The sequence below is a fragment of the Cydia amplana genome, chromosome 22 (genome assembly GCF_948474715.1).
Source record: "Cydia amplana chromosome 22, ilCydAmpl1.1, whole genome shotgun sequence".
Classification (NCBI taxonomy): domain Eukaryota; kingdom Metazoa; phylum Arthropoda; class Insecta; order Lepidoptera; family Tortricidae; genus Cydia; species Cydia amplana.
In genome coordinates, this window is record NC_086090.1 from 2,773,126 (window position 1) to 2,845,214 (window position 72,089).

Sequence of the window (72,089 nt, forward strand, 5' to 3'; positions counted from 1 at the left end):
TTTTAATTTAACACCTTTTTGCAAAGTTTCAAGTTCCTAGATCAAAATAAAATTTGCACCCCAAGACGAACTTTCATTCCATTTTTAACCCCCTTAGGGGTTGAATTTCCAAAAACGTTGCAATTACTTTTTTTTTGTAATCGGCTATTATGCCTTTCTAAGAAGTTTCAAAGCATTTGTAATGGATTCAAACTTTCAACCCCTTTTTAACCCTGTTAGGGGATGAATTTTCAAAAACGCTGAAATTACTTTTCCCGTCTTCTAATAATATCCCCAAATACAAAGAATCAAGTCCCGCGCTCGAAAAAATGTTTGATATCCATACAAATTTTAAACCCCTTTTTCACCACCTTAGGGGATGAATTTTCAAAAACTCAAAAATTACTTTTCTTGTATTTTAATTTAATACCTTTTTGCAAAGTTTCAAGTTCCTAGCTTAAAATAAAATTTGCATCCCAAGACGAACTTTCATCCCCTTTTTAACCCCCTTAGGGGTTGAATTTCCAAAAACGTTGCAATTACTTTTTTTGTAATCGGCTATTATGCCTTTCTAAGAAGTTTCAAAGCATTTGTAATGGATTCAAACTTTCAACCCCTTTTTAACCCTGTTAGGGGATGAATTTTCAAAAACGCTGAAATTACTTTTCCCATCTTATAATAATATCCCCATATACAAAGTTTCAAGTCCAACATTCACAAAAATATTTGATCTCCATACAAACTTTCAACCCTTTTTTCACCACCTTGGGGGATGAATTTTCGAAAACGCAGAAATTAGTTTTCTTGTTTTTTAATATAGTACATTTTTACAAAGATTCAAATTCCTAACTTAAAATAAAACTTGCACCCCATACAACCTTTCATCCCCTTTTTAACCCCCTTAGGGGTTGAATTTTTCAAAATCGCTTCTTATCTCTTGTACACTTTATAAATTCAACCTAGTGTGCAAATTTCAACTTTCTAGCTTTTGTAGTTTCGGCTCTGCGTTGATGAATCAGTCAGTCAGTCAGTCAGTCAGGACACTTGCATTTATATATATAGATTTAACAAGAAATATTTCGGCTTAGCACAGATACAGTTTATTTTAATCTCTATGGTGGTGACTTAAATCCAGGGGAGGGACAGCCGTATACGAAGCCCTTTATTCGAAAAAATAGCGCCATCTATATTACTTAACGCTAAACTTGTAAATGGCGCTTCAAAATTGATGCAAAAAAGCAAATCTTGTCAGTAGAAAAAGGCGCGAAACTCAAATTTTCTATGAGACCATATCCCTTCGCGCCTACATTTTTTCTACTGACAAGATCTGCTTGGCCAACTATATATACATATTAATCTTTCCTTAAATCAATCAGTTAAAGGCTCCACAGACCTTGCAATAAATCCACGCGATCTTTGATCCATTGCCGCCTATAGAGCGACATAAAATAGTAGAAATTAAATAAAATGGAACTCAAAAATGTCCATACTAAATTGTTGTCATGTGTAAGCATTTTACGTCAAAAATGTGACAGGTACGTAGAAAGTGGCGCCCTCATTTATTTTCTATTATTTTATGTCGCACTATACGAGTACCTAAGTAGGTGCAACAAAGTCAATCGCTATATAATTTTTGGTTAACCGCGAGTTCTCAGTTCGGGGCGAACTACTAGTTTATTTAAACTTTATTGCACAAAGACATATAAATACATAAATAAATATTATAGGACATTCTTACACAGATTGACTAAGTCCCACAGTAAGCTCAAGAAGGCTTGTGTTGTGGGTACTCAGACAACGATATAATATGTATAATATACAAATGCATATACATAGAAAACACCCAAGACTCAGGAACAAATATCTGTGCTCATCACACAAATAAATGCTCTTACCGGGATTCGAACCCAGGACCGCGGCTTCACAGGCAGGGCTTCACACGCGGCTTCACACTATGTACAAATGGCGGACTTAATGCCAAAAGGCAATCCCTACCAGTCTGTTGACTGACAATGTCAACAATAGGGCCAAACAGAAACGCTATAAGTTGGTGCAAGAAAAAAATATCAAATAGAGACAATGTTACAATGCCTCAAGGGCCTATTTTAGATTTAAGCTAGTTTTTTATTTCTTTTCTTTTAATACCACTGTATATATCTTGTTTGTAAATAAATAATTTCAATAGAGACAATTGAGAAATACGCGGGCGGCCGGTTATTTCCCATAGCTTAGTACTTAGTCCATCGCTCTCACTGAATTACCTAGTTCATTTTAGATTGTAACAACTCTATTAAGAATATTATGTCCTTTCCGGCAGCACCCGCCAGGGTGTAAACGAACGAAACTCGAGACAGCGTAAGGCGATCACGTGCCCGTAAGGGGCGTAAGGTTTAGATGGCCACTCATAATTTAGATGGCATTTCAATCAATAAAGAAAAAGTTAATGTTATTTGACATATATGTTGCGGACTCGTTTTCAAGACCCTTTACCTATGTTCAAATAATTTGACGTAACGTTGTCATGGCAGTACGTAAATAAACATGTCAATGAAAAAGTGTGATCTTATTTGAGAGTGAGGTTTTATTTTTATTTTAATATTATTATTATAGTTTTTTTATGTAATTCGACATTAAGAGACCTTATAGGTACATCTCTAAGTAATTGTATTACGTTAGTTTGATTTGGTAGTTGTAGTTGTATTTAATAATTGTTGATGTATTATTATTATTATTTTGCTTGTATGTAAATTCAATGTTGACGTGTAAAAGTGCCCTTGTGGCCTATTTGCTGAATAAATGTTGAAGTTGAAGTTGAAGTTGAGAATGATAATAATATATAAGTAATAAATAAATAGAATACCTCCGCTAAACGTATGTATCGTGTTACCGGGCGTACGTAAAATAGTGAGGTGAGTTTTCACTTCTATCGGCACTCTCGGAGTGCAACCGTTGTTGCTTGTTTTTAACTACCTTAGCGGCACCTAGAACCGTTAACCTAGTGTCAAATTGTACTGGTAACCTATAGTACCTAACTCCAGGTTTAACCGGTTAACGGTTAGTGACTGGTTAAAGTGGCACTAAGCGGCACTTGCAATAGCCCACTAACCCGGAGTCATCCGAATGTGACCTTTGAACTGTTAGAACAGTTATTTACTGTTATTCATATTTTTTCGCACAGAGGAGGAAATATTTTAAGACCCTACTCGTAGGTATGTACTTAATGTGGCCCCTCATAGAATATATCTAAATATGGATTCTCAAAAGACATCATTTTCCTGTATAGATATACCCCATCCTACCGACGGTAGGCGAAACAAATGGTACCATTTTTACCATTTTGTTAATAGAACCCTAAAACCTATAGTATCTGGCGGTCTAGCATGAGTTGTGTTCTCGCGCGCGACTCCATACATGCAACTCATGCTAGACCGTCTGCACTGTATAAAATTTCATCCAAGTCACGTCACTGTACACAATACCATTCATTTAAATTGAAATAGGTATCGATAATCTTAATCCTTTTAACCCCCGAGCCGTGGCCACTTCACAATTCCAAAATGGCTGAACTACCAACCGTTTTCTAGGGACTTAGTCCCATTTGTGGGACTGGTGTAAGCCCGTCCTGAAGTATTAAGTTTAACGAAGTCCCTATTGTTCTTGGGACAATGCCTTGAGATCGAAATGATGACTTTAAAATTTCTTTACTACGGGTTGTCGAATGTTATCGTAAAAGTATAAAACATTGCCATTTAACATAACTTTGCCCACCGCGAATTCGGTAAAAGCGAAATAACTTAGAAGTAGTTGCAGATACACTTTTTGAAGAAAGTGAAGAAAGTTTATCTGTATGTGCGGTGGGAAAAGTTATGTTAAAGGCAGAGATGCGATTTATTTGAAATACTTCTATTTAAAATGCAAATACAAAATGCAAAATACCTATTTTGTATTTTGCATTTAAATGCCTTTTAGTAAAAAACATTTTGTATTTTATTTGAAATACTTTTCAAGATGTATTTTGCATTTTTATATTCATTTCAAAATGCAAAATACTTTGTGATTAAGTTTAGCCAACATTGCCAGTCAAACAAAATGAAATGAACGAATGACGCTTGTATTGCCGAATTTGACCGATAGAGGCGCCTGCTTGCGCCTGGCGCCAGCGCCAGGTATTGTTAAAAAGCGTAATAAATAAAAATTGATGTTTTTTTTTTCACTTTTTAACAATACCAGTCCAGTTGTTATTAATAAAAGAAAAGTGTAATAATAATAAAATAAGAACTACATAGAATCAACCGAAATAAATGGCCACACAAGTCACAAAATGGAGCCATGGCTCTCTTTTCGTTAGTCTAGTTTTTTACATTATTTTAAGTGAGTATTATTCTCTTTATTCATTTTTCGTCTTAAGTTAGGTTTTATTACAATATGGATATAAAATTAAAATATAAAAACACTTACAAAAACAATATAAAAATATTATAAAAAAACCTAACCTAGGATGCCGCCAGCAGCGGGGCAAGGCCCAAGCTACCGGTGGTCAGGGCCACAGAGAGAGGAACCGGCGGACTATCCGCGCCGTGTCCAAGATCACCGCCTTCTGCATCTGGCCCTTGATCCAACCACCTAGCGAGAGTCTCTCAAGATGTTGGTCGAGACTCTTCGCTATTAGACGAAGTATTATTATTATTAATAACAGAATTTATTGATACGCGTACTGATAAATATGACCAAAATGTCATGCATAAGGTGCCATGTTATTAGACGTTTTTGTTCGGCTCTGCATTGTGTCTCTATTTCTCATGACAAATACCTAAAATAAATAAAAATATCTGAGATTTGGTCAAAAGGTATTTTATTTTGAAAAAGTATTTTGAAAATACCTATTTTGCATTTAGCATTTGAAATACATAACGCAAAACTATTTGGTATTTTGCATTTGAAATAGTAAATCTGAAAAGTATTTTGCATTTTGTATTTAAATGCTTTTTTAAAACCATTTTGTACATCTCTGGTTAAAGGGCAAAGTTTTATACTTTTACGGTATCTAAAAAAGAGACCCGCCGTTGCTCGCCCATGATGCCGGTTACACAACACCTTAACAAATTAAACGCTTAAATCTTCCTCAAGAATCACTCTATTGATACCTAGGTGAAAACCGCATGAAAATCCGTCCAGTAGTTTTTGAGTATATCGCGAACAAACACAGACGCGGCGTTGGACTTTGTTTTATAATATGTAGTGATTTTAAGTTTATTTATGGTTTGATACAATCAATTGAAAAACTAAATGTAACCCTGTGTTAAACTAAACATCTTATCGATCGACTTCCAAACCAAGAGTAGAGCCCTCAAGGGCCCTTAGAAGAATTCGTGACATTAAACAGGACCCTTGTAAATAAACGAAGGGATTTGCCTCTGGAAAATTGAAAAATGTCGCCTATCATGGAAATAATTACGTTCTCTTGGGTTTGTCTCGCGGTGGAAAGGGGAGTAGGTAAGTTTTTTTAAAGGATTTATTAAAGGACGGATAAGCCATTTGCTTTGGTGAGAGGCCTTTTGGGGTTCACTGTGGAACAATTTACCGTCATCATATTTTGTTATACTCATATCATCATACTTTTATCGAAAATTGCCAATAAAAATGCAATAAAATGCAATTTTGATTTGTCTAAAGAAATTTTCAAATTAGAATCGCTGATGAGACTTTTTTTATAGATTAGATATATTTATTTCTTGAAGAAAAAACACAGTAAGTATTTTACACAAAAGGATAAAAAAAAGGCTTTCACTAAAAGATGGGCAAAGATGGGGCAAAGCTATGTTATAGGTCTCTGGGCGGCTACGGTAAGAGTGCTTTCTCTCCTTTGCTTGTCTTTTTTTATTCTTCAGGTACTTCTTGACTGGCAAAAAAATAAAATTCGGCCCATTAGGTACTACAATTTTATCGTAAATACGGAACCCGTAACACCGATGTCCCGCTATCTTAGCCGTGTTGTTTAAAGTGATTTTCCCTCCCCCCGGATAATAAGATGATCTCACGACTTATAATAAAAGGTTTCTAAAATTCCAGTAAGTACCTACAAACCTCATCAGTAGCTTAATAAAGTGAATGAATTTAAGCTTAATTTATTCATGATAAAACATCTTGCGATAGTTTAAGATATACATAGTGAATCTTTGAAAACTAGATGCTTGCAACTTTTGGAACGAAGTTCCTTATTACTATCAGACGATTGACGGATGGGCGAAAAAAACCGTAAGATTTTGCCATCACAGACCATACTATTGTCAAATAAGTGTCAAATTTTTGCCGTCACATACCATGCTATTGTATGCAATGAGACTAATGATAATGAAAATGAGGATGAGGATGACAGAGACACGAACACGAACATGAAAACGAATGCACGAACACGGACACGAACGGGTATCTCGTTCGGTTAAAATGGGTAAAAGGTTACATAAATCAATCAATGAATACACAACACTTAGGTACCTGTAGGTACCAATTAATTAATAATTTAATATATTCAGAAGCTTCCAAAAACAAAATAGTTTCAGTTCTAAACCCACTCGAAAATTAAACATTTCTAAATTACAAGTTCGTACTCCGGGTACGTAGATAACGAGTGTTATCAGGAAAAGTAATTAAAACTCGGGTAGTTTGGCCACTATCTCGACCTGGGTGGTTGATATTGTAAATAATACAGTAACTAGCTTGTTGGTGACCGTATGGCCACACAAAATAGCTAAAAGAGCACAGTTTATTTAGTTTTTAGGGTTCCGTACCCAAAGGGTAAAAACGGGACCCTATTACTAAGACTTCGCTGTCCGTCCGTCCGTCCGTACGTCCGTCCGTCCGTCTGTCACCAGGCTGTATCTCAGGAACCGTGATAGCTAGACAGTTGAAATTTTCACAGATGATGTATTTCTGTTGCCGCTATAACAACAAATACTAAAACAGAATAAAATAAAGATTTAAGTGGGGTTCCCATACAACAAACGTGATTTTTGACCGAAGTTAAGCAACGTCGGGCGGGGTCAGTACTTGGATGGGTGACCGTTTTTTTGCTTGTTTTGCTCTATTTTTTGTTGATGGTGCGAAACCCTCCGTGCGCGAGTCCGACTCGCACTTGGCCGGTTTTTTAATATTAAGGCCACTTGCACCATCCCACTAACACGAGTTTAAGCGGTTAAACCGTTAACCCAGTGTCAAATTGTACTAGTAACCATGGTAACTCCAGGTTTAACCGGTTAACCCCGGGTAAGTGGTATGGTGCAAGTGCATGGCGCTTACAATATTAAAACTAAAGTTAAAGCTACCTAAAACTTAGAACCTTTAGTTTTATTTAAGTAATATAGATTGGAAATAGCAAAGAAATACCCTCTCTAGGCACCTAGATATAGACTACGTAAACTCCAAGAATCACACGAACGTGATGCCAACAAGCCGCTTCCATACATTCGGGCTCATGCCCTCATTTTCAAACGTCATGCTTATATATTTAACATAAGTTTCATGTACTTACTTGTGTGGTTTCTTACCTACGTAATAAATACTTATCTGAGTATCTAGAAAATTCATTCGATAGCATGATGTGACGTACGCGTTTGCGTTAAGTGTCATTTTTTATGAGATTTCGAGTTTCCAAAACGTCCCGCTTGGCGCGCTTCAAAATCCCATACAAAAATAGACATAACGATCACGAACGCTCGTCACGCTATCGAATGACGCTAGAGGGGTTTATCTGTAGAACGTCTAACAGGGCAATTCGAATGTACACTGGTATCAGATCAGACTGACATCTGACGTTGTTCAGCTCAGCATTTCACTCGTACTTGTCCCTACATGTATTGGCGCGGGCGAGACGCACGATAACTTAACATGATTCAAATATCATTCTGTCAGTGTAGGTACGTTCGAATTGGCCTGTTAAGGGCCTACTAAAGCCGCGTCTACCGACCGCTTCGTAAGCCACGCCCACTAGTTCTACCCTCCCCGCTAGCACGCACGCATGGAAGCGCTTCGCGCCGCACCTGCATGTTGTGTGAGCTTTAGCTCCATCTAGCGTTACATATACTTATATCAGGCCAATAATATCTTACAAGTACTATTTTTTAGTCTTCTATCTGAACCTGAACCTTTTAGTGAGATGGTGCAAGGTGCAAGTGGCGCTTATTGGTCTAAAATCGAATTCAACGATAAAAAAAATAACTTGACAGCATAATTTAAAACGTATAATAGAAAAACGAGTATATAATGTTATTTCAATAGGCATAACCAAGAAAAACAATAAAATATGAAAAAGTAATCATGTTTTTTATATTATTATAATGCAATTTGTTCTACTTTATACAGGGTGCTTCCTGTAACAGGAGCTATAAATTAAACTAAAGGCTGTACTCCTCAAAGTGACCAACATTTTTTCAGCAACTTTTAAAAATTATGAATCCTTTAGACTTCCTCTTTTTCATAAAAAATAAATATTGCATTCAATGTATGCTGACATCAGTGTGTTTGACGTTGCTTGTCACGCTTTAAGAGCCCGTTAACGATTATAGAGCCAAAATATAAAATTGATAGATTTATTAAATTGTACAACGGGACTTAATCGCGTATCTAAGTTTTAAAATTTACCTCCGACATCTCGAGGACGGCGTTGTCCCCGTGGTCTCGGAGAAGACTGGCTTAAGTTGACATCAGCATCTTCTAATCGCGCGAGTTTTTCGAACTACCCGCACTTCGTCTTGTTTATCCGCTTGAACGTTTATAGATTTAGTCATTGAAATTGTACTCCTTTTGTTACGTAATATCTAAATAACAAGTATTGGTTTCTATTAGCACGTTTTCTCATCTTGCCTTTTAATAATAAGGTCCCGAGCGTGCGTCACCGGCAATACATGACGAGAAGGGGCAGTTATTAAAAATTCATCAAAAAATTATAATGGTCAATTATAAAAAATGATGTATAAGAACAGGAAATGTTGTAGATTGTTTAAGTATCAAAATTACGTTGAAATTAAGTCGATTTTTACGAAAAATGTTCACTTGTTTTGAAGTAATTTCTGGTGAAAATTGATTTCGTCTAACTTTCATTTACTCTTGTTCAATATCATATAACAAAAATGTAGTCTATGAAAGTTGGAGTACAGTATATGTGTTATACAAAATTACCATTTTTAGCAGTCCAAACTTTACAAAATTTACAAATAAGATCGACTAAATTAGTGCTTTACGAGCGTTTACCTAAACGTCCACCAGAAAAAAAAATCATTACTAATTTAGTGAATCAGTTTTCAAAAAAAATGATCTGTAGGTACAAATGCAAGATAAGAGACGTGCTAATAGATACCAGTTGTTATTTCTATTACGTAACAAAAGGTGTACAATTCCATCGACTAAATCTATCAATTTTACATTTTTGCGACTAAAATCGATACCGGCCTCATATAAACATAACAATATTTACAATACATTGCGTCTTAGAATAAACTTTAAAGTGTAATAAAAATCAAAACATGAGTTATTTTCAAAAGTTGCTGAACAAATGTTGGTCAGTTTGAGGAGTATAGCCTACAGTTTAATTATTTGCTCGTGTTACAGGAAGCACCCTGTATTTAAATGTGTAAGCTTGGTTGCAAGCATGTTTAGCTCAGTTATACAAACATGGCTGAATGAGTGTGGACGAAATTTAGAATGTGGATACATGGCTGAATGAGATTGGACGGCAATTAGAATGAGAATGAGTTTGGACGAAATATAGAATGTGAATGAGTATGGACGAAATTTAAAATGTGGATTTCACTTTTTATCTCGGAAATTGTCCCTTACTACTTTAGGGTAAGGTTACTGACTACTAGTCAAATCAGTTTCTTTTTTCGAAATGTCAAAAGGATTTTGCGAATATGGAGTTTATATGAAACACTAGCATGTGACGTCACAATCAAATTACCTACTCTTTATAGTTTTATACGGGTTTAAAATAGAAATTGTGTCTAAAAATAAACCGCTGGACTTTTGTTACTGTAATAGTAATACCTAATACAAACCATAAAGAAATATAGTAAGACAAGAGTGCACACTCCATACATCAGTTCAGACTATTAATTTCAGTGTCTACATCTAGCATCGAGTAGCGGAACTATCAGTACTGCTACTTGACAATAGATGTAGCACCGACCGGAAAGTCTTATGCTGTTGAGATAAGACTTATGCTGTTGAAATAAGACTTTCCGGTCGGTGCTACATCTATTGTCAAGTAGCAGTACTGATAGTTCCGCTACTCGATGCTAGATGCTAATAGTTTTTTTGGTACTAAAACTGATGTATGGAGTGAGCACTCTATGTATTTTTTTCTCTATGATACAAACCGTACGCCGTTCAACAACGAAAACGCGCATCATTTCCATATTATAGTTTTTCGCCCGCCCTATATCGAGGCCGACAAAACGACCCTTATCACCGCCCCTGCTTTATGTCAGTTATGTCGTGGCTATTGTTACAGACGAGTTAAAATATAGACTACCAATCGGCATGTTGCATTCCTTATTCCTTAAAATAAAAGCGTTTCTCTATTTATGGCGTCGCTTTTCCGAGGTTGCGGTGTCATGCCTTGATACATTTTAAAATTCAAATTAAGTTTGTGTGATTAAATTCCGTTATTTTGTGACAACGCCGCTTATCGGGAGACGATTCTTATTGGGAGATATTATTTTATACCTACTCTTATTAACGACTGTTCCAATTGGAAATTAATTGACTTTTATTCATTGTTTTTATTTTTTGTGTTCTTGTATTCTCGTAAGTTCTGACATTGTAAATTTATATTTTGGATTTGTAAGTATTTACCTACTTACTCTTATTCTAATTGTGTTGACAATCCTTGTTGGAGCTATAATTTTATTTCATTAGTATTGCTATTATTTTCATTTTTATTTTGACGATCATGATAGAAATTCTTATATTTTTGACATCAATGCAAACTTATTATGTAATTGTCTTTCATGAAATAAATCATCTATCTGTCTATCTATCTTTTTAGGGTTCCGCACCAACTCCGCACTGCAGACTAGTGCAGACGAAGATTGGGTACTGAATTAAATCACAGCATGAGGGCCCCACACGAGCGGACGGACCAGCAGCCATATTCGATCTTTAAGATACGTCAAGTATAAGATATTGAAACGATATGGATCGGATATGTTAGTGTAAAACAAGTGTCAGAAGTGACGTTTCTTCAAAGACACTTTTGACACTTGTTTGACACTGACATATCCGATCCATATAGTTCCAATATCTTATATTTGACGTATCTTAAAGTTCGAATATGGCTGTATCTCTGTTCCCGCCAAATAAAATGCAGTCGCGGTGGCCGAAACCGGTCAGGAGAAGAGAGAGAGAGACAGAGAGAGACATTAACCTCTTCAACTGCTTGGTGTCTAAATTAATATCAACCAAAAAATGACCTTGAAGTTGATTAGTGATCATCGCCGACCCGATATCGCGTCCAAGGAACTGAAAGAGACAAGGTAAGCAGTCTGCATTACAAACTCGTCTCTGCTGTTATGTAGGAAATTGATTCTCGAGAGTGTAACTCCAGGGTATTGTAAGGCAAGTGTAAGAGACAGATAGCTTTATAGTGCCAAATGGCGTAAGTCCAATACAAACGTCGTGGACATACGACATTGACACGGGGGTCTTTTTAAGGCTTTTAGGGAGTGGTATAAAACTGAATGGTTATAAAATTGGACGCTATGGGACTACGAGATTTATGTTTGATTAAAGTGTGGACAATGTGAAATAGGGGTGTTTTGGGGTGTGTATGTTTTACTGTTGTACTTACTGTTTGAAACTAGCTAGTAGCTACATATTTGGGGCATTTTGACGATTTGAGAACAATTTGATTACTTTGCCTCACATTTGTGTGTGTGTGTGTGTGTGTGTGTGAGAGAGAGAGAGAGAGAGAGAGATATTTTTTATTTGTGAAAACACAGGTACAATGATTGATCCAACATAGGTTTCGTAGTCTCACCATGCTCTGCCCATAGCGGCGTACAAATATATACTACATATACTTAAGTAAACATAAAACATGCATTATTTCAAAATTTACAATTTGTAAATTAAATATTAATCATTAGAACATATAGTCACAACAATTTGAACATTTTATTTCTTAAGTATAATTATTTTAAGAAATAAAATTCAGTCATCAATCAATTAGTATCTATTTTATTTCTTAAGTACTTATAGGTACTTACACAATCTTACACAACTTGATCTAGCCCCAAACTAGGCAAAGCTATGCTATGGCACTATGCTATGCTATGGCTATGGGTACTATGTGACGATATACATAATTTATTACGAGTTTCCGAAATTATTTTATCTGAAAATTTCATATTTTTGGAAATTTTCCGTAGGCACATCGCTAGTATCAGTAGTAGGTACTTAGGTGCAAAGGGGTTGAGAAAATTCAAATTTTGTTTAATTTTAATTAGGTAATTTGACATGCGATTACTATGAAGATGAATAAAAATAACAAAATAATATTAAAATCTGTTTTAATGCTTCCTTTTAGTCGAAATTTATTCGTAATAAATCTCAACTAAATGTACCTAGTAATAACAAATTTAGTGTAATTTATAAAACATTGCCTAATGGAAACTTAATTCAATCAAATCAAATCCGCAAAACTAAACTGACTTCTAATTATCCAAAGTGAACCAAATGTCTAGGGATCTACTCTAATGTACTTTCTACGAAATGTAACAGATTTTGAATCCATCTTTCAATAATTTCATTATTTAAGTCTGTCATTAGAAATTGACCTCTGCTGTCTACATTCATTTGTGTGTGTAAGTAATAACCACGATAAAATAAATAATATTAATTTATATGTATAGGTATATTTTAAATACAATGTAGGTTAGGTTTAGAGATTCACTATTACTCATTAGAACAATACAGTTCACTAAAAAGCGGCCAAGTGCGAGTCAGACTCGCCCATGAAGGGTTCCGTATTTAGGGGATTTATGACGTATTAAAAAAAACTACTTACTAGATCTCGTTCAAACCAATTTTCGGTGAAAGTTTGCATGGTAATGTACATCATATATTTTTTTTAGTTTTATCATTATCTTATTTTAGAAGTTACGGGGGGGAGGGGACGGGACACATTTTACCACTTTGGAAGTGTCTCTCGGCGCAAACTATTCAGTTTAGAAAAAAATGATATTAGAAACCTCAATATCATTTTTGGAGACCTATCCATAGATACCCCACACGTATGGGTTTGATGAAAAAAAATTTTTTTGAGTTTCAGTTTACAGTATGGGACCCCCAAAATTTATTGTTTTTTTTTTCTATTTTTGTGTGAAAATCTTAATGCGGTTCACAGTATACATCTACTTACCAAGTTTCAACAGTATAGTTCTTATAGTTTCGGAAAAAAGTGGCTGTGACATACGGACGGACAGACGGACGGACAGACAGACAGACATGACGAATCTACAAGGGTTCCGTTTTTTGCCATTTGGCTACGGAACCCTAAAACAGAGCTTAATTATTTGAATTTCTTAAAATTAACATAAATAACATGATCGCTAATTAGTGTTGAATAATTTTACGGTTGACTCACTTGTTTTAAGTCACTCGCGCGACATGTTTCGCAGAGCCTAGGTCTCCTTTCTCAAGCACTAACAGTGCGAGCAGCGTTCACGACCCATGTTCTCCGAAACATGTCGCGCGAGTGACTTAAAACAAGTGAGTCTAAACCGTAAAATTATTCAATGTTAGTATGTCTCACAACAGTTTAAATTCGATCGCTAATAGTGGTTTATATTACATTATATATGTGTATTTTTAAGTTGGCTTTAAATGCAGTAAGATTAATATTTTGAAGTTTGCTGTATGTAGTTAAGCAACTAGGAAACCCTAGGAATCATAGGGCTGCGTTTTTTTGGGGTGTGTAAGGCAGCGGGCTGAATAAAGGTTCGCCCCAGATACCGATGGAGTGACGAAGCTCTAAAAGACCTGGGGCCCGTTTCGCTAAAGCTTGTAACTTGTAATGCAAGTGGAAGTCCCTTTCTAGCTGTCAAAAAGTGACATCCGCTTGTATTACAAGTTACAAGCTTTTGAGAAACGGGCCCGGTCGGCACTCGGAGTAACCAATTAAGTGGCGGAATAGGGCTGAGTGGCGTTCTCTATTGTCAGAGGCCTAGATTCTTTTTGGGTCAGTGAGCCAGTAAAGTAAGTACTTAATATGTGACGTTATCTATGAAAAGGGACCTTATTGTCGATGGCGCTTACGCCATTATTAACGATGCTCCGATATAAATACAATGCCGCGCGACGCTGCATGTGCGGCGTAAGCGCCATCGACAATAAGGTCCCTTTTCATAGATAATGCCCCATATAAATAATCTCCCATCGAGGAAAGTCTGTCAAACAGCAGACGGCTACTGCTTGACAGACTTTCAAGCAGGGATGTTGCGAATATCCGCATCCGCATCCGCAACCGCGGAACTTCCGCATTATTTTCAACATCCGCATAAAATCGATGCGGATTTAATGCGGATGCGGATGTGGAACACGTCGGTACAGGAACGTCTTAGCATCGGCGTAAGTGCTAAACTGCTAGGTAATTTCGTCATTAGCCAAAAAAACCTATTAGAAATTTGCAGTCAAGCGTGAGTGGGACTTAATGTACGAAACCCTTGGAACGCGAGTCCGACTCGCACTTGGCCGGTTTTTTGAAATAAAAATTACTAAAATGTAATATTTGACGTTTTTTATGTACCTATCTTGACATCCGCATCCGCATTCGCATCCGCGGATGTGAGCCTTTAAAAATCCGCATCCGCGGATGTGAGCCTTTAAAAATCCGCATCCGCGGATGTCAAAAAATCGGCATCCGCAACATCCCTGCTTTCAAGCACCACCATCATCATAAATCAACAAAAAGACGGCTTTTTGTTGATTTATGATGATGGTAATTGTAGTTTACAAACATGAAAAAAGCGACGATATAGAAACTTGTAATATATTGGCAATGTAGGTTTATGACTAATGGAATTAGGCCACAATGCACCATGAACTTGTCGCGGTGTAACTGTTAGGCGCAGTACAATGACTACCAAGCAACGCTTAATTTTGTTGTATAAAAAAACTTCCACATTTGGAAAATCTATGTCACATTTTGTAAACTAAAAGTGACCACAACCTTGTGTATTCAAAGCTGGATTTGAACCAGCTTCATCTGCCACCACCATTGGCGACTGACACTATTACTCCTAGCCCAAACGGGGATATTTTGCATTCTTCTTCATTTTCTGAGTAAATGCAATCTTGGAAGATTTTTCGCCTTGGTGATAATCTGAAAAACTATCTTTCTCTTCCCTGCTACTGCTTCCTATCTTAGTCGCTAAGAGATTCTTGAGATTCTTGAGACTCTAAGAGATTAAGAGATTCTTCTTGAAGCGATATATTGCACATTTAGCATGTCTTGCTGCTATTATCGCGACTTCATACGCAAGTCGCGCTTGATTAACGAAGTTACGTGAGTTGAGACAAGATGTACAAGACGTGCCTGGTTTTACTATAACTAGAGACAAATCAAATTCTTATTTAAACTGAAATAAACGTAAAAATTGTTACTTCAGTGTCTTAAGCATTCCAGCAATAAGTACTGCGTTTATTACACTCAATATACTGTTCACAATTCTCAAATTATGTTTACAATTCGCCACAAATGCTACGGAGAACTTAAACTAAGCCATTAGATGGCCACCTTCAGTCTCTGAAGGCTGTTATGCCATAATGTGGACTCCGATATGGCTGTGTATGTTTTCCGTGATTGAATTGTGTTTTTACGGTATGTAGTTGAATTATTGTAACATGTGCAGTAATGGGTATCTTTCGTGATAACTGTAGGAGGCTCATTATTTAAGATTGTGAGTCGGTGTTCAAAGGTAGGAAATAAATTTATCAAATTTAAAAAAAATTGTGAGAAGACTAAGTTTCGATAGGTTATTTAAGCAGCTATATTTTTGAGTTTGATATTTTTATAATTTATAAAAAAAAAAATTAAAATTCTATTACATACTTGAATCTCAGTTGTGTCGCTTAACTTCAAACTCGGGTAAATCCATTCGACCCTCTCAGCAAATATCTAAACTATTATTACCTTTTCTTAAAACCAAAATCGCATAATCTGACAGATTAATGTACCCGTGTTTGAGGTTAAGCGACTTCAGTTGTTTAATTTATATTCCAGCGGCCTAGGTGCTTACAAATATCTGAGCACGCCTCTGTGTCAAGGCGTTAGAGTGCTTGTTCAGATATTGTGAACACCTTGGCCGCTCCGATATATCTGATGGCGACTGTACATTAGTGTTTATGTAATTACGTATTGAAAGTACGGACTATTATAGTTGTAATACTGGACTACAGTTTGGTAGTTTTACTGTATCCGACTAATAAACCAGAAAAGTGGATTTTTTTTGTTCAAGGGTCCTACGCTCAAAATGGGTCTGTGTGTAAACCTGGAGACGGCAATTGTACGGCGAAAGGTAAACCTTATCATATAATTATATAAAACCGTAAATAAACAACCCGCCCCTCTTGACGGTAAGTGGATACTGCAGCCTTTGGATTCTTGTAACGAGATGACATACAGGTTGGCTCAAAAATAGGTAGACAAAAATTTTTTTGGTATAAGTATTGTTGATAATGTTAACAAAGGCTTGCGTTTGTGTATCGAAGCCAAAGTTTTGAATACATTTGTTTTATCTAATCTAATACCTTTAAACGAGCAATTCTTGTTTATTTATTTATTTATTTATATATATATATATATATATATATATATTTCGGGGATCTCGGGAACGGCTCTAACGATTTCGATGAAATTTGCTATACGGGGGTTTTCGGGGGCGAAAAATCGATCTAGCTAGGTCTTATCTCTGGGAAAACGCGCATTTTCGAGTTTTTATATGTTTTCCGAGCGAAGCTCGGTCACCCAGATATTTTTAGTTAAATATGATTATCGTTTTAATTTTTAATGACGTTTTGTAAAAGATTAGTAAGTATGAAAACTATTCCAATTTTTTTTTAAACATATTTTTGGGCTAAATTTGTGTGTCTACCACTATGTCCTCTTTCGTTCTTGTAGGGATCTTTTAGGATGTAACTAGGAAAGCACTACGATGAGAAGCGGGATTTACATTTATTTTATATTGTTAGCATTCTTATAGTAACAATATTCTGACTTGTGAGTCGAGTAAAATAACAACATCAATATATTTTATCTGAAAAAGTCACCCGTGAAATTCATTTGACATGCTTTAATAGAACATTAAAATAATACTTTTTCGTAGTCATGGATAATGTTTATTATAGTTTTTCGATAAAGTTTTTTTTTAATTAGCCCTAAAATTATTCACGTTCGTTAATTCGATTCAAGTTTATTATTTAAATGAGTGAAGGGCAAACTGATTAATTAAATAATAATTATGTTTAGTTACGCGTAACTTTGTAAATTTTAGGTAAAATTAAGTACCTTCATAGAAGGCTTAATAACAAAAAGAGCTTCTGATGCCAAAAAAAATAAGATTAGCTTTTCGGTGACGGATAACCTCGTGAATACTCGTATCTGCGAAGAAATAAATGCATTTGTATTTGTATTTGAAGAAATTTAAAGGTGTTTAAATTAAATAGTTTAGTTTCCGACCCGCATTGGGCCAGCATGGGGACTATAGTCCAAGTCCTCTCACGCTAGAGATACCTGTGCCTGACAGTGGGACGTATATAGGCTGATTTTTATTATTAATAATTATGTAACAGAGTCACAATCGTCAATTTGTATTATTAGAAGGTTTCTAGGGTCCCACAGTGAACGGTGACAACGAGGAGAGGAGTGTCATGTCACAGGAATTTATATTTCCTGAGGTTGATAAAAAATAGGTTTTAGAAATTAAAATATGTTGCCCTTATCGAAGCAAACATCTTGGTATTCGATTTAGTTCTACTAGTGCGTTCATTTTATGGTTTCATACTTACTCAGTGGATTTGCTTACGTTAACGTGATGACAAGTCAAGAGGATATGGAAAAAGTGAAGTTTTTGACGTCAATAGGCTAGAGTGTTCGCTTATTATCATTGTAATCAGGAATGCCAAAAAAGGCTTCACTGACAGTTGATAATGTAAACCAAATCGGGGTGTTCTTTGTTATCTGCCTATCAATTCAGTTTAAAAAAAAACTATAAAAGGGAAAGATTGAAAAATCCACCTCCAAAGCCGAGATTAGACCTTGCTGCTGCTATGACATTTTTATCGATTTATTATTTTAATACAAATGCTTCAGAAAAATGGTTCAGATCTATTCTGACCAGCAAACAGCTTTGGCAATTGTCCTTAACCCCCAAAACTGCCCAGGCTCTTTGATAAGCTCGCAAGAGACCGCCTCTCTAAGATTAACCAGAAATAAGTTATGACCATTTTTATTCATGTTGATTTTTATTTGTTTAAATTTCTCGTAGGTATGTCAATCTCCCATCGAACAATGTCACCTCACCTCAAAAGGAAAAAATGGAATTAACCCAGTCTGTCTGTCTGACTGTCTGTCCACCATTCCCCCCTTTATCTCCGGAACAACTGGAACTAAAATTTTGAAAAAATACAAAAAATAGTTCTTTACTTATAGATGACAGAAAAACCTATTAGAAATGAGCAGTCAAGCGTGACTTAATGTACGGAACCCTTGGAACGCGAGTCCGACTCGCACTTGGCCGGTTTTCTTGCTACACAATCCACTATCACATTAGTTCTCTTAGATATGTTTCTTCGTGTGCTATCTTTCAGATAGCCTCAACCGTGGCGTATTGTCCTCCGGCTGCGTGGCGCACTACTTCCGTATATACGTGACGCGTAGAATACCTCCTCGTAACTACCTCTACTTCCACGAGGTTCTTCAGGGAGTGGAAGATTTGAGGAACTTTAACCCACTTACACCGGTAAGTTGTGTTCTTCCACTATTGCAATGTCTATAACCATCTCGATACAATCTCAGACTTATTTGTGTACCACGCGGGACCCCAAACCTCTTCGGAGACAATCTTATAAGAGACCGTCTCCCGAGGAATAACGTCATCGATAACTGTTGCCACTTTATTACAGACAGTTACGATGATAGATTATCCAATACTATCGACATATACTTATATCATACCTTCTCTTTGATCTACATGTATGATGTAATAGTATTTATAGTACGGCAATGCATTCCAGTCAGCAAAAACTGCCGCATTTTTGAAGAATGTAGGCGCGATTTTCACCTGTAGAAAGTTTTTAAATTCATCTTTTTGTACTATATTAAGTTTGCCCGGCTAAACAGTAATTTTTCCACTTACAGCCTAAATTCAGGATCGTGGGAGGAAAATCTATTGACATAAAGGATGCTCCATACCAAGTGCTGTATGGGGAATACTGTGGTGGAACCCTGATTGCACCGGAGTGGGTTCTCACGGCAGCTCATTGTAGGTAAGTACATTATATAATATTTAGAGATACCTAAGCTAATGGTATGAATGATGAACGAGTTAAATTATATGCACCCTGTCAAATAAGCGTGGATGAGAATTCTTAATTTAGCCTCGCTCTGTCCAACCCTTTTTCAAGAAACTTCAAGATTCGGTCCAATATGAAATAAAATATTAATTACTTAGAATTTTGACCAAAACTAAGTTTAAATGACACTCAGAGTTACTTGTACTTGACTGCATGGCTTCTTTCAATGGGTTAATACCTTTACCTCCTCTTCTAGATTTTGGGAAAGGTTTGAGAGATCTTTTCTTTGTCATGATTATGATGATGATTATTACCCATTTCCAGAGAAAAAGAAACCTTCGTCCTAGTCGGATCCACTTTCCGAAGCCTAGCCGTGCGCTACAACATCTGCGCTCACTTCACACACCCGCTCTGGACCATGAACAGTAAACTGCATCCTCATGATTGGGACTTCCAGTTGGTGCTGTTAGAGAAGCCTGTGCCTACTACGCCTATGTCAAGACCTATTGCTATAGGGAGGTTGACTGATGTGGTGCCTGGTGCCTTGGTGGCCGTCAGCGGGTGGGGACATACACAGTATAAGGTGAGATACTTGTGCTGCTGGACAGAACTGTGCCTACTACGCTAAAGTCTCAGCCTATTGCTATAGGGAGGTTGACCGATGTCGTGCCTGGTGCCATGGTGGCCGTCAGCGGGTGGGGACATACAAAGTATAAGGTGAGATACTTGTGTTACGGACAGAACTGTGCCTACTACGCCAAAGTCTCAGGATATAGGGAGGTTGACTGATGTGGTGCCTGTTGCCTTGGTGGCCGTCAGCGGGTGGGGACATACGCAGTATAAGGTGAGATACTTGTGCTGCTGGACAGAACTGTGCCTACTACGCTAAAGTCTCAGCCTATTGCTATAGGGAGGTTGACCGATGTCGTGCCTGGTGCCTTGGAGGCCGTCAGTGGATGTGGACATACGCAATGTAAGGTAAGTTATTAGCTGGTGATGTAGAAGCGGTTTTAAGATTGGATAACGCTCTGTTCTTGAAGGTTTGAATGTCGTATCGGTCCGGAAATACCGCAGGCAATAATTCATTCCAAGCGTAGCTGTGCATTGTGCAAGGCAGGAAATTTCTGGAGAAACGCACAGTTGAGGACTGCCAACCATCTAAGTGCTAAAGATGGAAAATGCTGTCGCGTAGAACGATAGCGGAAAAAAGCGGCAGGGATTAATCTAAACAATTCGAAGCTCTGCCTGTACATACTCGTAGGTATCTACCACAGAACAAGTAGAATGGCGATGCGAGCAGGGTACGTGTCGCCGCCGGTTTTGAGCAAACGCTCGCATGCTACTCGCCAGTGCTGACCGAAAACGAAGTAAACATGTCTTTTTGCGCCACAATAACGTTCAGATTAAGAAGCCAGACGTTAAATCTGTCTAAAGGAGGCGTATCCATTCGCCACGCACACAAGGCGCTAGCTAGTTTTTACTACCGTTGCGCGCGTGTTAGTAAATGTGGAGAGGAACGAGCGGCGACACCGGTTCCGATACTAACTGTGCGCGATAGCCATTCTAACCTCTTTAATATATTATGTTCTGTGGTATCTACGTAGCGCCAAGGAGTCAAGTTGTCTACGTCTAGATACTTTGCCAAATAAATTCATCTGTTAGTTACCCAATATTGGGTCATTGGACCATTATGATTTTGATTTACTTAAGTGATTTAGGCATAAAACCTTTTCGGGCCTTTCAAGCCCGTATTTGATTTTTACTATGAATATTTTATGATTTATCCTTTAGGATTAAAGTGAGATGAAGTGTGTAAAAATTGGATAGCATTAATATTCGTCTAGAACCGTAGAGCGGACGAAATGCCGAAGGTCGACCCATATCAATCGTGTTACTAAATTATCATAACCTCTACGAGTTTTTGGTTGGATTGTAAAAATATTAAATGTTACGCTTAGATAAATATGCTTTAGAAGTTCTATTACCTAATGGTACCGGTGAAAGAGGGGGAGGGGAAACAGGGGATGGAAAGATAACATAATTATAAGAAAAGAGATACCTATATTTTACCTACTGCCGCGTGCCGTCATTTATGTGCTTAGTGAGATAGATACTTTAGGTAAATAATAATCCATAATATACGAGCTGTATTTGACGAACAATATAGGTAACGCTTTTTTTTCATATGATGGGTAGGTTTATGTTTACGTAAATATGGTTAAAACAAAATAAGCATACGCTTGATCACTTGAATATATGCCACAATACATTTATGAAGGGGACAAACATAGATCATTATCGTAGATGAAACATATAATATGCAGTCGCCGTCAGTTATATCGGAGCAGCTGAAATGCTCTAAAATATCTGAACACGCACTTTGACGCCTTGACAATAGAAGCGTGTGCGCTGAACAGATTTAGATGAAATATGGAGATAGTCAAATCAGAAGGCCTGAGGAAGGACAGGATAGTTTTCATCAATCATCATGACAGACGAAATTGCGGGAAGAATCTAGTTCTAATAGCGGAGTCTATTTGATTACTCTAATATTTTAATACGTAGGTGTTTACGTCTGATTTTCATCAGAGAGTTATATGTTATATGTATATGAGTGTGTGTGTAGGTACATACAGATGTGCAATTTTTTTTAGGGATATTTTATTTCAGAAAAGCGCAATGCAAGACCATTTACGTCGTGTCTACGTACCGGTTATACCTGACGAGATCTGCAAGATACTGCCAAATGTGAATTATCACAACATTACGGAGCGTATGTTCTGTGCAGGCTTCCTGAATGGCACTAAGGACTCATGTCAAGTAAGACAAATACTGGTATTGATGTCGGCGGCCGACAGTGAAAATATAACTGCCTCGTTCCCTGAGTCGACGAAGCCCCGCTAGCGGGGCTCCTATTTCTGGTCAGTTAGCCCTTCGGGCATCTGAGGCAACCTAACGAGCCTATCCTACGTATCTATTGGTTTGATGTGACTACCGTCAAAGCATTACAAGGGCACTTTACGATCAGCCGCCGAAATTGATATTGATTGATACCATAATTTATTGATATCGATGGTCATTAATACTGGTAACTTATCGACAGTAACACGGTACTTGGTTCATGCTGCCGTGTGCAGATATCTTATTCGAATCAAATCAAATGTGCTTAGCATCCAAAAAACGTTTCCAAACATTTTACGTGACTACTGAAAAAGAAATAGACATATAAAATAGTTATTTGTACAACAAGAGATCAAAGTTTGATATTTCTTCGAGTGCTTATTTTGAGTCCCGTGCAAGCGAAAGATTCTATAGTAGATTCACGAGCGTAGCGAGTGAATCTAATTTAGAATCTTGAGCGTAGTAAGGGACTCAAAAGCGCACGAGATGTAAATAACTTTGATCTCGTGTAGTTCATAAAACTTTTCACCTCAGCAGTAAGAACATTTAGACAACCCGAAAAATGTAATCCTTCTTCATCACTTACCTATTTAGTCATGTTTCTTAAGATATACTAACAATTAAGTATAATTACCGCAATCAAACACAAAAACAAACAAACAAACGTAGTACATTTCAGTAAAATAGGTAATATATGAAAACAACGACCATCAATTGATTGACATTTGAATCGGCAACTTTTTTTTTGTAAAAAAAAAACATTGTAAGATACGGTCCGAATTACGGATACTTACTATTTGTAAACTATTGTAGAGATTCTTAAAAGTATAATTATTTATTTTACGTGATACGAGGGGCGTTCAAAATATTCTCGGTATTGATATCTTACGACCTCTTCTAAAATTTCTTTCGTTACTGGCCGCTAAGGTTTATTCATTGACATTAAAAAAAAGTATAATTCGAACCGAGATAGTCTTTTGTTTTTCTGCAATTGCTGAACAAACATGAACATCCTGTGCGAATTGACAATGTTAACTAAATTAGAACATCGATGCGTGATAAAATTCTTGACAAAACAGGGTAAAAATCAAAAAACCATAAAAGAGGAAATGGATTGTGTTTACCGTGAGTCTGCTCCTTCTTTATCTACCATTCAAAAGTGGTCAAGCGAGTTTAAACGCGGAAGGGAGAGTATTGAAGATGACCCTAGACCTGGCCGGCCTGTAGTAGCTACTTCACAAGAAAATATTGATAAAGTGGAAAAACTTATATTGGAAGATGGTCGAGTGAAGGTAAAATCTATAGCACAAGTAACCAATCTCTCTATTGGTACCGTACATGATATTATACATGACCATCTTAATATGTCAAAAGTAAGTGCAAGATGGGTTCCGCGAATGCTGACTCGGCTTCAGAAAGACATGCGTGTAGCTTGTTGTTCCGATTTTATTGACCTGTGCGGTGAAAATCCTGATGAGGTGCTGCAAAGAATAGTTACTGGAGATGAAACCTGGGTTCATCATTATGACCCAGAGAGTAAACAAGAGTCCATGCAGTGGCACATTAAGGGTTCAGCTCATCCCAAGAAGTTGAAGGTCATCCCTTCAGCTGGCAAGGTCATGGCCACGATATTTTGGGATTGTGAAGGAGTATTACTAATCGATTATAAAGAAAAAGGTGTAAATATCACAGGACAGTACTACGCTAACATTCTACGTCAATTAAAGGATGTAATTAAAGAAAAGAGGCGAGGAAAGTTAACCAAAGGTATTCTGCTTCTGCATGACAACGCCCCCGTCCATACTGCTCATATTGCCAAGGCAGCTATTGTTGAACGTGGGTTTAAAACTGTTACTCACCCACCGTATAGTCCGGACTTAGCCCCCAGCGACTTCTTTTTGCTCCCCAATCTTAAAAAGGATCTGCGTGGAAATAAATTTTCTGACGATGAAGCATTGAAGGCGGCAGTGGAGGAGCATTTTTACACGAAAGATAAAAAATATTTTTACGAGGGATTAAAAAAAATAATTGATCGATCTTTTAAGTGTATGAACATAGAGGGGGAGTATATTGAAAAATAAAAATATCAAACTTTTCGTACTTGTTTGTTTTCATTCTCATACCGAGAATATTTTGAATACCCCTCGTATACTGTGTATTTTTTGAGTTCATTATTTTAATCGTACAATAAATTACGTAAAATATAGTGTTTTTATCAGTTTTTATCAAATCTGAAACTTTATTTTTATTAATTACATACAGGGTGTTTGGCACATGTACCGACAACATTTTTTGAGGGATTTGTGGTGTCATTTCCTTCCCTTTCTTCCTTGGAACCTTGGTCCTAGGAGCCACGGATCTGGAGATACGATTTTTTTATTTTTTTCATAGTAGGTACTCTTCGTTAGTGTAGTTAGGCATGACAATAGCAAAGTTAAAACAACGGTAACAAAAGTCAAAAATAGCAACGTAGCAAACAACGTACGTAGTTAACAATTGACCGACGCAGCACAACCACATGCACTTCCGTGACGCCACTTAAAATTTGACTACCCTCAGATTTCAAACTAAACCTAGACTTTCCGTGTGTGCGACTTGGAGCGTTTCCATGTGTGCGTAACTTTTTAGAGCAACGATTAAACGATTACAAAGCGGATAATCGATTTTTTAACGAAACACAATTAGGTACACGACGAAGCTACCAGTATCAGCTAAATTAAATTTAGTTTAAATTTAAATTCAGTTTATTTGTAATAAAAAAGCCCATGGTTCGTTTTATGCTGAAATTTGTAACAAAAAACTATTATTTGAAAGCAGACAGGCCTAATGTAAGACTAACAAACAAAGTATGCATTTAAGACCATAAAAAAAAGTTAATGGGGCTTCGAAAATCAGATTTTGGATGATTTATGAAAAAAAATAAAAAAATCGTATCTCCAGATCCGTGGCTCCTAGGACCAAGGTTCCAAGGAAGAAAGGGAAGGAAATGACACCACAAACCCCCCAAAAAATTTTGTCGGTACATGTGCCAAACACCCTGTATTAAGAATTCATACTTGTATGTGTTTTGGAACGATGCGTTCTGACGGTTTTCGGGGGTCTATTATAAATCGTTAATATACCGTTGAATGTCGTTTGAAATTTTTTTTGTCTCTTTCTTTTTGCTAACGACGTGAAAGGGACAGAGATAATAAAATCCAAGTATTTCGAACTTGTATTAGACCCCGCATGTTGAAATGACATTTGAATATTAAGGTCACTTGAATGTCATTTTGTCTCACTCAGTGAGCAAAATGCCATTTTGCTCACTGTTTTTAAGTAGCAAAGTACCCTTGTTCGAGCCGCTGAGGTGAAAAATGAATTGTCTTAGGGACCATCATACGACGCGAGAAATAAAATGGGTAGATGTTTTTAGCCCATTAGATGATTTTCAAGGCTGCGCACGTTACCTTCCAAATTTTTTTTTATTGACAAAAATAAGCCAAACAAAATTTGAATAGGTACCTAGTTAAATCGTCAAGATAAGATAAAGATAAAAGATTTTTATTCGTGACGATCACAAAACATGTACGGACATGTACAGACAACAAAAGCAAGAAAAAAAGAAATCAATAAGTGTGCATCACGAAATGGACCCAACTCAGCATAATGCTAGCTATAAAGCCAGCGCTGGTCTTCCGTAGAGCCCATTCGGTGATGTCACGACAGATAACACATAAAGATACATAATAAAATACTACAAAGATACACAAAAGGAATAATTAAGAGAATAGAGAATACAAAAAAAAGGAAAAACATAGACAAGAATTTATAGTAATATTATTATAAATAGCTTGACCCTATATTATATTTTTTTCTTCCCAGGGTGATTCGGGTGGACCAGTCATATACAACGGAAAACTGATAGGCCTGGTCTCATTCGGAGTGGGCTGCGCGTTACCAGACCAGCCCGGAGTTTACAGCCGAATACCGTACGTCAGAGATTGGATCCGTGAGATCACGGGCCTACCGCTCTAATTTACCGGTATCGATACCAGAATAGAAATACCGGTATTATTTTTGGTATCATCTAACCAATTTACCAGTTTCGATACCAGGATAGGAAATACCGGTATTATTTCTGGTATCATCTAACTAATTTACCGGTTTCGATACCAGAATAGTAAATACCGGTATTATTTCTGGTATCATCTAATCTAACATGTTTATTAAGTTAATCAAAATAAAAACCCTAATGTTTTGATACCGATATTACAATATTCAATTCGAAAATCTAAAACCGCAGGAGTCTACAGCCGGTGTCGATACCAGAATAGACTTGATAGTTATCGGTATTTCTGTTTTAATCATTGGTATAATTTATCTGGTATTGATAAAGTGTTCTAATTAACATTATACACTGCAACAAAATGATGTTTAATTTTATAAAAAAATCATCACGAATTAACAGATAAATAAACACATTTGATACCGGTTTTGAGAAGCTATAATACCCAATGTAACATATTTATTTTTTAAGTTCACCAAATAAATAATTATTTATGACGATATTACCATGTTTAATTTGAGTATTTAAAACAGCAGGAATCTACAACTGAATTCCTTCCGTAATTACTTACTTACATTTTACATTGCCCAATAAGTTAGATGGCACATTTTAAAAATATCAATCTTAACAGAAACGTAGAATTTTGTATCCACGCGAACTTCAGGATATTTTCAGAATACACATGCAACACGATAAAATATTAGAATCACAGACGCTCTTGTCTATTTATATGACCTAGTTACGAAATATCGCCTTTATTACCTAAGCAATAGGGTCCTACACAAGCAGCGAATAGAAATATTCAGTGTGTGTATTGAGCAACATATTCCCTGCCTAAGGCCGCATAATTGAACGGAACTATGCGGCGCGATCACGAGTTGATTTTTCGTATTACCCACACATCCCTTCGAGGATGCACAGTGGGACACACGGGCCGATATCACAGCCATAAAAGTTGGTTTTGTTACGTAATATTAGATTTATCTATGCTAACTCTGCACCATATATAAATACTTTATTATTGGGACTTAAAAAGGCAAACTAAACAATAAAACTAAACTACATGCTTTATAAAGTGATAAAGTACCATAATGTGGGAGCACCATTATAGACGTCAATTTATTTGAAAATGTGATACAAGAAATTCGTAAAAGCTCTCAACTATAGTCCAATACTGCTACTATGGTCCACAAGCTCAAAAGGAAATTAAGTAGGTATCAATACCATAAAGTTCCTTTTGGTTTACTCCGAGTTGTTTCCTCCATTTACAGCCTTATTTTTAGAACTACAAAAAATACGGTAAAAGACACACCTGAACGAAAAAAATACCGGTATCGATACCGGTATCGATACCGGTACGGACCATAATTGGGAGCTTTGGACTATAGTTGGGAGGTTTTACTCGTTTTTTGTAGAACGCCGCGTTTTCACTCTAAATATTCACCCGTCTGTCCCCTCACATCTCAATCTGCATTCAGCTCAAGTCCGCGCGAGTGTTTTCCAAGCGTTTTCACCGCAGAACGAATACCAACACCCCCCTCCCCCCTATAGGGGTGATTTATTTACAGTGCCGTCTCGCGTTTATTTGACTGTTGTGATTTTGACAATGCATGCAGATTTGGGCTTGGCTGACGTAACGGAGGTTAGAGTTATTTATGAAGGCTGTACCAACTTATGACAGTCGAAAGATTTTATTTAAAAGTCTAAACTTTATATAACGATGTTGCTTATTAAAATAAATTATTTCACATTCACACCATGCACGAAACAAAGCACCAGAACATTATTGAAAAAAACGTAGACAGCAGTTAGCTTTTGGCACAAATTCTATTTAATAAATTGGATAGAACAAAAAAAGTAGATTACTTAACCATGGTTACGTCATGACGTCACTTGTTCTGTTTTCATATAAATTTTGGAAACTTATATTCTACTACGGTTTTCTTTCTTATCATAAGATCTTATTTTTCTAAAGTCAGGTAAAATGTATCATATGGCACTCGAACCTCAAGAACGAGCATTGACACAGCTTTCATCAAAACAGATGCAACCTAACCTAACCCACTCTCATAGAAAGTTATAAGATACTCAATTAATCACAGTCCTTCCTTTATCTTTAGCCTATAGTCATACAAAATAGGTAAGTTAAAGACAAAAAAAACTTAATTAAACTTAAATTTAATAGAAATACAACTTAGCTTTGATTGGGTTAACGCCACTAAGCAATTATTTTCCGCAAACCTCATTAAGACCGATACCGGTTTCATACCGGTACGAAACGACTGTTATTACCGATCTTAATTTACCCGCCGCGGGCCCTGGGGAAATATAGCCTTCGCAATCGATATAGGAGGCGTTATGTCTAGATTTTTCTACGAAGCAATACCGTGATGCTTGATAACTTTTTCATTTTGTTCATATAATGCACTAGAGTTAGACCATGATAAGTCTGCAACGATTTTGATAGGACACATATTTTTTTTTCTATAAGGATAGACTTTTATATCGCTCATGATTCTTAGTAGAAATAATAATAATAAGTATAACAATTTCCAAATAGGAATTAAAGTTGTGTACAACATTAAATACAATGGCTAACTTGCTTGATTTATTATTCATTTTTCTTTTAGTACATATTAAGTAGGTATATATTGAGCATGAGAATAAATGGTAACTAGGCACATTTGTAGCTATTTCGACTAAGCTTTACTTCGCAGACCTTTACTATACAGAAAAGTCAGAAGCCTAATAAAATTATTAAAGAGAGTAAAGTATTCGGAGTCTCAGCTAAACAAAATCTGCAAAAACCATTTGAATCCTACAAAATGTATTGAAAATAAATATATCTTCTAACTTCAGGCTTGGGAAGTTTCTCGGTTCGCCAATAATATGAAACCGTAAAAGTTAAATCGTTTTTGTAACTTGGACTAAGTTATGTTTATGAATTTGCCTATTCAATTACTTATAAGGTTTCAATAAAGAGATATGTATAATATATCTTTTGGCCAAGAAAACTTAAAATATAGATTAACAAAACAGATCCTTCGTTTATAATGCCTGTTTGGTACTAGGTTAGTGTATATTAATGTAGAACAGTTAGTTTCTGATTTTTCCTCTATGCACTATTTGGATGATACTAAATATTATTGAGGAACTAAAATTTAACCGACATGACTAGTGATTCTCAAAAGAAAGCTTAAAATCTCTTTCGTTATATGTTTTTTTTCTTTTCCTTAGCTCGTTTTTAACATGAAAGACTATGTTTTTGTCGAGGTTTCAGTTAAAAGCAAAATTTAGTGTATACCTATACTAAAACATTAAACACTCTTCTATTGTATTTATATAAGTACTTGTATATAGTAAATACTAATCTGTTTGTCCTGCAGTGTTGGCTAAATCCTCCTGAAACAGTCTGAGACCTGGATTAGGAACTAATTTCGGTTACGAACTAGATGACAGGTGCCTTGGTAAGACTAGTTATTAGGTACTCTGCCTTAACACTGTTAGGTTATCTCATATCATAAAGTTCATAAACCTTAGGAGTGTGGAAGACACGCAAACTTGGTACGCTTCGATGCAAATATTTTCCCGAAAAATAAAAAGCCGGCCAAGTGCGAGTTGGACTCGCGCACGGAGGGTTCCGCACCATCAACAAAAAATAGAGCAAAACAAGCAAAAAAAACAAGCAAAAAAACGGTCACCCATCCGTACTGACCCCGCCCGACGTTGCTTAACTTCGGTCAAAAATCACGTTTGTTGTATGGGAGCCCCACTTAAATCTTTATTTTATTCTGTTTTTAGTATTTGATACAGAAATACATCATCTGTGAAAATTTCAACTATCTAGCTATTACGGTTCGGGAGATACAGCCTGGTGACAGACGGACCGACGGACGGACGGACGGAGAGCGGAGTCTTAGTAATAGGGTCCCGTTTTTACCCTTTGGGTACGGAACCCTAAAAAAGATATTAAAATGTTTAATGTAAATTTGGCAGAATTAGAGTAGGCGTACCTAAAGCCAGGAAGTTAGAAGGGGACAACAGATATGGCGTGCCACGTGAAACTTGCTATGGTAGCAACGGCTATCTCGCGGGTTGTTACACTTTTTACCCTTTGTACTCATTGTTAGAAAACTTTTGGACATTTGTTTTATCTTTTGGGCACAAGGCACCTAAATCTGTGTATGACCCAATCCTTAAAATGTCTTGTCGGTTGACATTTCCCAACACAAAAAGGGTTAGTAAATGAATGCGGCGACAGGACACGTGAGTCTGTCACGTCCGTGCCGTCTGGTGGCGACGCAAAAACAATAAGTCCGCCTGTTCCATTAATAATTGCCACGGGGCCATAGAAACAGCGGGATTTTTATGAAGTTTTGGAAAAATTGTGGTAGTAACTAGATTACTCCACTGTCCGTCTGTCTGTCTGTCACCAGGCTGTATCTCATGAACCGTGATATTTAAGAAGTTGAAATTTTCACAGATGATGTATTTCTGTTGCCGCTATAACAACAAATACTAAAAAGTACGGAACCCTCGTGAGTCCGACTCGCACTTGTCCGGTTTTTGGATTAATCGTTTTACCTAGAATGGGCTCGCCTCAGGCCCAGGAGGACGATGCATAAATGCTTTAATACTCTATAGCTTTATTTTACGCGGGCGCGGTAGTTCACCAATGCGTTGGTCAAAAATGCACTCAATGGACAGTGGTCCATCACCTGAGAAAAATCTGCTGAAGTAAAATTGATACTGATTATAGTGGTTAAACATAGCAGCAGCTATTAATGCCATGAATGCACAAGAAGAGCTACAGTACGTACGGGAGAAATGGCGACGGATTGTGAAACTTGCCACCGGCCCTGATATGACGACCACGACCACTCTGACAGAAGAAGAAGAGCTTTATTTTACGGGTAAATTATAAAACTGACTTTTTTGTGATTGCGCATTGCGCTAGCTAGAATCCGCGGGTTGCATGGCCCCACATGTATGCAACGTCATTAATTATGAGTGCGTCATGCCGCCGTGTCACCTGGGTGACGCGTCACAAATGCATCAACCGAATTAACTGCTCGTGACGCTTTGCATATTAACGTAATCTAATCGTTGCTAATTTTGTGACATACTTGTCACACTGGTTAAAATGTATTATTGATATTATAGGTAAATGTAGGTACGAGTTTTAATGCTTGAGTGTTTGATATTTCATATTACATAAACTGCTAAACGGTTTTTTTATGATATAGGTGGCAAACGAGCAGGCGAATAGTCTGAGGGCAAGCAATTACCGACGCCCATGGACATCTGCAACACTAGAGGGCTCGCAAGTGCGTTTCCGGAAATTAAGATGGGAGTACACTCTTTTCTTGATGGTTTGAAGGTCGCATCGGTCCGGAAATACCGCGGGCGACGGTTCAGAACCGAGTAAATGAACGATGAACAGAGTAAACGAATAATATGTTTCAAATATGACAATGACGTAAAGGTGAATTATGTGTATTTTTAGTTTAGGTACTTAATTAATTCAGGTGATTTGAGCAGGATGCACAGAGAACTAAAGGGGAAATACCGCGGGTGACAGTTCATTCCACGGTTAAATTGATGTCAGTTGTCCTCAAATATGTATATACCAACGTAGGACTCCAAATAAGTCTGCAAACAAATATTGTTATTTGCGTTATCTATTTGGTATAGAAATCATTCCGAATAAAGAGAAAAATAGGGGGTTAATTATTGTAAGCAAGTGCCTTGTCAGTTATTACTGTTATTATTTAGGTATACTCATATCTATCTACAGTGTTTCAATGGTAATTGGTATGGACAGAGATTCAGTTAGTGGTAATTCGATTGCTCTCAGTTACGCGAACAGTCGGGGGCTGCTCTTATTTTACTTGTCATAACTTAAAAGCGTTAAATATGTATGACCCTAGAGAAAGGTACAGCTTAGGATTGCGAAGCCACTTTGAAAAAAAAACTGCTGAAGTAAAATTGATACTGGTTATAGTTGTTATTCATAGCAGCAGCTAATATTAATTTAAGATTTTTAGTCTTCTATCCTAGTCCATGCCTACGAAACAGGACGTCCCGGGTGCATGTCATGTTCATGTAAGGGCATATATCATAATATTTAACACTTTAAACTCTTGCGTTTTGTACACATATTTAATTACACAAACGGGTTTACCGCGATATAATTTCATTGTTTTTACCTTAAATTCCGACGTTTCAGCTTAGTTGCACCAGCTGTGGTCACGGAAAGACTGACAACCCATCGTGTACCCGCATGCGTCATACTTATAATACCACTTATTTATAGGCTTACGGTGTTATTCGGATGTCAATTGTAGCTGAATTACTGTTGTCACATTACTGCGACGGATTGGACGCGGCGCGGGCACTATCCTATCAATTTTCTTGATAAAATGGCTGACATTGGCCGCCGTATTACTGCGATTATGACATTTAATCCATCACTCATTTTATCAAGGAATTTGACACATAAAATAGAGACGCAAAAATAATGCAGCTATCGACATCCGAATGTCACCTCAAGTCTATAAATGTTGTAATAAGTAATATGCCGCTCGCGAGTACAAAGAGTTTTTCTTGAAAATGCACTCGCTTCGTGCTAGCTGCGCTGTGCATCCGTCCATTATAATGGTTCCCGGCAGAAGAATCTTGTTATTAAAACGAGGAATACGAAAATAATCTGCTTCTGCCAATCCCGAACCTCGGAGTGTTTTCGTGCTTTTTTCCGTAGATTCACCCATTTTTAATAGCAAATGTTTTATTCAAAGGGTCTGTGCTCAAATTAATCAAAATCTTTCCCTTTTATTTGGGCCATATTTCCGGATTGTCAATCGATTTCTTTTCTATCAGCGAGAGACAAAACCGTTTTGTTTTAATCTAAAAATGTGGATTTGCTTATTTTTATTGGGAATGAACTTTATGAGTTTGGATCTTAATTATAGAAATAATCACAAGGAGAGTTTCAAGAAACGATACTTTAAGAAAATAACTAAAGAAAGATGAAAACTGACTCTGGGTTTTGTTTGACTGTTTTTTTAATACCACGCCGGTGGCACACGAGAACACTATGTATTTCTCAAAAATGTCATTATTCTAATTCTTTATTTCAAGCAACTCTTTCCCATGTCGTCATTTCTCGTTAATTCATTTAAGCATTTAAAATGAGACTCAATTAATTTGAATGTTGCAGCGGAGGTGAACAAACCACGTCGAGCGCCGAACCGAAGCACGGTGGTTCATGTGCCCGAGAACTGTGGACAAAATAATATATTTTAACATTTTAAAAAGGCTGACAATTGCAAACTCTTCGTTGGGTTCAGCGTCAGACTTATTTGTCAATGATATTACATTTATTTACAAATTCAAAAATTCTTTTTTTGTATGATGTGTTAACTTGTTTATAATGAGATATTGCGGATCTCAATTAAGTGTACCACACGTGTAAAGCACGAAAGAATTCGTTCCATGGAAATGAAAATATTAATGACTAAAAAAAAATTCAAAAATTTACGTATAAGAAAATGTAATTTACTTTAGTTCTTTACTATGGTTCACAAAATTATTACAAACCCTATGTCGTTATTCAGATGTGTCTTTTTGTCCGTAAACGACAAGAATGGGTTTTTATTGTCATAAGTTTTACAGTTAAGGTACGGTAAATACGAGTAAGTGTGGGTGCGGGTAAAGTGTGGCTGGCCTTCACATTGGGTTCTGTTTAGAGTCTCTTCGGAAAGAGAAGAGTCGTGAAATGTACTGGGCCCCATACATGCCACGACTCTTCTCTTTCCGGACAGACTCTACACATTGATTAGTGCTTAGTGCAAGTTCATACATAGTCTGCCACTAAACGCAAGTAGCAAGTATCGTTTTGATTGTTGACCTTGGCACTTTTATTATGATTTGTCTAATTAGTCAATGCAAGCGGCCCACCGTGCGGCGGTCTAATGTTCCCGTCGAATTAATTTGATCCGCGTTCAATCAGCGAACTTGCCAGCTGATGGGTTCTCAATTCATTCATGGATCTCCGATTTGGGGTTGCTCCTATTAAGATTCCGAAATACTTGCAAGCGTATGATATAGTTAATAACCCTCGGCCAAAGAGGATGTAAGTAGAATATAAGTAGATAATGTAAATTGTCTGCCTCGGCGCAAAAACTGGGGTTATGAATGAATGAATGAATGAATGAAATCTTTTATTTCAGGCAACTAGTGGCCCATACTAAATACCTTAAAACTAGCATTACATTATGATTGCGATGCATTACGCAACCCCGCAGTGTCAGGGAACCGGCCGCGGAACCGCCGAAACTTGACACCCTTCGGCCAAAACTCCTCCTTGGTATTATGGAGGTTAGAGGTAAGAACAATCTCTTATGGGAGAACAGTTGCAAAAGTGTTCAGCTGGCAGCTGTAAACAATAGTTCGAAATCTCTCCGGTGGCGTTAGGGTAGCACAAGGACAGACATGAACTTAGACGTTATGGACGGAGTGAAGTGCGCTGTCAGTGATTTGTTTTTTTTTATCAAAGTCATAAATTTGTTCGTGATGTATTATGGCGCCACCTATTTAAAGTTTTTTGATGGACACCTTTCATACACATAGATTGTCTATTTATTTGTTCTTACATTCAGTCATACATTCACTTATTCATTCATTCATTCACTAGTTCATTCATTTATTTTCGTGTAGTATATGCAAATACAATTTTGTTTAGCGACTCATACCGGAATATACTGTCGTTTCCAGACGAGGGAGCTAACTCGATCTCAGCGGCGATTGTAGCTGAATGTTACTGCGGCTAGACCCTGTGTAACTAGCGGTATGCCTATAATACGGTATTAAGCTCATTTATCAACATAACTTACATTTTCAGCGGTAAAAGAAAGCTCTCCAGGCAGTTCCTAGGTAATCGCGTATTTTCCTCGTGATTCTGTTGAATATTCTAGTCAATGGAAGCTTAAATCACTTGGTTTTACGGCCTAGTCCTTATCACAGGTATCCACGGTTAAATTAATTACTAAATAGCTTATTAGAAAGACAAAATAACAACAAGAATCTGATTGAGAAAATAAACAACATATTTGTTTGTTGACATTGACACTTTTGACAGATGTATTTGCAAGAAGCCATCTAGGTATCGTTTTAAACCGCAATATTCGAGCAAAAGCGTGGGGTAGATAAACAGTTACAATAATTAAATTATTAACTTATTTTTATGTTTAATACATTATGTTGAAAATAAATGCAAAATACTCCAATATGGACGTAATATTTGGATTCATAAAGGGAAAAATGACAACTCAAACGTTCTTTTGCTTGTTTTATTTGTGCGTGTGCGTAACTACGGATTAAAAATAACTTGATCAGCATTTTATTTTAGTTATTAGATTTTGAGCCTTAATATGTAGGACATAAGGCTTAAGTAAACAAAATAGGAATTGATACCTTTTTCTTTTGGGTTCTGTCGCCACTTTATTGTTCAGAAATAACTTTATTGGCGTTGGGAGATTATGAGCATTATTACAAGGAGCATAGGGGCTTGGTAAACAAATCGGGATTTAGGTCTTTTCTGTTAGAAGCTCCATGTCGCTAGTTTATTATTGCTTGCTGGAGAAATAACTTTGTCAGCATTAAAGGATTGTGGGCATTAATATGTAGAACATATGCCTTTTCCTAATAGTAAACAAACCGGAACTTATGATCTTTCTTCTCTAAACTGGATGACGCTTGTCGCCATTTCAACAGCATATAAGCCGGAGCGGGCATTGATTATGGGTTATTCTTTTTCTAATCTTCGGGCTAACGGTGTCTCTGGCTTTGGGCGTACATAATATCGGTGGGTAAAGTTTCGCTACTACTCTTACTATGTTTGATTTTGCCTGGATCTATCCTGGTGAATTTAAACTTGGTGAGAGTGTCTATGTTTGGTTTTACGGGGACAATATCGTCGTAACGCTGAATTTAGACTATGGTGGAGATTCTTTGCTCTCTTGTGTGTGGTTTTATTGTGAAGTTTCCTACACTGTGTTATTCCAAGTGCTTATCACGTTATGCAGGGACAATATCGTTGCATAGCAAGGGCTTGGAATTATATCTTTGTTTGATCTTACGGAAAGCGATTTTCGTAATGTTAAGCATGGATAATGGTGTTTCAGGGAATTTCACTTCTGTTTAGTTAGTGTTGTGAAGAGTATTTTTAAGTAACATTGAATTTAGTTATTTTAGTGTTTTGCTATGGGGATTTTTACTATTTTATTAAAGCCAGATCATTGTTTGGACTGACTGTTTGTCCGGCTGGGCAGCTTACCCCTTGCGGTGTTAAATGTGAGCTGTTCAGGAGTCTTTAGTTCCAAGTGTGAGAGAGCTTGGCTTCCCTTTTATACTTGCACAAGGGATGAGCATCTCCCTGGTTTCAAAGTCCAGCTGTTAGATGGATGTGGGGGCGTCTCGTGCGCGCCATCCGGAGTAATCTGGGCCCACTGAAGTCGGCAGTAATTGAGGCCAGGTCCCCGCTTAAATATATTTATCTATTTCGGTGCTCTGGTGCATGTTTGTGCTGGTTGCAGGGCGGGATTCTGTCGTGATTGATATTGTATACTCACAGTTTTGGTCATGGCAGGGTTTCGCTTGTGACTGATGCGGGTGTGTACTAGGAGTATTGAGCCAATCATATACACGGAATAGGGCGATCTACTTCCTACCTCTTAGCCCGCGGGCGTAGCGAAGGGGGATCAAGTCCACGAGCCTACAGGTTGCATATATCCCGGAATCGCTCGCCGGACGTTACAGTTTACATAGGGATACACTTGCGTATATTCCAAAGCACTAGGACGATGGTAAGTACGGACTGTGCTTTAGTTATACTAGAGTAGGGCCTAGGTGTAGGATTAGGGTAGAGACGCACACTATCATTAGGGAATTAGGGTCTAAAACCGATTTGTTTGGTATATATCCTCGTCTAAAATCTTCAAATATGGTTTCTTACTTATGAAATTATATGAAGTAAGGTGCTACTGCTTAAACTTATAATTTAATTGGGTAAAAGGGTATTTGCTATATAAAAATCATATTCTAATTTTATTTATTAAAACTTTGGTCTTCTGGAGTAAAGATGAAGTACTAAGTATCCCAATCAGGTTTCCAAGGTATTTACAAATCAAATTCTATAAATATCAAGTTGAGTTGTTAGGAATACAGTTTATTCTAAGATGGAACATCGAAGACAGACTGTTTAGGGAACCTTTGGCAGGCAGGAGTAATCCAAAGGGTGTTTTGAGAGAAATAATGCTTATCTTGATATTTCCTTTCATAATTTTCATAATAATCTTAGTACTTCGTTTATACGTGTCTAAAAATATAGCTTATAATTTAGTTCTGGGGAATGGAAATGGGATCAGTATCCCTTAGCTTTTGAAATAAAAAAAAAGATAAGTAAATTTGATGACTGATGAATACTTATCACTTCTCTTCATAGTCATCTAGCTACGCATATGTTCCGAAGTGGTGGTCATAGCCCGTCTGGCTAACAATGTAGGGTAGGTGTTCCGCAACTAACCTTGCTGTTCGGACTAGGAGCCCCCAGTCCTGCATCGAGCATTTGGGTAGCATATTTCGTATAAGAAGCTGGTAGTTAATTATCAACTTGAAATGCTAGGATGTAAATGGGCTTACCCCAGGAGTGCTACTCATATGTTATCCCGGAGGCTTAATAGATTGTAGCAGGCTTTTACCAACCACATTTTTAAACTCATAATTTACAAAAGATATAATTTCATATTTATACTTTCATATATGCTGCTTTACTTATTCGTCAATCTAGTAGTTTTAGTAATATCATTTACATTACACCATAAAATCATTTAATTTCTGAAATCGTACTAAAATTGGTTCATCTATTTCTTAGCATCGTTATAAATTACATTTATCTCAATAAATATCTGCTCATTTAAACCTAGGTATTATTTAAATAAAACTAGAGTCAAAAATTTAGCTAGTATTCATTAAAGAACCTAGGTTCCTGCGGTACATTTCGAGGGGGGTCCTAACCCTAGACTAGACGATCACGTGGCCAAATTTCAGGGGTTAATTTTCAGTAAGTGGGGTAATTTTAGCGTTGGTTTAAGTTTTAGTAAGGGTATATATTGGGGGGGAAGTGACACCTGTCTCAGGCTAAACGAGGCCAGATAATAATATTTATTCATTTATTTACTTATACAATCATTCTTTCATCCATTCATTCTATGATTATAACATTATTTCAATCGTTAATTCTAATTCATTCATTTGTTTACTTAATTCGTACATTAATTTATTTTATAAATTCCATCATTAATTGACTCATACATAATTTTTTTGTTTTATTCATTTATTAATTCATTCACTCATTTATTTATTTATTTCCGTGTAGTATATGCAAATACAATTTGAAGGGTACACGGAAAGAACATGTCTAGTCACTTTAGTAACATTTTGAGTAATCACGATTTTAAAATATGGAACATTGTCAAAATGTATGCTAATTCAGTGACCAGGTTTTTTGAACTAAAAATAGTTTTTTTTTACATATATTATACAGTGGTAGCAAAAAATATAGCTAATAGTTCATTAAGAGCTCTACATTTTGAGATAAAAATCTAATTTTACGAAAAATGTGACTAGACATGTTCTTTTTGTGTACCCTTCATTTTGTTTTGTTTAGCGACTCATACCGGAATATACTGTCGTTGCCAGACGAGGAAGCAAACTCGATCTCAGCGGCGATTGTAGCTGAATGTTGCTGCGGCTAGACCCTGTCTCAGGCAAAACGAGGCCAAATAATATTTATTCATTTATTTACTTATACAATCATTCTTTCCTTCATTCATTCTATGATTATAACATTATTTCAAATATTAATTAGATTATTCATTCATTTATTTACTTAATTCGTACATTCATTCATTCAGTCTATCATTCATTTATAAATTCTATCATTGATTGACTCATACATTATTATTTTCTTTTATTCATTTATTAATTCATTCACTCGTTCATTTATTTATTCACGTGTAGTATATGCAAATACAATTTTGTTTGGCGACTCATACCGGAATATACTGTCGTTACCAGACGAGGGAGCTAACTCGATCTCAGCGGCGATTGTTGCTGAATGTTGCTGCGGCTAGACCCTGTCTCAGGCAAAACGAGGCCAGCAATTAATAATAATTATTCATTTATTTACTCATACAATCATTCTTTCATCCGTTCATTCTATGATTAAAAAAATATTTCAATCATTAATTCTATTATTCATTAATTTATTTACTTAATTCGTACATTCATTCATTCAGTCTATCATTTATTTATAAATTCTATCATTAATTGACTCATACATTATTCTTTTCTTTTATTCATTTATTAATTCATTCACTCGTTTATTTATTTATTTCCGTGTAGTATATGCAAATACAATTTGAAGGGTACACGGAAAGAACATGTCTACTACTTTAGTAACATTTTGAGTAATCACGATTTTAAAATATGGAACATTGTCAAAATTTATGCTAATTCCGTGACCAGGTTTTTTGAACTAAAAATAGTTTTTTTTACATATATTATACAGTGGTAGCAAAAAATATAGCTAATAGTTAATTAAGAGCTCTACATTTTGAGATAAATATCTAATTTTCCGAAAAATGTGACTAGACATGTTACTGAATACTGAATACTGAATACTGATTTTTATTGGTAAAAATAAAAGTACATTTTACAAGTCAAAATTAAGTAAATACAAATTATACAAGTAATAAAATAATTATAGTTCAATATAAAATAACAATAACATACAATTATAATTTTCGTTTCGCTGTGTTGGGTCAATGATCTTTGGTTAAGGTTATACACATATGAACTCATCAATTGAGTAGCATGCGTGTTCAACAAGCAATAATTTAAGATTGTTTTTGAAACAACGTGTTTTTGTTTGATTGTGTTCTTTCCGTGTACCCTTCATTTTGTTTTGTTTAGCGACTCATACCGGAATATACTGTCGTTTCCAGACGAGGGAGCTAACTCGATCTCAGCGGCGATTGTAGCTGAATGTTGCTGCGGCTTGGGGCTGTCTCAGGCAAGAGTTATATAATAATGTATTCATATTATAAAATTAATTATCCAGCGAATAGGTAGTCAAATCACTACACATTATAAAACAAAGCCCCCGCCGCGTCTGTCCGTTTGTGTATATGTAATAGAGTGATTATTGTGGAAGGTTTGGGTATATAATTAATAGGTATATAACACGCCGCAAACTATACTTAACTACCTATTTATTTCAGAATTCATTTCTACCTACATTCGTCCTCCGTTCAGCAAAATATCGGAGTATTGTGCCGAGCAAATACGGATGAAAATAATCAGGACATGTGAAATCACTGTATTTATATGACATACGAATACAAACATACATTAAATATAGGTATTTATACCTATTAACTACTGTACGAGTATGTTATGTGTGTTCTCAATATCTACTGCAAAAACAGTCAGCTTAAAGAAGTATTCTTCCTTTGCGTAATATCGGTTATTAATCACTACATAATATAAAACAAACTCGCTTCCCGCTGTCTGTCTGTCCCTATGGATGCTTAGATCTTTAAAACTACGCAACGGATTTTGATGCGGTTATTTTAATAGATAGAGTGATTCAAGAGGAAGCTCTATGTACCCGTGCGAAGCCAGGGCGAGTCGCTAGTCTAAAATAAATCATAATTCTTTAGATATGTTAATTCTTTTTAAGCCAGAAACAGCTAAAATCATAGTGCAGTCCGAGTTTTGTTTTAAAAATAGATATTAGCACGCGTTTACTTTTTATCTTTCACATTTTAAGTGTATTTTTCCAAAGGCTTTGTATGAAACCAGTATAATGTTCCGTTTAAACTCCTGAAGCCCCTAGACATGTATTTGCCGGACAGTTTAAAGCTAAAATTTTAGCCAAAGGCATTATTCCAAACACTTACAGAACAGAGCACAGGCTAGGTAAAAGATTAGTTCCACTAATTTTCTGCCCCAGCGCGCATGCATGAAGGATGTCAACTTGCGACCTACGCGGGTGTCATGTACTGACTATATATTCTACTAATAACTTCTAAAATGGCTCCTCTACACGATGGCGCTGGACCAGCGAGATGGCCATGTGATGGTTGAGAGCACGCACTATGGAATGGGCCACGACGTGTCGATGCGTACGCATCATCGCTGGCCCACTACCTTGATGTGCGGACGAAAAACCGACACCGTGGCCATCCCATCGCCATCCTCACTACACACTGGCCCATCTTAGAGGAGCCATAATGCACATGACTTTTAATGTTAAATAAATGAAATAAAGAATTACTGTAGCGGCATTAACGGAGAAAAACGGTGCTATGTATATGACGCTTAGCTCAGACGGATCTCGAGGTCATGATACACTGGATTGTCTCATCCAATCTTATGTAAGCAATAGTAACACGGCCTTGCCAGGTCGCGTTACGGCCTTAGGGAAAACGGGCGAGAGAAGCGTTAGAACGGGCTGTGTATTCCCATCGGTGGCAAGAGCACGGGGCAGTTGAGTTGATAGGTGAGTACTGCGAGAGGTTGCATTAAAGATGACTCACGCTAGACCAGGCCGGGGCCGGGCCACCTTGGGCACCTCGTTTTATCGAAAGCACCACGTGATCACCGATCAGCTGTTAGAAAATGACGTGTCGGACGCCTCAGCCGACATCCTTTATTATTATACTAGCGACTCGCCCCGGCTTCGCACGGATTAACAAATTACACATAATCCTTTCTCTTGAATCACTCTATCTATTAAAAAAAACCGCATCAAAATCCGTTGCGTAAAGATCTAAGCATCATACAGACAGACAGACAGGGAAGCGACTTTGTTTTATACTATGTAGTGATTGTGTATTTTGTAAGTAAAAATTAACCGTTATAAACTCCGGTTAAGCTAACTTTGCATCGACTTGAATAGAACAAAGTGTGGTAGTGTCATTATGAACGTCATATTTTGATAGAAATTTGTCTTTAATGGTGACATTGTCACATTTTTTAATTGCAAATCCCGTGCAGATAGCTTGGTCCGAATCTAGCTTAAAAGGAGCTTAAATTCTTTATTCTGTAGGTATTTCGAAACAGTGTAACGATCAAACACCGAACAATACTTTAAAACGAGACAACGACGCGACATCTGTCGGCGACCCGGCGAAAACGACACAGTAATAGAATGTCACTGCTGCAATGCACAGCGTAGACAAACAACAGTGCTTCACCCATAAACTGAAATAGGTAGATTACTAAAGAAAAAGTGACCAATCCCTCCTGTGGCAGAGGCCGGATTAGAACCAGGGACTTCAGCTTAAACGATTCGACGAACGAAACGATCCCACGATTTTCATCGATTTTTGACAAGTTTTAAGACATCGCTCCTACATTTGCACTACAGATATAATTACATATAAGACAAACGGCTCTCGGTCCTTCAATATTTTTTCTCCATCCTTGTCTACCGGATTTTGAAAGAAAAAAACAGTATTTTTTTATGATTATTTTAAACATTGTGTAAAAAAACTCTGCTTTACTCGTTATGAGAGTACTATTTTATCATCTTCGATTTTTATTTCAGAGTTTTATTTTTGTATCATATGGGTGGTAAATAAGCATACATCCCACCAGATAGTAAGCGATTGTCGTGTTTATGTTGCATGTACGTGTCATAATACGGATCGACAGATGTACTAAAACGAAATTAATAAGCGTTCCGTTATTTTTTTCCTTTTGGAACCCGAAAAACCCGCTGTATGTGCTATTGCCGCCATTATTGGACTAAAGTGTCATTCTATGGAACCTGCTAACTATATAAACAAACTGCCATATTCTCTGAATGTCAATTTACTAGTGACTTTTGTTTTAAATAGTTCGCAAGTTCCATACCTATAAAGATACTTTACCATTGGACTTGGTACGCTATGTGGTAATCGGCGTGTCACTCCGCGTAGCCGGACAGCATACTGTCACTTAAACACGTTGTAAAAGCTCTACTATTTATATTGTTTACAGTATTTTTATTTTATTTTGGTCCTTCTTTGTAACCGGTTTTACGGTGTTACGTAACCTAACTTAAACTTTTGAAAGGCAAAAGCTGGGGCTTCAGTCAAAGGTAAACCTAAAGGTTTAGGTTAATAATTTAATATCATATTCATTAAAATATTATTTACATAAAATGGACTGTATATGGGTAACCATTCAAACTATTCAAAGTGACTGCAGCTGCATTATCTAAATTTCTTTGTCAAAATAAGTGACCTACACATTACTGTCGCAATTACTTATGACGTTCATTCCGTCAGTTTTTATCATGGAAATTGACATCCAACCGTCACCTTTAAAATAGCTGGTGGCAAAGACGGACCACGCTAAGTCTGCACCGCTATACTTCACTTGGAACGTGACGGATCGACGGATACAAAACATAGCTCATTGATTTTCTTGTTAACATTCTTTTGATATACTAGTTAGACTCTTGACGAGATTTCTCTGAGTCCTGTCTCAAAAACCTCTTAGGCCTACTTGCACCATCCCGCTAACCCGGGGTTAGCGGTAATTCCAGGCCCATGGTAATTCCAGGTTTAACCGGTTAACCCCGGGTTAGTGGTATGCTGCAAGTGGGCCTTAATTAGATACCTGGCATCCTGTCACACGTAATGTTCCCCTGCCATTTCCTCACGTATCCAATACGTGTAATTTTCAATCAAGAACCAGTGGGCCGCGCGTATTGCCCTCGCGAATGGACAGACGTGACAAGCCAATTAGATATAGATTTTTTTCTCACAACTGGACGTTGCTATGAGCTGTAGATATAGATAGTTGTGACTTTTCTCACACGATTTCACAAATAAAGGATGACTCACGCTAGATCGGGCCGTGCCCGGGCCGGAGCTTCCGGAACTTCGTTTTCTACGGAAAACACCACGTGATCACCGATCAGTCGTCATAGAAAATTACATGTCGGACGCTTCGGCCCGGGCACGGCCCGGTCTAGCGTGAGTCATCCTTATAGGTTATAGATATTCAAATTGTGACTGCAGCAGCAGTTACTGTGGCAAAGTACAAGATGACACAGAAACCAAATTCCTTTAAAGTTCATAATCATTTATTTACAAACAAGATATATACAGTGTATGACTAAAATAAATTAAAAACTAGCTTAAATCTAAAATAGGCCCTTGAGGCATTGTACCAAGGATGCTGGCGACATTTCCTCGCTGTACCGCAATGCTGATACGTTGTGCGAGGTAGCCGCCAGCTCTTCGGTCACCAAGTTATGTCAACCAGACGCTTCGCGATTTCTGCGAATAAAACAGTAATGCACCTACAGTTGAAATCCGAACGTCACCTTTAAAATAGCTGGTGGCATAGACCGACCACGCTAAGTCTGCACCGCCATACTTCAATTGAAACGTGACGGACCGACGGATACAAAACATAGCTCATTTCCTTTAATATGTACATAGACTATACTCGTATACCTTCCTATAGTCAGGCAAAAATCCCACTGGCCCCTGGAGCTGGAAAGCCATCGCAGAAAACGCCTCAAATATTTACCACATTCTTTGTTACGGCATAAATTATTCCTAGTCTATATTACCTTTGCTTACTGACCTTAGGTAAGCGTTTGACTCAATTAACCAGTGTAAATTAACCTCTACACCGATAACAAAAATGCTTAAGCGTAAACTGGTTGGACAAAGATCTGTGGTTATGACAAGCTCGTCTTATCCCTTTCCGACTTATGACGAGTTCTGACCGGTGTAGATACACTTTCAAGATTCAGAAAATGGTAGGTAAAGATTGTATGTGCTTATGTGAGTAGAGTTTGTTAAGTAACGAAGCACTTTTTAAATAAACAAGTTTTCCAATCTTCGATTAGTCTACGAAACATTGATATGCGGTATAAGGACACATTTTTACAGTACATCTGGTGCTCCATTACGACACACTGTGCTATAATAAGCACATTACGTAACTACGTCGAAAATTAAAACGGCCGTATGTACTGTATATAAATGGATTGTCCGTTCTATTTCTTTAATGAGATTTAATCATTCTAAAAAGTACTGTATAAAAAAAATACTACTTACTTTCTAAGATTCTACACAATTTTAGGACAATATTTACAGGGTTTCTTCAATGACTTACTCAAATAAAGCCAACTGATTACGTCACAACTGGGCCAATTTCGCACACCCCTAAAAAGCGTCGTCGAGTGAGTTGTTTCCCAATCAGCCTCATGCATTATTTACCAGCATGGGGGAAAGTAGTTTCGCCTTACTTTGGAATTTACCTAATGATCCTTGAAAGACGTTTTGAACACGTGGCTTTTGCAATAGATCGATATTTTGGGCAATGGGGGACACACTCCTGACTTCGGGCAAACTCGGCTCTGTTCGGCTCAACATTGCTCCGAGCAATTATTAGGGTTGACACAGTTTGACGTCCCTTTGCGTGCACGACCACAGATAAGATAATCACTTGAATTTTGATAACCCTAAATAGCCGAAAGGGATAGAGCCTTAAGTTAGAAAGGGATATCATGATTCGACCCTGAATCGCTGTCAAACTTCGCTTTTGTAGGAAGTGTCCTTTCTGTACGGTAGTACTATTACTTATTCTGTGTTTTGGGTAAATAAATAATAAACATAAAGAAAAGGTAACATTCGGCAACCATGGGAATGACGCTTGACATTTGGAATTATATTAAACAGTAATATAAAAGCTGGAACTTGTAAAAAAGGCTGATTCCCGCTTCACCGAATTTTAGATGAATCTGATACGGAGCATACCCATCAGTAACAAACCAGTTTTTTAGTTCCCCTTTCAGTCTTCAGGGAAATAAAAGTAAGTAAGGATATGCTTACACAATGCTCATTTACTAATGCATGGTTTTAAAATTATTTTCTTGTTTTCATTCTAACGTACTTTTGGCAATATTAAAACACATCTAGCCTCTAGCGGCCCACCGTACAAGGTAAATTGCCAGTCGAATTTGAATCAAAGGTATGAGAATATAGAGTTGAATTTGTTTTATTGAATAGATTACGAACGGGTCACCCACATATTTTAAGCCAAGTATTCAATATGTCTGTGTCTCACGGAAGTTTTGTTATTAAAATTGAATTTGTTTTGTTTTAAAATCGAACGAAACAAAACAAAAGCAAATGAGAGAAAGGAAATATAAAACACAAGTGATCCATTTTGATAACCCTTGATTACAATTTGTTTTTTTTTTATTTCATAGCAGTTTCCGTTTATATAAATACAGATGTAGTGCATATCTATTTTCCATCGTATTTGGGCGGTTTTTTTTTAAAGTTATCCCCTACACTTTTCTTTTAAATTTGGGATTTGTTATGTTATTTCTACTCAGAATCACGAGCTCTTTCTATCCTAATAGGAGAAAAAAAGTGTCCTAAGGTTTTTATTTCCATTCCGTCACCATTTTTCATAGACTTTGTATGGCGGTCGTGGAATGGAAAGATCGAAAAATGTATAGAAATTTTGGGCCACTTTTTTTCTCCTATTAGGATAGAAAGAACTCGTGATTCTGAGTAGAAATAACATAAAAAATCCCAAATTTGAAAAAAAGTGTAGGGGACAACTTTAAAAAAAATACGCCCATTTTCGCTGAACCGTATCTTGCTATTTCAGTCAGTCTTGGTACAAAAAGTACTAAGGTTGACTGAAGTAGTAAAATACGAACGTTTCCGAGAAAATACGATAGATAACAATAAAATTATGCACTACATATTCTGTAATATATCATACATATACCAACATACATACATATATCTTGTCGGTATTACCAACTGACCCTAGCGACCGCTGGAAATGCCAAGCGGCGGACCATGAATTCTCAAAGGAGGTTACATAATACAGACAGCCACTGCTCATGTGTACCTACTATCAAAGGCATATGTAACTCCGTATAAGATGAATAAAGTCTAAGGAAAAAACGTGCCTCGGAAAACAAGGAAAAGTAATTCTCGGATAGATGGCGCACACACATTTGGCCTATACTCGGCTAGATGGCGTTGACGACGTCGGTATATATTTAACAATTTTAACACATAGGTATCAGTGAAAGAACATGGGTCAAAATGATATAAAAATAATAAAATTATTTATCCATCGTGTGTACACAAAAACCCGAGCCAATTGAAATTACCCTAACCCACGGCGGCAGATTGACTACAACAGACAAATCTTTCAACAAAAAGAATCGATACGTACTTTTCCCTTGTCATTGCCAGTCTATCGCTGTTCTTCCGACCTTCCTAATGAAGACTTCTAGAAACTTACATAATACTGCGGAACCCAAAAACTGTTTATACCGGGAACTAAGTGATTGCAACATTAAGTCGCGACTCGCGCCGAATATGCCGTATGCATTATGCATCGCGCGCCTGCGCTCTGTGCCGGCTTCGTTCACACCGTTACCGCACGGCCATGGCTTTCGTGCGGAGGTTGCAGCGACCGGCCATATGTGCGAGCAAGAAACGGCGATCCGATCTTCCATTATAACCTATGGCCGCCGCTCGCCGCTGTCGCCACATCGTGATATCGTAGCTGGACCGTTATTCTGCTTTATCGCTATCCGAATATGTAGGTATTAATCTAACCTATTCAGTTCAGTATACTTTTATTTGCTTGTAAAAGTATGTTTAAGGTTACGAATTTTAAAAATCGAAAATAGACGTCGGTCATTACGGTGTGTTTGTTACTGGACTAACCCTACATACCCTTATTAACTTGTATCATTTGAATAGAAAAGTATAAATATTTTTATACCGATGTTGATAACTGGCACAGTCGGTAGGATACGAATTCTAAAAACCAAGATAAGATAAAGATAAAAAATAATTTATTCAAGTAGGCATATTACAATGCGCTTATGAACGTCAAATAAAGCTACACCGGGTCCAACCCTACACCTCTGATCCGAGAATAAAAGACGCTAGCTCTATAATGATTATGTAACCACGTTCAGTATGGTCTGAGAGAGTCCTTTCACTAATGAAATAGTCTATAAATCTTGTTACGGGGCTAACCCTACATACCCTTATTAACTTGTATGATTTGGACAGAAAAGTATAAATATTGTTAATCGAAGTTGGTAACTGGCGCAGTCGGTAGGTTACAAATTCTAAAAACTAAGAAACCAAAAACAAAGTCGTCAGCTGTATAATGGTTATGTAACCACGTTCAGTATGGTCTGAGAGAGTCCTTTCACTAATGAAATAGTCAATAAATCTGTGATATCGGCGATATCGCTTGTTACAGGGCTAACCCTACATACCCTTATTAACTTGTATGATTTGGACAGAAAAGTACAAATATTGTTACATATACCGAAGTTGGTAACTGGCGCCTGGTAGGCTACAAATTTAAAAAACAAAAAATAGACATCCGGGGCATTACCATGATGTTCTTATTGCGATTCTGTTCAGGACCTAAACTGAATCGCTAAAGGACGGAGCTTTGCGACTTATATAGCTCCGTCCTTTAGCGATTCAGTTTAGGTCCTGAACAGAATCGCAATAAGAACATCATGGTAAGATAAGAGAAAAAAAGATAAAAGATAGTTTATTCAAGTAGGCATAATTACAATGCGCTTATGAACGTCAAATAAAGTTACACCGGCTCCAACCCTACACCTCTGACCCGAGAAGATTTAAATCCCCCCTCAATTGGAGGAGGGTATCCCAATATGGGACCGGCAACAAACTCGGACCCTACTCGAAAACTAAGGCCCCAGCTCTATAATGGTTATGTAAGCACGTTCAGTACGGTGTGAGAGGTTCCCTACACTAATGAAATAGTCTATAAATCTGTGATATCGGCGACACCGCTTGTTACTGGGCTAACCTACTTACTCTTATTGGCTTTCTTTTATTGGGCCTCGTTAGCCGGGATGATTTCTACTGAGTTATGGGATGTCTTATTATAAAGCGGTGTCAGGCGTTTGGGGTTATTTATTTTTGAGTACCAGTGTGGCTACCACCAGTTTGGCATGACATAAATGCTATCGAGACCGTTACTTTCTATGCATCTCGCTCGTACTCGCATGTTAGTGCTAGTGATATATAACGTAGACGTTAGCGTTTAGATAGAAAAGGGGGGTGGAAGTTTGTATGGGAAATCGATAAAAAGCAGTTTGGGTAAAAATAAGCTATCCAAATTACTAACTCCACGCAGACTAAGTCGCTGGCAAAAGCTAGTTTAATATGTGCCTTGATAAAATTATCCTTTTGACGTTTTCTGCAGTAATGAAATCGGCTGCATTACTGCAGCAGTAGTTATATCACCGTGACATTACAGCCATGTTGCTAACTTGCTTACTGCCCGGATTTTTGATATTTGCGGTAGCAATTGTAGTCAGCAGTAATTACGCAAGCGGATGTCACTTTTTGACAGCTTTTGTTACAAAGGGACTTCCACTTGTATTAGGTACAAGTTACAAGCTTTTGAGAAACAGGCCCCTGGTGTAGTCTGAATCCGAATGACCACAATGACGATATATTAACAGCAACATTCTTAACTGTCCAACTTTGAACCTTAATGTATGTATAATAAGGTTCAATATCTGTCAGTGTGGATACACTGAGGGCCTACTGCGAACACCGAAGTTCGCAAATTGCACGTATCTTTCTCTTTTACTCTAATGAAGGCGTAATTAGAGTGACAGAGCAACATGCACGTAATGTGCGAGCTTCGGTAGGCCCTCTGGTCACATATGGCGACATCGTTATCCAGACATTCCACACGCCCCACATTAATATGGAGCTAATAGGGGTTTATTAATGTTAGAATTATTTAGCTGTCATGTTACGCTGTGCATGGGGCTTAGGGTTGCAAAATCCTTTTTAGGGTTTTAAATGAGTCTGTGCAATTAGGTCCGACGTTTGTTAAAACGTCAGCTTTGATGATGAATAGATACAAAATATATGGAAACATACAACGTGACCCATTTTTCATGCTCTTCGGTAAGTATTTTATTTATTTTTATATTCAGTATTCTCGTTAAAGAGGTTATATGAGTTCGGATGTTATCTATCGGATAATATATCGGATGTTATCTATCGGATTATTATTGGCGGGGTATTCTTGATTGGTGTATTCCACCTCCGAACTTGAAATTTAATTAGCTACTTGTTTTATTACTGTATCGTGGTAACCCACGACGACAGTATTTTACTCTATAAATTTTTGATGTGGTGTATAATGTTGGTACTTTTACAAATATGTAATATACATATTAATATTCTTTATTTGTATTTAAAGAAAACTTTTCCCTTTCTCATTGTCATTATTGCACCCACGGCACGGTTCTAAATGTGTCATGGCACTAGCTAAGTAAAGACAGTCAAATCAATTCCTTACTTTATTAAATACGTGATATAATCCATTTAAATTATTTTTTTATAGTTTGTAGCTTTCTAATAGAGCCCGACGGCTAATCCTATTGTCTATTGTTAAGTATGACCGCTCGTGCCACGTGCCACAACCACCTGCATAAATCGTTCGTTCACTTTACCCAGGTAATGGAATTACAACTCCTATGGAAATTGCAATAAGATTCAAAATGAACTAATGGATAAACATTTTGTTAGGATGTGTGTGGTCCGTTCAACTCCATAATCGAAGTACTGAGTGCCGGCGAGTCGAACGCTACAGAACCAGTCTAAAATGTGTCATCGAGATGCGTAACAAAGGCGCGTTATCGGAGAGCGCACCTACACTGGTTTTTTGAGCGTTGGACTAGCCCGCGCTCAGGTGCCAAATAGAATAATTAAGACCCTTTTTTGCAGGTAAGTAGCACGTGCGGTTTTACTGAACAATAGACAATAGGATTAGCCGTCGGGCTCTATTAGAAAGCTACAAACTATAGGTACTACATAATTTTATGCCGCCAAGAATGAAAAATTGTAAAAATTACGACATCGAAACTCGCGCTCATCTTGTAAATGTTAAGTTAATTGTTAATAAATATTAGCGAGCCGGCAATCTCATTAGCAGGCCCGGGATTACGGGCTTACCAGCTTTTTTGTCCCGTTGGCACGCTATCGGAAGGACTCCTGTTTAATTATTGTTTGTTTAAGAAGGACTTGACTAGATATACAGCTTGGTAAAATGGCTTGTACCTAGGACTTTTGGAAATTTAAATAGAATTTTGAATAAAATAAATCCCCGGATTTAAACTTTCACGATTTTTACACATTACTAAAATTGTACAACGGGACTTAACGCGTATCTAAATTTTAAGATTTACCTCCGACGTTTCGAGGACGACGTTGTCCCCGTGGTCTCGGAGAAGACTGGCTTAAGTTGACATCAGCATCTTCTAACCGTGCGTAATATTTTCCTCGTACGCGGATCCGCGCTCCGGCATACGACGGCTTATTTTAAGTCCCGTTGTACAATTTTAATAACAAATAAATACCCTATCTGTCATAAGCAGGCCTCGGAGTTTTTTTAGCACGGTAAGACTAAGGAGAGCTATGGAGTCTTTGTTAACATTAAAATTAAATTCATACTCATACTCATCCTCATTAATTAAGTTCGTCCGAATCGTTTTATAAATACTTAGACTACTTATATGTAATTAATTCTGTTTACATATATTTAATTAAATGTTATATTATAAAAAAGTAATAATATGTATATGTGTATGTTAATATTATTATATTACCCATATTGCAGTGTCATCGCTCCAATATTTTATTTAAGTACTTAACGTACCTACATACTATAATTACTGTTAAGATAAGGATATTGGTGTCTTGAAAATGATGCCCAATAATATAATATGTATATGTGTATGTTAATATTGTTATATTACCCATATTGCAGTGTCATCGCTCCAATATTTTATTTAAGTACTTAACGTACCTACATACTATAATTACTGTTAAGATATTGATATTGGTGTCTTGAAAATGATGCCCATGAATGCGACTTACGACGTTTATACTGCCCATTATGTGTGAACGAACTGTTTTGTAGACGTAAGGAAGAGTAACTGGTATGTATCCTCCCGCCTTGGTTGTCTATGATGTTCGATCACGTTGACAATGTCTTGTGTTGGAAATATATTCTTTTGTCCTGACTAGAATCTAGAGTTTTATTCATGTTTATTTGAGGATTATTTCCATACTTTTCACATGGCGACGATGACTATCGGCACGTTAAGTGCATTTGAACCCAAAACGCAACAATGGGAAATATTCTGTAACAAGGTAAAACAGTTCATTTTGTTAAATGGAATAGATTCAGAGGACAAGAAACGGGCCGTATTATTGACTCATCTATCCGACGAAGCTTATCTTTTGCTCCGTAATTTACTTCATCCTAAGGTGGTAGAAAGTTCTACATTTGATGAGTTGATAGAAGCATTAAATAAACATCTGACTCCGAAACGTGCAACATTTGCGGACCTTAGTAAGTTCTATAACGCAATGCAAGCGGAGGCAGAAAGCGTGGAGGATTGGGCAGCGCGGCTGCGAGGCTTGGCTGTACACTGTGACTTTGCATCTTCTCTCGATAAGGTGTACCGCGACCGCTTCGTTCTCGGACTGAGACCAGGAAAGGTAAGAGATCGCGTGTGTGAACAAGATGCGGCGAAACTTACATTCGCCAAGGCCTTAGAAGTAGCGCAACAGACAGTGGTCGCGAGCCAGGCGCGCGCAACTACAGCTTGCGCTACGTCGACCGCTACTACAGTAATCAAGGAGGAACCCTTGTTGTGGACGCGCGCTACTCGAACTGGTGCGTCGGAGAAGGTACACAAGAAAGAAGACCGTTGCGCAGTCTGTGGCATGAAGAGCCACGCGGCCGAGACATGTCGGTACAAAAACTACCGCTGCCAAAGGTGCAAGGAGAAGGGCCATCTATTGAAAATGTGTAGTTCCAAGATTAAGTCCATTAACAATATTAATGTGGGGACAACCTCAAGTTCTGATGAAGCGGATTCAATTAGTAATTGTAAAGAATGTCAACTTTTTAACTTAAGGTCAGTTAATAACGAACCATTCCTAGTTCCTATTTTTCTTGATGACAATGTTAACCTTACCATGGAAATTGACTCTGGGTCAGGCACGAATGTAATGTCAAGCGAGCTCTATTTCAAACATTTTTCACACAAGAAACTTGTTAAAACAAATGTTAAAATGTGCTTTTACAACGGACATAAAATTTCGCCTTTAGGCCATTTTCACACACAAGCCAAATTTGAAGGGCGGTCACGAAATATTCGATTCTTTGTTGTCAAAAATGGCGGTTCCCCGTTACTTGGGCGAGAGTTTATGTCCACATTTGATATGACTATAACGTCTAAAACAAATAAAATTGATTTATTTCCAGCAAATAACCCGGAGATACAAGAATTGGTTAACAAGTATAAAGAATTATTTAACAAGGAATTAGGCTGTTATACACGATCGGAAGTTAATTTACGGTTGAAAGAAGGTACGAGTCCGAAATTTTGTAAAGCACGCCCTTTGCCTTTTGCCATTAAGGACACAGTTGAGGCCGAACTCGCAAGATTAGTTGAGGTTGGTATATTAGAACCAGTAAACCACTCTGAATACGCGACACCGATTGTACCGGTTCCGAAATCTAATGGTAGTATTAGGATATGTGCAGACTATTCTGTAACGTTAAACAAAGATATTCACGTTGATAAATACCCCTTGCCTAGGATCGAAGAGGTTTTTGCTAAATTAAGCAATGGTCAACATTACTCGAAATTAGACTGTAGTCAGGCCTACAATCAGATTAAATTATCAGAAGAGTCTCAAAAACTGACGACCATCAATACGACCAAGGGGTTGTTCATGTACAAGCGGCTCGTGTTTGGACTGGCGTGCGCTCCGGCGATTTTTCAGCGCACTATTGAGAACCTCTTGGCAGGAATTGAGGGTGTGACAGTTTTCCTTGATGACGTTTGTGTGACAGGTCCGACTAAAACTATACATTTAGAGAGATTAGAAAAAGTGTTTCAACGATTTCAGGAATCAGGTTTTCGATTAGAAAAAAGCAAATGCGCCTTTTTTCAGGACAGTGTTACATATTTGGGCCATATCATTAATAAAGATGGTCTACACAAATGTCCGAAAAAGGTGGAGGCAATCGCTAAAGTACCTAAGCCGTCTAATACAACAGAGTTAAAGCGATTTCTAGGTATGGTAAATTATTACCGGAATTTTGTTCCTAATGCTTCGACTATACTTGCGCCACTTCACGGACTATTGCGTGACGGAGCACCGTGGGTTTGGACGGATAAACAGCAGGAGGCTTTCGATTGGGTGAAGAGAGAACTAAGCAGCGATCGCGTGTTAGCACATTTCGACCCGACGGCACAACTGGTCCTGACCGTTGATGCTGGACCTGCGGGTCTTGGAGCTGTGTTAGCGCTAATCGACGCCGCTGGCTGTGAACGTCCGCTAGCTTTCGGTTCCCGCTCCCTTTCCCAGAGTGAACGCAATTATAGTCAACTGCAAAAGGAAGCGACTGCCATTGTCTTTGGTGTTAAACGCTTCCATCAATATCTGTACGGCAGACAGGATCCGTTTATTCTAAAGACTGACCACAAGCCCTTATTGGCAATCTTTGGCCAGAAAGGAGGCATGTCGGTGACCACAGCCTCACGTTTAGTAAGGTATGCAATATTCCTTTCTGCGTACAATTATAAAATTCATTACACATCGAGTAAGGAAAACGTGGTTGCTGATTTTTTTTCAAGGGCCCCGCTAGACAAGGTACCTCAAGAGGTTTCTCGAGACGAGTTAGAACATTGTTCACCCGCCTTGCATTCACTTCAATTAGAAGGATTGCCGGTCACTTACAAAGACATTCGCGAAGCGACGTCAAAAGATTCCGTGCTTAAAACCGTAGTTAAATATGTGAATGATGGCTGGCCACGTAAAATTGTATGCAAGAATATCTTACCTTACTTCTTATGTAAAACAGATCTGGAGTTAATCGATGGTTGTTTACTTAGAGGGCATCGAGTAGTAATACCCGCTAAGTACAGAAATGGTATTTTAAAAGAACTCCACCGGTCTCACCAAGGCATCGTTAAAACCAAGAGCGTTGCTCGTTCTCGGTTATGGTGGCCCGGCGTCGACCGCGACATCGAGCAGGCAGTAGGCGCTTGCCGCGTGTGCGTGGCGCTGCGACCTGCGCCGCCGCGCGCCGTACCTAAACCCTGGCCGCGACCCGCGGGACCGTGGACTAGGATACATATTGACTACATGACGGTCGCACAATCAACCTATTTAGTAGTCATTGACGCTTATAGCAAATGGCTAGAGTGTATTGATATGTCGAGTGGTACAACTACCAAACACTTGCTTATAAAATTAAACGAGTTGTGTTCTAGGTTCGGCCTCCCTGAAACGATTGTGTCCGATAATGACGTCAAAATAGCCTCTCAAGAATTTATTGATTGCTGTAAATTTAATGGTATCTCGTATCTTACTTCGCCAATTTATCATCCGTGCAGCAACGGACAAGCGGAGAATAGCGTTAAAACATGTAAAAAAATGATCAAAGCTATCTTAGATACTCAAACGTGTAAACATAAAATTAATGAAAAGCTTCAAGAATATCTGTTTGAGTATCGAAATACCGTACATTGCTCGACCGGCGCGTCCCCTGCGCGGTTGATGATGGGCCGTGACTTACGTTGTAGGTTAGACTTGTTACATCCACCGTGTAAAAAACAATCTGATGACTTAGAGAAACGTATACAAACTAGTGATGGTTCTAGGATATTTGCTGTGGATGATTTTGTATGGTGTCGCTCATATGTTAATAGGAAACCCGTGTGGCATAAGGGTAAAATATTAGAGAAGATAGGTAACCGGATGTATTTAGTTAAATTAGATATAAATAATTTAGTTTGTAAACGACATGTTGACCAGTTGAGGCGTTACGTTAGTAGCCCAGATGTAAACCTCGAGCGCGAGGTAGCAAATTCGTCACCCGTCTCTTCTACGCCATTCCAATTGATAGACGATGACCCCGCGGACGAGTGGCAAGACGCGACGGATGGGGAAGCGCAGGTAGATGTAGGAGAGCTGCCGCAACAGCTCGTGGAGAGGGAAGTGCCGCTGGCAGAGGTCGGAGAGCCCACACCTACAGTGACGGTGGAAGCAACAGAATTGTCACCACCGGCAGTTGAGGTCGAAGGCTTAGGGGATCGTGTCCTGAGACCCCGGAAGGTTGTAAATTATAAGGTTTAATGTTTGTTTCTGTTTGTTGTTATTTATGTATAACTTAGGAGCAGTATATTGATTTTAGTTAATAATGTTTATTTATGTCTTCCGGTTCTTCAGCTAAGGGTGGAGGAGCTGGTATGTATCCTCCCGCCTTGGTTGTCTATGATGTTCGATCACGTTGACAATGTCTTGTGTTGGAAATATATTCTTTTGTCCTGACTAGAATCTAGAGTTTTATTCATGTTTATTTGAGGATTATTTCCATACTTTTCAGTAACGCATAACTATTCTAAAATATTGTAGCTCTATATCAACCTTAATGAATAATAAACAGTTTTAATATCTATGGAATATCGTTTTAATATGTCGAATACGTATTACCAATGTTTATAATCATAGGTTGCATGTCTTAAGTACTTTTTTAAGTGATAGGCCACTTATGATTAAACCTCTTTACCTAAATATGTGTATGAGTAAATCAGATGTCACATTATGTCATGAATATATAGTTACGTATTTCGTTATTGTGATGATCGCTGATATTTATTAGGTCTAGAGCTGTACATAATTTACTTGTACTTAATTAATGAGGATGAGTATGAGTATGAACTTAATTTTAATGTTAACAAAGACTCCATAGCTCTCCTTAGTCTTACCATGCTAAAAAAACTCCGAGGCCTGGTCATAAGGCTAATGCCGCTGGTCGACCTGTTGGATGGGGTATTCTTATAGTTGGGGATTTTATAGGAAGTAGTAAGTTTAGTTGTATATTAAACTTATATCGACCGGGATTATGAACCATGATTACCGTTTGTATTGTTTTCGAGCTCCCGAAAGAAATCACGAAAGGTAATCACGGTTAAATTCATATCCCGGTTGATATAAGTCTAGTGAAACTAACCGCGAATCATTCAAAACTGTAAGTTTTATATTATTTTCTACTAGCTTGTTTAGGTAGGTACTTAGTTTATGTATTATTCAGTAGTAGTAAGGTTGTTAATTGTTAACAAATATTAGTGAGCGAGCAATCTCATTAGCAGGCCCGCGGGATTATCGGCTTACCCGATTTTTTGGTCCGTTGGCGATTGTATTATAAATATATTCTACAAAATAACTTTCATTGTGTAAGTAACTAAGAGTTCCAAAGTGGATACTTTCCTCTACTTAAAATAAATTATATCACACTGTGCACTAAATAAAGCACCAGATAATTATTTCAAAAACATAGATAGCAGTTATTTTTAAACACTATGTATACCTACCTTTTTTAATAACAAAACTTCCGTGAGACATTTAATATAATATATTTATTGTAATATATTTAATACTATTTATACCTATTTAATAAACCCGATTGCAATATAAAAAGTAGGCGAGTTGACCGTGACGTCACTACACACGTTTTCATATAAATTCCATATTGGCAAATCGTTTTGACAGTTCTAAAAAAGAAGCTGATTTGACTAGTAGGAAAGTAGTAGCCAATTCAAAAACAAAACAATGCTGCAATTCGTGTGCTATCAAAGTCGTTGCAGACTTATCTTGGTTTTACTCTAGTTCAGTTGGAACATAGAGAAATAAGTATGTAAGCTTACATATTTATCTATGGTTTGAGGTAGACATTCCATGAGACATAGACTTGTTTTGCTATGATGAAACATGACGGTACTTAGTATTACAAATGTGTTGTTATTACTAGCATCTTGTTTGCGCGGCAAATGTAACGAGTTCGTAAAAAACGATGTGCTTAGGTGTAGATGATATCTGTAATTGCTCATCTCTTAGCACAATTTATTATGGAACTATGTTAGCAAATGCGATGGTTCAGGAAAGAGGGTTCTGTGTCGATAAGGGCGATTATTTATTGTATTTTTGATATGTAGCAAGCAGAAAACGTTACAATCACTACCCATAAGGAAAAAGTTCCATAATTTCGTTGTTTGAGTTGCATCTATATTAATTACTAGCGACCCGCCCCGGCTTCGCACGGGTAAACATTCCTCTTGAATCACTCTATCTCTTAAAAAGACCCCATCAAAATCCGTTGCATAGTTTTAAAGATCTAAGCATACAGACAGACAGGGAAGCGACTTTGTTTTATACTAAGTATGTAGTGATAGTGATGATTGAAACTGTTAGAACGCCATCGCCATTTGACTTTGATCCTTATTCTTCCACTGAGACTAGGCCAAAGGTATGGTACAATCTTTTCGAGTGATGGCACCATTACCTTTGGCCTACTGTCGAGTAGATGGCGTTAATTTTTGACATTTCACAAATTGACACATATCAGTGACAAAATAAGGATCAAAGTCAAATGGCGTTCTAACAGTTTTAATATTTTGTCAAAAGATGGCAGTAAATGTACTGGGGCTACATAATTTGCCTTGACAGTAACTCTCTATTACTCTCTATTATCTTTGGTATAGTGTGACTTATAAAAAAAATATAGTAAAAAAAACACACACAGGCCACAAGTGTAAGTACCTACATACAAAAATAAACAACAAGGTTATTAAAAACATTCAAAATCCATAGTATTACAGTAGGTAATACTTTTTCCAGGCTAATCTACTCCTAGCATTTGCTCATAGAGTAAGACCAAAGAAAGTCTGCAGCGCTAGATTAAAAGTAGTTTTTAAAAATCAGTATGCGACAACACCACAGAAAATGGATTAAACAGTCTTGATACTTGTGAAATTTCTACCATATTTACCGTCTATGAAAAAATTAAGCTGTATGCACAGCTTAATTTTATGGTAAAATAAATTTCATTCCAACAATAGATGTCACTATTAATATGTAGACATATACTAATATTGATAAATAATATTGGGAGAATATGACATTTGGCTTCATCAAATGTTGATCAATTTTTTTTAGAAATTGAACTTTATTAATAACGTTAAATTTTAATGGCAATATGTCGGCGCATGTTCGAAAACATTTTTTATATAAATTTCAAATGAAGCTTTCTCAAACATAAGTGGAAATATTATCATTACGTTCGTAATAATAGGCTGCGAAACACCGTGTTGCGCGCGCTAAAGCGCGTCACAACCAAATCAACATTCTGCAGTTATTTAATCTTTGGTCACAATAACTCCAATTTTATTGCACCTCGGCTCAGAACAAGCATGCAGAATACAAGGAAGGCACGGAGCGACGAGCGACATAGCCTCCTCGTCTCAAAGCTAGCACACGACTGCCGGCCACGCCTTTTTCGAGCTACATATGCACAAAATGTTGAAAAATATTCGATTTCTTAAAAAAAAATATATTTATTAACATTATTCTACGTTGCATTTGTAGTATCTGTTAAAACAATTATTCTAGTTTAAAAATAACTTTAATCGAATAAACCGTTTACTAGAAATAGGCAAAGTTAGTCGCAAAACGGCCTGTCGTAATGTTCCTTTTTTGGAAAAACTATAAGTCATAGGGAACAAGTTAAACGTTGGAAATGTTGTACATAAAACGTAAAATCATATATATTTTTTTCATATTTTTTTGTTGAACCGTTAAGAAGATATAGACTCTAGAATGTTAGAGTTTTCGGCCAAAAACGGCGTCTAGCGCCTTAATAAGCTTTTGTAATATCCACGACGGCGGTAAATAGGTACAGAGGGCCTACCGCGAACACCGAAGTTCTCAATATACGGGCATATTTCTCTTTTACTCCCATTAAGGCGTAATTAGATTGACAGAGAAATTTCCCGCAATTTGCGAACTAAAGTTTTCGGAAAAACGAAATAAACCATTAAAACAATAAACATAAATATAAAAAAATAATTTTAGCTTTAACTAGTAGGTACCCATGCCGTGAGCATAAGCATGGAGGTTGTGGGTTCGAGCTCAAAACCCGGCTAGTGCTAGTACCAATGAGTTTCTCGAAATGTTAGAGGAAGTTCATAAGTATGCCTATACCTATTAGGTGTGTTCAATTTGCTGTGAAACCTTAGTCTAAACCAATATTATATTATCTAAGTAGGTACATATGGTGAAGTATTAAGATGTTTCATTCCACTTACCCGTCATCAACCCCAAATTTTGTAAACATTGTCGTTTTTCAGCTTGAATCGCCTCGTGCTGACTTTTTACATGTGTACAATTGTTCGTCATGCGGAAAAGTAACTCCCGCACGCCGGTTTTGTAAGGTTTCACCATGTTTATTCCGTTCATCACAAAACACAACGAATATTTAAACGATTTTGACAAACACATACCATAGTGCATGACGTTTACTGACTGCTAAAAAACATTGCCATATGTAGTTTTTTAATTCGCTGTCAAATTATTGCGCTGCAGACTTTCTTTGGTTTGACTCTACAATACGCCGCAGGCCTATCTCATTTGCGTGCCGCCATGATGCTAAGTAATCTGTACAGTCAGCGATGCATATGAATTGTGTATGATTTCATCTCCGCTAGTTCGCGGGATGAGTCCAAAGTTACGACATTTGTAACAAAACACCGTGGAGCGATAGAGAGGGGACGTTCTGTTTGTCGGTGTTCAACAAATTACTGACATGCCAGGCTCGAGATTGTCTATAGTTGCACGAGTGACTAAAAATACACTAGTAACCCGTCAACTCAGCATACTATTACTTATTCTGTGACTCAGCTTAACGTACCTGGTCATACAACGTGCAAATTTAGTACCTAATATTTTTAGCGTTCCGTACCTCAAAAGGAAAAAATGGAACCCTTATAGGTCTGTCTGTCCGACCATCCCGTCCTCCTTATCTCCGAAACGACTGGATCTAAAATTTTGAAAAAAATACATTAAATAGTTCTTTACCTATATAATAGATGACAGGAAAATCTATTAGACATGTGCAGTCAAGCGTGAGTCGGACTTAATGTACGGAACCCTTGGAACGCGAGTACGACTCGCACTTGGCCGGTTTTATTTACTTAATACATAAGTTTGTTTTCAATTACCTCATATTTTACTTCATTATATTCCAAGAGTAAATATTAAACTCATCTCGACTCATAATCGTTTATTTAGTCGGTGGAACGTCCCTAGTACGAAGGGAAGGAACAGGGTTCCGCATAATGCAATATCTCTAAATCCCATGAATACGGTATGACAGCGGATGCGGAGAACTGTGTTGGGGTGGGGCGACATTTCTAGCGTTTATCGACATTTTATAATATAATATGATAAAACAGGACCAAATTATGATGTGAATTTATCATAATAGGCGATGTCTGGGAGGAGCACTCTGCCAAGCCCCCAGATTTTCCTTTGGGTTTAGAATAAAATAATCGTCATTTATAATTTTCCTTCATTTCATATAGGTAGATAAAATACCTATGTCACCTTTCATAGTCGTATATTTAGTAGGTGGAACGTCCCATAGCACGAAGGGAAGGAGCAGGGTTCCGCATAATGCAATATCTCTAAATCCCATGAATACAGTATTACAGCGGAAGCGGAGAACTGTGTTGGGAGAGTGGGGCGACAGTGTTAGCGGTTATCGAACGCGCTTTAGAGCAGAAGATGGACTTATTTTGCTGAATAGTCAACTTGGTCGAGAAAGTTAAAGAGTGCTACATTGATAATACCTATCCTGCTACAAGACATAAGGCAATTTAAAAAAAAAAATTGATGTAAATAAGGCGGACTTAGTTCCTAAAGATGTTCTCTGCAAGTCAACCCTAAGGGCCAAACAGAAAAATATCAACGTGGGTATATAGTATTGCAGTATCTATAATAATCTATATGATCATAAATTTGCTAGTAACTTAACCCTGTTAGAATAATATAATCAGAACGCCGATTACCCACACATAACCGTCACGCTAAATGTGACGTACGGATGCCAATTACAGCTTTATTACTGTTGCGGCGTCGTTGTTGCCACCGCTGTGGCTGTTCATTGCCTCAATAAGTGACGGAATGAACGTCATACTCACGGTAGTACCTAATGCGGCCACAAACTTGCAGATACAGCGGCGATAACAATCACACCGCATCAGTAATGCAGTTGCAGTTGATTTCCGAACGCCACCTTAACAGAAACGATCAACTCCTTTCATTGCTGGCAATGTGACTCAAACTACTGCCCGCTTACACTGTGGCCCAACCTCGAGCTAGCCGTGATTTGCGGTATGGTCGTAAACTAGTTGTTACTCACCCTCGTAAAAACCGAAACTACTTGACAGACGGATAGTGCACGCTTTGTATTTATGAATAGTTTATTAAATATTTTATACAAGATACCGTATCTCTGATGTTGAGAAGGAAAACTAGTTGGAAGAAATACTAAACAAAATAAATCTTTGCCTAATTCAAACAGTTGATTATTCAGCAGGCATATTATGGATAGACTTATCCATATTCCACGTGATAATATATGTCACTTTTTAACACCACGTGATTGAAAGAGACGGGGACTGTTATTATCAATCTGATTATGTAGACTAATATGGTCATCATATCTGTAAGTACAGGTTTTATTATTTGGTTATAATCAATTCATGTTGGAACAGGAGTTATGTATATTTTAGTAAAAGGATGAAAGCTACCAAAAATAAAAAAGATTCTATCATTAAGAAGAGTAAAACCAACACTTAAGAAATATTTACCTATAAGAACCTTTTACTCTCTTGTTTGGCAAGCGTTTCTTTTAAATTTCCCCACCTATTTTAATATATCTATTTCTTAACTATTTGTGTTATTATTTCATTACGTACGTATAAAAAATAAATGAATTGATTCTTATATTCATAGTTTGAATCTATCAGTACAAAATTATAAAGAGAAAAATCAAGAGAATCATAAAAAATACAAAATTCAAGGAAATCTTTCAAGGAAGTAGCTTTCCTATTTAATCTAAAGTCCAATTTTAAAACATTAAAACACAATAAGTAAAACCCGCTTCTTACCATAAAACATTGTAAACGCTGCAAATTCCATTTGGCAGCGACTTGTCGTCTGTCGCGTTTTTGCCGCCATTAGCCGCCTGTCGGCGATTAGTGTGGACGTGCTCTTATTAATAATAACAGCTGCCTTTGTTGCAATGTTGCCTTATCTTTCTATTTATTGTACTAAACTAAGGTCAATGTGGCTAATTCCGTCATAGGGACGAGCGTATATTTCTTTGATGTTCAATCGCAGGAAAAAACCCATCTGCTTTTGGTTGTTGAAACTAAAAGCAATCGTTGCTTTGTCGATGAAATTACTTATCAATTTTGTTCGTTGTTCGAGAAAAACGCTAGTGGACGGAATAGGCCCTATGACGGAATTAGCCACATTGACCTTATACAAAGTTAAAAATTAGGTACGTTATGTTAGTTACGTATATTCTTCATATTATTATGTTGTTAAATTTTTCGTCTATAACTGACTATTTATATAGTTTCGAAGATGGCTCGCAATTCAATGGAGTCTTTTTCTTCTTTATTATGTTGCCAAAGACATCTCAATTATATCTCAAGTTTAATATCTCAAAGACAGCTCAATAAAATTAGATTACCTCTAGTTATTTATAGTGACGGAAATTTTTGACTATAAATTCATGAATGAATGAATAGATCGGTCAAGTAAGAACTCTCCACCATTGTACAGGTTCTAAAACCCAACCAAAAATTTTTTAGCCTCCCCTGCCCCTGCGTTAACCAAAATTGTGAATCTAACACGTCATAGCACTAAATTTACATCCGCATTCGATCAGGTTCATATTCTAAACACTTGACTAGTACTGGCGAGATAATACCCTAAACCAAAGCCACGAGTGCACAAAATGGTTAGGTCAGCCGAGGAAATTGCAACTTTGGGGTAAATACGACTCCTCTTGAGCAGCTAGAGCCACTTCTATTCATGACACACTTTCGCCAGGCATAAAAGAGAGTTCACCCGTGATCTATTATGTGGCTCTCGCTCTAGACTCACTTGTTGTATTTGTAGCCTAGTTGCAATTACCCCATAGTCGCAATTGTCCTGGCTGACTTTACTTGATGCCAGACTTATTATGAAACATCAAATCAAGAACAAAAACAACATCGAATCAAAAACAAGAAGTAGCAGGTGGGAACTATAGGTAGGATCGCTGTGTCTCGCTTCAATCTTCAATCTATGGCCAATGCCGACGCGTGGTGTCGTAGCCGGGCCGTCAGCGTGTAACCAGTACGGATATGATGGTCGTTCTTGTCTACGTGACAGCGTGATAAAACGGTGTCCGTCACTTTCTTTCCCACGGTGTTAAACAGTGACAGTTATTTTATCACGTGGATAAAGATGGATAAAGCTATCCATAATAGGCTGGCTGCCACGACAATGCACGACTGGCTTAGGCTAAGGCGAGAACCAACGACAACGACAACAAAGCAGCTGACATACAGACTATATTTGTCTTACAAAAGAGAGCCATTCGTTCTATATATAACTTAAGAGCGCGTGAATCATTAAGAGAACTTTTCAAAGAAATTAATATTTTAACTGTAGCTTCCCAATACATATATGATAGTATTATTTATGTTATTAAGAATCTAGACTCCTTCACTAAGAATTCTGATGTCCATAACTTTAACACTAGAAATAGAAATAAGCTTGCTATCAGAAAGTTTCGTGTCCGTAAAGTACAAAAGTCATTCGTTGGGCAATGCATTCATTTTTATAACAAGTTGCCCGAGGATGCTTTAAGATTACCCTTTCCAGCTCTTAAGAATTACTTTAAAAAGTCATTGATGTTAAAAGCATATTACAGAGTCGAGGACTACTTGACAGACAAACATGCATGGTCCAAACCAGAAACTAATAAAAAGTACTAGCAATTAAAAACATTGTATTATGTATAGAGTTATAGGTGACACAGTTCAGGTAAGCAGGAAAGCACATCAAATATTACATGTTGGTAATTCATAATAATCAATCAGATTTATATAATATGTTTTCCCATTTCTTTTAATAACTTTATTTTCTTTTCCTTTTGTAAGAATTTGATATGTTTTCTGAAAGAGCTACGAATTTGTATGATTCCATGTACATATGTATATTTTCTAAATCAAATTTCTATTATACCTTATGTGTATAATTGCATGAATTCTATAGTAATTTAAATTGTATTTTTTCCCTTATTTTCTCGTAATGCATGTTAATTATAAGATGTCATTATTAGATTAGATTAGATTAGAGTTTGTTGCCGGTCCCATATTGGGATACCCTCCTCCAATTGAGGGGGGATTTAAATCTTCTCGGGGCAGAGGTGTAGGGTTGGAGCCGGTCTACCTACAGGCGCGGATCCACCGTTGTGGGCACGATGGGCATGCCCACAACCCTAAATAGTATGTCCTATCGATTCTCCGACTAAAACTACGCCGATTTTTCGCAGACGCTTTGGCAGAGGAACCTTTCACTGAATTTCATTACGTAGTTGGCATAATACTTATTGATATGCGAATTAACTTTACAAGAGTGATCGTTTGGTACTTATTAACTGTCACAATTACCCGAGTAACCATTGGTTGAAACACAGTAGGTATTGTGATCTATTGGTACCTATGAATTAGAAATTCTCGTAAGTTAATGTTAGCTGACAACAGAGTCCTAATTATTTGCAAGCATAAAGATTTTTTACTAACAGGGGCAATTATTTTTAGCTTATGGGGTGTTAGAAATCTTAAAAATTCACAAATATGAGTACAATTTCCTAAATTAATAACGCCAGCTTTTAATTTACAGGTGTACTTATTTAATCAATCAATCAATCAATCAATAATTTTATTTCGTCATCATAGGTGTAAATACATTAGTACAGGTGTTAGGGTGTTTTTTCAATGCAGCAGCTATGATGTACCTTTCCCTTTCCCCCTTTGCCTTTAGGAGTTATTTTTCCGCGTAGTTAGCGTTGCATTTATTTTTATATTTATCTATGTATGAAATGGTTATATGAATCAATGTTGTAAGTAACGCAATTGCTAAATCACTAATTTACCTGTAACTTTAGTACTTTTAGTAGTCTAGTCTACAAGCTCAAAATGATGAAAAATAGAGATACTGCACCCAAAAATACGTGTGATACCCACTGTGATACCTGATTCGATTCGGAATAATGTCTAGAAAATGTATTCGAAGCGCACATCAAAAATTGCTAATAATTATAAACATGAAAAAATACATAGGTAAGTTACTTTATCCGGTTTATGCGTCGTTGGACTAAAAGTAAATATGGCGATGTATAAAAATGTCTAGATATAAAATAAAAATTGGTCCGAGTATTAGAAAGCCAATACTTCAAAATGTTTAAGTCTTATCAAGTCGGAATATAAAAATGACTACTTTCAAAGTATACAAATGTCTAAGTCTTATCAAGTCGGAATATAAAAATGACTACTTTCAAAGTATACAAATGTCTAAGTCTTATCAAGTCGGAATATTAAAATGACTACTTTCTTTACATAGGTCCAGGATTATAATAATACATATACGGAACAAATTCATCCCCTCGTAACATATTTATTTATATTTGGTCTAATATACAGATGCACATTTTTATACTTCGTCGAAATTATATACGCACGAACTTATGCAAGTAGACATTTTTATACATCGCCATATTTACTTTTAGTCTAGTGCCGCAACATATTTGTATTTGGTCTAATATACAGATGCACATTTTTATACTTCGTCGAAATTATATACGCACGAACTTATGCAAGTAGACATTTTTATACATCGCCATATTTACTTTTAGTCTAGTGCCGCAACATATTTGTATTTGGTCTAATATACAGATGCACATTTTTATACTTCGTCGAAATTATATACGCACGAACTTATGCAAGTAGACATTTTTATACATCGCCATATTTACTTTTAGTCCAACGACGCATAAACCCTTTATCCATTCAGTTACATGGGTGTCCATTTGGAAATGTCCCCTTGTTTTCAAAAATATTTATTATTGTTTATTTAATGTTTAAAAGCTAAAATATTTAATTTTTTTTGACAATTATCACATGTTTTGTTAATTCTAATGATTGTTATTCGTCACATGGCAGTAATACCAATAACTATTTAATAAACCTAAAAATAAGGTACGATTTTGGGGCACCTCGTAACCAAACCACCTGAAGTTCCCTTTTATGAAAAATGTTTGTTCTTAATCGGTCAATGATGATTGTTTTTAGTTTGTTTATTAACAGTTCTAAGCTTTGAACATAAAAACATTTGCTTCAAGTATGTCCTTTATTTACTACATCAAAAACCATTTGTAACCAAACGGACCACAAAAAACCTCTCTCATCCTATTAAATATTAATTTTAACTGCTTTATCCTAAAAATATGACGATTCTCTTTAGTGTTTGGTAAACTAGAATATATTTACTCATAGAATTACATGAAAAAGTACCAAATAATCCAAAATATATTTTCAACTCGTCAATTGAGTCATGGTACAACTTTAAATAGAAATGTCAGGTATGGTAGGTATTTCATTTTTGGCCAGTACATTCTCATAAACTAATTTAAGATATGAAGACAAAAGAGGAGGAAATCCCCATTAAAAAAAAATTAGCTCTAGGTTAGGTACTTACTCTTTATAGTTTTCATTTAACACTAATAATAGCCCTCCGCGCGTCATTTTCAGGATGCGCACGCGGCGTGATAAGGTAAAATGTTTTTTAAGGGATTAAATATTCATTTAAAAATTTGGAAAAAATAATGGTATATGGTGTATTTTAAACATGTCAATGCAGGTTACTATTAGAAATTTCTAGACATTGTTCCGAATTCAATGAGGCATCACACGTATCTCTAGGAGTAGTATCTCTACTTTCCACCACCCTGAACTTGTCGAATAGACTATCTACTTTACGAAATCTTGAAAAAAACCGGCCAAGTGCGAATCGCACTCGCGCACGAAGAGTTCCGTACCATTACACGAGAAACGAAAAAAAAAATCACGACTAAAAGTTCCATAAACGAGAAGATTACTCTGCCAAATGAAGTTCTTACAATAATTGTTCTGCTAATAAACTCAAAAGCGAATTGAACGGTATGTGAACTAAAACTAGAAAATGTCGTCTAAAAGTTAGACGTTCGGCGAAATGTAGTCTGTGAATCGATAATCTGCGAAAAATTGCTCGGACAATCATTAGTCACATTGTTTAAGGCGTTTTGCACTTCCCTCTACACCTGCAATCTGTGGGCGCAGTATACGCGACGGGCATATAGGGCCCTTAGGGTCCAGTACAATAATGCGTTCCGGGTGCTGATGGGGCTGCCTCGTTTTTGTAGCGCATCAGGGATGTTGGCGACGGCGCGCGTGGATTGTTTCTATACTACCATGCGTGCGCGCGCAGCATCCCTGGTGCGCCGTGTGCGTGGCAGTCCCAACACCATCCTACGAATGATAGCGGACAGGGTTGACTGTCCCTACTTGTCGCACTGTGAGGGATTGCATTCCCCCATCAGTGTTGTGTTGTTTTAAATGTTTGTACCTACTAACCCCCTAGCTTGTAAGCTCTATTAATAAAAATGTGTCCATGTGTTACACGAAATAAAAATATATATATTCATTCATTCATTAGGTATCCCCCTAATAGACTTGTGACGTCATCACGGTCTATTGAGATCGGGATGGTCGTTCAAGAGTCATGATACTCATGATTGTTCATGAGCGAGTTCGACACCTAATACTCTGACTTGTAGGTACTTGAAGATTTTTGGGTTGCTGTGACCACAACCTTTTTTGAGGGCTGGATCCGCGCCTGTCTACCTAGCTTTATTTGACGTTCATAAGCGCATTGTAATTATGCCTACTTGAATAAACTATCTTTTATCTTTATCTTATCTTTAACCATAGGTTGGAGCGAGACACAGCGATCGGACCTTTCGTTCCAACTTATGGTTGTCGCCTTAGCCTAAGCCACTTGCGCAAGTCGTGGCCACCGTGTAACCGCTGTAACCTGTCTTGTGGTGGTACTGCAAGCAAAGAGAATACACGATCAGTTTTATTTCGCAACAAATAGCGATGCGGCAATTTATGGAGCATCAGATGCGAAAACAAGCGCGTGGCAACATTTTTCAGGCGGTTGACAAGTTTTATACGCGATATTTATTAAATTTATGTGTGTTTCAATAAAATCTGGATCATTTTATTTGACGTAGAGTGTTAATATCACCTTATTACATATTTTTACCCGGCTATTGGAAGGCCAAATGGAACAGTTAAAATGTTAGCAGCATATATGTATGCATTTAAGAGCCCATCAACGTGCACACTAGCGCCACTGCTAAATAATCGTGATTATTTAAATTAAACGAAAGATATTTAAAAAAGGGGTCCGCTACGTACTGTATCATGTATTAAAGTACCTACCTTCTGAATACATCAAACTAGTTTCTATGTTGCTGGATTCGTCAATCTATGCGTCCAAATTTAAAACGGCCGTTTTTGTTTTGAGTTCATTTCAGTGGCGCTAATGTGCACGTTCATGGGCTCTTAATATCACCTTATTACATATTTTTACCCAACTATTATTGCAAGGCCAAATGGAAAAGCAGCATAATAATAATATACATATGTAAGTAGGTGCGTGGATGCATATATGATGTGTCGTATGTCAACAGTAGCATAGCGCTGTATGTAATACTGAGCCAATTTTTATGAATTAGTCTTCCAAAGATTAGTTTTGTGGCCCAGATGACAATGGCTATGTTAGGCAACTTCTAAAATAGTAAGTTTCCGTGCAAAGTAAAAAATATGATATACAAATTTTATAACGTAGGTAAGTATTTTAGTAAGTAAACTAGTAATTTATTTATTATAAACTGTGTATGTGTGTGTGTTTACTTGTTAACGAGTTAGGAACTTATAGGAGCAAATACAGTAGGTAACTTGCCAACCTTTCTAGAAAAATAATTCAGCAAATAATACTTCTATTATAACAGTATTGTGAAGCTCGTATCATGTGAGATTATTATTATTTTATCGCTGTTACTTTCGTGCTAGGCATTCTAAAGATGACTTTGTATACGGCCAGAAAAATAGCACATTACTACAAAGGCCGGGAAGTTGGGGATTCCGTGACGAGAATACGTATTATGAGTCAGGAAATCTCTGTTTTTGTTAAGGTATAATACATAACTTTCTTTAAAAAAACTAGATGATAACAATACTTACACGTACGCAGAATTTTGTATAAAAATATCATTAGGGAAACGAATACAGAATAATACAATAGTTAGAGATAATAGCTACCTATACCTCTATTTTATTTTCATATATTTCATTAGAATTTTTTTTTCTAATTTTAATTTTTAACAAGCAGAAACATCTGCGAACGATGCTATTAAGCTTAGAATAAATTTAAAAGCGGAATAATTACTGTCTTGAGTAAGACTTGAACTCTAGACAATCTCCTCCAGAGGCCGTGAGTTCAAGTCTCACCCAAGACAGTAATTTTTCCACTTTTAAATATATTATATATTTTTTCAGTCGGTCTACCATATTTTTTCTGTCCATACCTACAACAAAAAAACATATTTTGCGTCAGTGATTTTTATCTTCTACTTTTTCGTAATCAAAACACCATACCGACCGTTGTACAGTCGCATGGCATAATTCCAGTCGTGAATAGCCAATAGCTCCCAACAGATTCGAGTTATCTATTAAATTTGCAGTCAGCATTGAGGACTTCACAAGAGACATTTAAATAAAAGCCTGAAGAATGACTGGTAATAAAACTACGCTCCTTGAATCGTTGAAGCGGCGGTCGCCATACAAACGGGTTTTAGTTGACAAAAACCACAGGGCGGACACGCCATACATCAAAAATGATTTACGTTTATATGTGTGCGCGGCACGTCTGTACACGCGTCATTGAGTTTCTGACGGAATCTAAGTAGAGCGACTTACGCACACATTCATGTCGCGGCCTGTCGCGGGCGAGGTAATCCGAATCGGGGCGGGGCGGTGCGTGTCCGTTCTGTATGTGCAAAAACTACTAAATTGTCTCGTCTACGTTTACGTACACGCACCCGGTGCACAGTGCACACAGGCCTTAAATGCCCTAATGGAAGTTCTTTCTTTGAGCTACGTGGCTCACCAGTTGCCACTATTCCAGATTAGAGACTGTACCTACCTAATTCGAATTAAGTATTTTAAGTGATGACATGACATCTCTGTCGCATGCACCCTGAAAGGCGGGCCTAAATGACCCACGGAACACCATCAATGAGTGCAAGCTATGTGCGACACCAGCAATGTGCAAAGGTTTCAAGGAGAAAAAGAGATGGCGGGACGACTTGGACG

At 37.2% G+C, this 72,089-nt stretch overlaps 1 protein-coding gene across 2 annotated transcripts; it reads left to right on the top strand.

Annotated features, from left to right (window-relative positions):
- The first annotated feature begins 15,744 nt into the window (after window positions 1-15,744).
- LOC134658447 (trypsin-7-like) lies at window positions 15,745-26,641 on the top strand. 2 transcript variants are annotated; one of them, XM_063514127.1, is made up of 8 exons: window positions 15,745-15,853; window positions 16,491-16,550; window positions 18,841-18,992; window positions 19,391-19,518; window positions 19,870-20,128; window positions 22,216-22,365; window positions 26,311-26,473; window positions 26,595-26,641. In XM_063514127.1, the coding sequence occupies exons 1-7, from the start codon at window positions 15,799-15,801 to the stop codon at window positions 26,461-26,463; spliced, it is 957 nt and encodes a 318-aa protein (XP_063370197.1). In that variant the 5' UTR covers window positions 15,745-15,798; the 3' UTR covers window positions 26,464-26,473; window positions 26,595-26,641. The 2 variants fall into 2 exon arrangements, with proteins under 2 accessions (XP_063370197.1, XP_063370196.1); XM_063514126.1 differs by lacking the exon at window positions 26,595-26,641 and adding an exon at window positions 26,545-26,569 and having other exon boundaries at window positions 26,311-26,484.
- The last annotated feature ends 45,448 nt before the right edge of the window (window positions 26,642-72,089 follow it).

Bases quoted from the DNA above. Each gene is read 5' to 3' on its own strand.
- LOC134658447 (XM_063514127.1), top strand. From the start codon at position 15,799: ATGTGGACTCCGATATGGCTGTGTATGTTTTCCGTGATTGAATTGTGT. The intron at 16,551-18,840 runs GTAAACCTTATC...GCTATCTTTCAG, and splicing joins CGGCAATTGTACGGCGAAAG to ATAGCCTCAACCGTGGCGTA. The intron at 18,993-19,390 runs GTAAGTTGTGTT...TTCCACTTACAG, and splicing joins ACTTTAACCCACTTACACCG to CCTAAATTCAGGATCGTGGG.